This window comes from Abrus precatorius, unplaced genomic scaffold, assembly GCF_003935025.1.
Source record: "Abrus precatorius isolate BTA unplaced genomic scaffold, Abrus_2018 Scaffold5, whole genome shotgun sequence".
In the NCBI taxonomy this organism is placed as follows: Eukaryota; Viridiplantae; Streptophyta; class Magnoliopsida; order Fabales; family Fabaceae; genus Abrus; species Abrus precatorius.
This window is the reverse complement of record NW_020874395.1, coordinates 9,645,354-9,717,442: the sequence shown is the minus strand read 5'-3', so window position 1 is coordinate 9,717,442 and position 72,089 is coordinate 9,645,354. Positions and strand designations below refer to the sequence as shown.

At 30.9% G+C, this 72,089-nt stretch overlaps 5 protein-coding genes across 12 annotated transcripts; 4 read left to right on the top strand and 1 right to left on the bottom strand.

Moving 5' to 3' along the window:
* The first annotated feature begins 113 nt into the window (after positions 1-113).
* On the top strand, positions 114-7,121 carry LOC113866634 (proline--tRNA ligase, chloroplastic/mitochondrial-like). Its single transcript, XM_027501450.1, has 7 exons — positions 114-135; positions 1,046-1,065; positions 3,046-3,189; positions 4,495-4,647; positions 5,103-5,302; positions 6,536-6,619; positions 6,746-7,121. Exons 1-7 carry the CDS (start codon positions 114-116, stop codon positions 6,885-6,887), a joined length of 765 nt encoding a protein of 254 aa, XP_027357251.1. The 3' UTR covers positions 6,888-7,121.
* An 18,164-nt stretch (positions 7,122-25,285) lies between these two features.
* Positions 25,286-27,351, top strand: LOC113868025 (DNA-directed RNA polymerase I subunit RPA12-like). 2 transcript variants are annotated; one of them, XM_027503577.1, is made up of 5 exons: positions 25,286-25,535; positions 26,419-26,459; positions 26,846-26,905; positions 26,989-27,045; positions 27,146-27,351. In XM_027503577.1, exons 1-5 carry the CDS (start codon positions 25,418-25,420, stop codon positions 27,224-27,226), a joined length of 357 nt encoding a protein of 118 aa, XP_027359378.1. In that variant the 5' UTR covers positions 25,286-25,417; the 3' UTR covers positions 27,227-27,351. The 2 variants fall into 2 exon arrangements, with proteins under 2 accessions (XP_027359378.1, XP_027359379.1); XM_027503578.1 differs by having other exon boundaries at positions 25,396-25,535; positions 27,136-27,234.
* A 2,894-nt stretch (positions 27,352-30,245) lies between these two features.
* LOC113867348 (proline--tRNA ligase, chloroplastic/mitochondrial-like) lies at positions 30,246-35,692 on the top strand. Of its 2 annotated transcripts, none has more exons than XM_027502616.1 (11): positions 30,246-30,781; positions 30,871-30,927; positions 31,201-31,311; positions 31,479-31,565; positions 31,649-31,762; positions 31,839-32,045; positions 32,188-32,325; positions 33,175-33,336; positions 33,798-33,997; positions 35,078-35,161; positions 35,289-35,692. In XM_027502616.1, exons 1-11 carry the CDS (start codon positions 30,455-30,457, stop codon positions 35,428-35,430), a joined length of 1,629 nt encoding a protein of 542 aa, XP_027358417.1. In that variant the 5' UTR covers positions 30,246-30,454; the 3' UTR covers positions 35,431-35,692. The 2 variants fall into 2 exon arrangements, 1 of the variants encoding a protein (XP_027358417.1); XR_003505162.1 differs by having other exon boundaries at positions 30,331-30,781; positions 35,089-35,161; positions 35,289-35,575.
* Positions 35,693-38,574: 2,882 nt separating this feature from the next.
* On the bottom strand, positions 38,575-41,434 carry LOC113867539 (probable RNA-binding protein 18). Of its 6 annotated transcripts, none has more exons than XR_003505180.1 (6): positions 41,316-41,424; positions 40,624-40,687; positions 39,843-39,943; positions 39,369-39,442; positions 39,156-39,282; positions 38,575-39,092 (listed from the first exon to the last, which is right to left on the bottom strand). XR_003505180.1 is itself a non-coding variant. In XM_027502927.1 (6 exons), the coding sequence occupies exons 5-6, from the start codon at positions 39,264-39,266 to the stop codon at positions 38,812-38,814; spliced, it is 381 nt and encodes a 126-aa protein (XP_027358728.1). In that variant the 5' UTR covers positions 39,267-39,282; positions 39,369-39,442; positions 39,843-39,943; positions 40,624-40,702; positions 41,316-41,434; the 3' UTR covers positions 38,663-38,811. The 6 variants fall into 6 exon arrangements, 5 of the variants coding, with proteins under 5 accessions (XP_027358728.1, XP_027358729.1, XP_027358725.1 ...); XM_027502927.1 differs by having other exon boundaries at positions 38,663-39,081; positions 40,624-40,702; positions 41,316-41,434; XM_027502928.1 differs by having other exon boundaries at positions 38,663-39,081.
* A 12,257-nt stretch (positions 41,435-53,691) lies between these two features.
* LOC113867402 (probable receptor-like protein kinase At5g24010) lies at positions 53,692-56,703 on the top strand. Its single transcript, XM_027502706.1, has one exon. The coding sequence runs from the start codon at positions 53,714-53,716 to the stop codon at positions 56,198-56,200; it is 2,487 nt and encodes an 828-aa protein (XP_027358507.1). The 5' UTR covers positions 53,692-53,713; the 3' UTR covers positions 56,201-56,703.
* The last annotated feature ends 15,386 nt before the right edge of the window (positions 56,704-72,089 follow it).

The following is a 72,089-nucleotide window of genomic DNA, read 5'->3' as shown; positions in this document are numbered from 1 at the left end:
AAATGATAGAAAGACGTGAGTTGCGAAAGTAAAATGAATTTTCATGTTGAAAATCTCTTAAATACTCTTCACCCGCGCTTTCTCGCTTGAGCGAGGAACAACTTGCTTGAGCGATGGGCCTTTCACCTGAGCAAGGTATGCAGACAATGGTTTTCTTAACGTTTTTTTAATATGCTTGCTTGAGCGAGCTCCATCTCGCCTGAGCAAGATAGCGTCTAAAGAAGGCGATATTTCTCTTGTGAGTCCTCGCCTAAATGATACAGCTCGCCTGAGTGAGATCTTTATCTCGCCTGAGCGAGGTTATAATTGAACTAATTCTATCCTATCTTGCTTGAGCGAGATTGCTCTGAAATAAGATATTTCTGAGCGCTCAGTCTTGCTTGAGCAAGATCTCTCTCGCTTGAGCGAGATTCCTTGTGCCAACCCCTTCCTAATACTCTTCAAAATACACTCCTAACACATCTTAATGCTATTTAATATCAAACTAAATATAATTTTCTAAATAATGAAAAGAGGGTGTTACAAGTACAGCTACAAGAATAATGTATTGTATTACAAGAACAGACTAGTTATTTATGCTACTTCCTCTTGGATTCCAATCTCGCTACATGAGTTTTATACAACACCACAAGAAGAGCATTCAGGTTTTTATCACACTTATCGACGACTAGCTACAAATTTGTTTTGGTAGGGCATGAAAGACAGGGCCCAACAAATTGCACGTGCATGTGATACATGCCAAAGACAAAAATACATGGCCACTTCCCCTTGGGGTTTGCTGCAACCTCTTAATATTCTTGAACAAATATGGGAAAAAATTTCAAAGGATTTCATCATAGGGTTACCCAAGTCCAAGGGGTATGAAACTATATTTGTTATGGTCCATAGGTTATCAAAATATAGCCATTTTATTCTTCTAAAACATCCTTTTACGGCTAAGTCCCTCATTAAAGTGTTTATTAAGTAAATAGTTCGTTTACATGGTATCTCAGCATCCATCATAAGTGATAGAGATCCTATTTTTGTGAGTATTTTCTGGAAATAGGTGTTCAAGTTTCAGGGAACGTAGTTAAAAATGAGCACTTCTTACCATTCTCAAACATATGGTCCAATTGAGGTGGTTAAACAATGTTTGGAGACTTTTTTATAGTGTTTTGTTTTGATCAATTGCAAACTGAAGTTCATTTGATACCTTGGGCTGAGTATTGGTGTAATACAAATTTCCATGTGTCTACGTGAACTACTTCATTTAAAGTGGCATATAGGAGAGCTCCTTTAGTAATCACTGATGAATCCACAATTTATTAGATTTTTACTTATCTTTTTAGTGTTCTTTAATAGAAAAAATAGATTTAGGAAGTGTAAATAACTTAAAAACATCATTTTGGTCAAATTTCATAGGTTTCTTAATTTTTGGTTAATTTACATTAATTTACATAGATATAATTTGCAATTTTGATGATTTAAATAATTGTGCAGGAATTTTTAGACTCATTACATGGATTTTAGCCTTTGAGAAATTTTGAGTTGAAAGTGACCACTTTCAGAAGTGATAGTGGACACTACAGCAAGCTAGATCCAAAGGGCAGGCCAGAGTAACCACTTTCAGAAGCAATAATGATCACTTCAGAGCCAAAGGAAGCACCCAGACCTGCGCGTGTTTACTCTCGGAAACGATAGTAAACACTCCAGAGAGCCCCAGAGTTCAGGACCCTGCGCGTGTTTACTCTTGTGAACGATAGTAATCACTATGCTCGCACGTGTTTACTCTTGTAAACGATAGTAATCACTATGCTCGAGAGTGTTCACTGTCGTGAACGAGAATAACTACTCTGAAGGCGTAAACTTTTCTATATATGAATTTTTACCATTTAGGGTAAAAAAAGGAGGAGAGCTTTTACACATTTTAAGATTGCTTACCAATTTAGGAACACTTGGAGAGCCTAAGGTGGCCTTGGGTGACAGCCAAGGGTCCAACCTAGGGTTTGATTTCCATTTTCTCCTTACTTCTCTTTGATTTTTGTATTGATGTTATTGATTTCTCTTTACTTTCATTTTGTAATTGTGAGACCCATCCTCATGGAGGGTTAATTTTCTTGTAATCTCTAGTGAGTTCATATGGATTCTTGAATTCTTAGGTTTTTGAATGTTAATGCAAATCTTTTTCTTTCATGAATTTCTTCCTCCCAAACTCTTGAATTGAATTAATGGTTGAATGAAGGGAGCATTGTGTAATGAACCCTAATTCATTTTAAGGAAATTCTAAATTTGAATTGCTTAATTCTTGTTTAATTCCAAGATTGCGTAATCAAGGAATGAGAGATTGGAGTTCATTGGATTGCTTAATTCATATGAAAACATAAGATTGATTTTCGCTTGTTAAATCAACCTAATTCTGGGAGGAGAGGAAGAGTATTAAATCTTGAGAGGAATATGGATAGAGTTTATATGAATGAACTAGGGGTTACTACATTTTATCGATTGAACTTTGTAATTTAATTTTTTGCTTAAGTTGATTGAACTTGAAATCACAAAACCCCTTTTTTTACTTGCTTTCTAAATACATTGCACACTACATGTTTGATATTTGGTCACTTGTCTAATGATTTATGGGAGACGACCTAGGCTTGCATCCTAGACTATATAAATTTTTCTGCATATTTTGATGAAGGTTGACGACAAATCTTTTTGCAAATGAGAAAATATTTCATCATCAATCACTCGGTTCTTACCAACAAAAACTAGAGTGGAGGCAATCCAAAGAGAGTTGATTGAGTGAGATGAAGCTTTGAAGCAACTTAAAGAACATCTAAAACATGCTTAAGAAAAAATGAAAGAACAAGCTGATGCAAAGAGGACTGAAAGAAGCTTTGTTGTTAGGGAATGAGTTTTCTTAAAGCTATAACCTCATAGGTTACAAACTATTTTTACAAAGATATGTCCTAAGTTGGCTCCTCTCTAGTACATCCCTTTCCAAATTGTTGATCGAAAGTGGTCTACAAACTTAATTTGCCTCCTGAAGTCGGTATTCACCTTGTTTGCCAGGTGTCTCTTCTTAAGGAGACAGTGGGAAATTATCAAGTAGAAACCACTCTCCCTGCTAGTTTGGAAGTTGAAACTTTTGTTGTTGTTTTTGCTGCAGTTTTGGCCTATAGAGTGGCGACTAAGAAGGAAGAAAACTTGCCACAAGTTCTTATTTAGTTAGCAAGACAAACAAGTTGAAGAAGCTATATGAAAAGAGGAGTTCTACATTATAAGTCAGTTCCTTGATTTTAGTCTTGAGGATAAGACTGTTTCTTAAGATGAGGGTAGTGTTGGAGATCCAATAGAGCCAATGGGCCCAAGTACTAATTTGGTGCAACAACAATTGAATAGGCCAACTGTTTGGAGGTATATGTGAGAAGGAATAAGAAGAATAAGGATTGATGATGTGGCAAGGGGTGTAGAGTGTTTGATATGGGCCCAAGGTAGTTTTGAGTGATTTTCTATTATATTGGGATGAAGTGAAGAAAGAGTGTGTCAAGAAAAAAATTATGAAATTTGTTAGAAATAAAGATTTATAACTCTTTGTTTAGGAGCCTTGCTCTATGGATAGAAAGATCATTTATATATTTTACTTTTGATCATTCAATAAAACAAATAGCATTTCTCTTTCAAATATTTTTTGCAATTGTTTCTTTATTCCTAAACAATTTTGCATCATAATCCTAAACAACTAAGCTACTAATATATTTATGATAAATTCCCAATCCATGCAAAATATGATATGATGCTAAAATTCTAATACTCGTACTTTCATCAATTGCTTTTACCTTAGCATATAACCTGAGTGTTTAGTAAATAGCAAGTCATAAAACAAATGAATGCATAACCACAATGCGGTCAATGCTAGTGTCAGCCTCTGCCCTATTTGTTTGCAACTGAGTGAGAGCCATGATAGAGGACTTTGATGCTAATTGATAGAAAACTTGAGAGAACCACACCTCAAAAACTAGTCATTGTAATTAGAGAGTCTAAGGCCATATAAATTTGACATTAGAAGCTTATACTTCCAATGTGAGACTAAAGTATCATACCTTACAATTGTATCTAAACACTTGGTTACGGAACATCCAGCAGCACTCAACTAAATGTAAAACCTTCATTCATTAATGAAGTTTGCATCATAATCTCTCATTTTATTCTTCTCATTTTTAAACATTTCCAAATATAGGGAATGCTTACTTAAAATGAAAAGTATTATCTTGATGCACTAAATTTAAATTTAATAATTAATTTTTTAAGTGGTAATAATAATAACAATCATAATTACAAGTTATTAGTGGCACTAAGCATTATAGAATAGATATGTAAATAAGAGTACCAATAACTCCCATGCATTAATATAAAACATGATAAAGATATTGTTCCATGCCTGCACTTTTACTTTGTAATTTAAATAAATTTCAAGTTTTTCATTTTTGACAAACTCATGTTGTGCATTGCCTGGTTTAGGTACCCATTTGGAAGAAGGATGACGAAAAAGTGGCAAGTCTAAATGCTGCAACGTCGGTAAAAGAAGTTCTTCAAAGATCTGGGAGTAAAGTTAAACTTGATGACTCAGATCAAAGAACCCCTGGAGGGAAATTCAATTTCTGGGAAATGAAGGTTTGGCATTAAAGTTTGATGAAAATTTGATTTCGAGGATCAATAATGTTCATTGCTTCTGCTCTTGCCACAGGCGCTTATTGTGTTTTAAGTATCTGATCATGAGCCTGTCTGTTTGAACTTTTCTCATGTAGAATCAATTTTATTTTGAAAAGAAATTACTTTTGAAAATTTATAGTATCTTTAAGATTTTGAGGAAAAAACAGAATTAGAAAAAAAAAAGAATATATGTGATTATTTTGAGAAACTGTTTTGAGTAGCTTCTGAAAAAAGGTTGTAATTTTCAAAAATAAAAATTATTTTTTATAATTGTAACTACACTAAAAATAGTTTTGGTTTTTTATAAAATCTCAAAAAATAAACGAGTTTTTTTTATTAGACCCTTAAAATCACTTTTGTAAAAGGATTAAACAAACGAGCCCTACATTTATATCATTTGCATCTTCATATTTCAGGGAGTTCTTAGAATCGAAATTGGTCCTCGTGATGTGTCTAGTGGTAGTGTGGTGATATCCATGAGAGATATCCCTGGGAAGCAAGGGAAAGTGTTTGGAATCTCTATGGACCCTTCAAATTTGGAGGCTTATGTTAAAGACAAGTTGAATGTGATACAGTCGATCTTCTCTTTTGGAAAGGGCAATGCATTTCGGGACAGGTTCATTCCTCTTTTACTGCTGCATCTTGTGACTCCTTAACATTACTGTCTTAACATGTATTGAATTTTATAAATAGCTGCTTCCATTTATTTGATACCTTTAAAAGATTTCTAGGCTACCGTAGAAAATTTTTTAACTAATAATATTTAAACATATATTTAAATAATAAATAATTATATTTATTATACTTGAATAAATTGAAAAACTTATAAGTCTTATAATAAGACGCAATAAAAATTAAATAATAAAAATTTAAAAATAAAATAATATTATTATATTAATATATTATATAATTTTTTTATTTATAATAAATAGAAATTATTTAAATAAAAATTATATTTTATTCAAAACTAAAAACTTATAAAAAATAAAATAAAAAATTTAATATATAATAATAATAATAATAAGATCACGTAGTAAATATTATAATTTTAAATAAATTATATAAAATAATATATATTTTTGGGTATAGTATACATAAAAAAAAATTAGAATATCATAACACACACCTGATTAATATTAGTCACATTAATCATCTCCTTCCTGATTTGAAGAATGTTAATGGTAGCATAACATTGTGCTCTTCAAAACAATCTTGTACTTTGCTTGCTAATTTCCATTGAGAAAATTCTGTGCATGGATTTTGGCTTCAATAACAAATAATATGGTTTGAGTCTGGTTATGGTTCTAGCCTAAGTTCAGATCTTAATGATTATCCTCCACCATTAGATGCAGAGTAACCTTACATAGTGGGATAAGGCTTAGTTATTCTTGTTGTGTTGTATTAAAGGAGAGGTAGCTTTGGAAACTGAATTTATTGACTTGCATGTAAATAGATATTTGTCCCTTGTATCGATCTGAGTGTGGTTCTGCACCTGATTTTTAAGTAATTTTAGAAGGGAATGTCATTCTTGAATGATATATTCAGTATACTTACTGTACCTACCAAAAATTAAGAACTTCCTCTAATGCTTTGGTGCTGGCAAATTATTTTAAAATTGAATGGTTCCTGTGTTCATTAGGGTTTTATTAAAATGTTCCAACAAATGGTTTCCATGTTATATTAGACTTGGAGACCAATTTAATCAAACACAAAAGCTTATTGCTTTTGAAATCATGGAAAATTTTCATTTTTCATTTTACCCGATCATATAATGCACATCTGATTGTACATTTGATCTTGGTTTCTCTGGGAAACAGGCAAATTAACATGCACAACATTTCTCTTACAGTAATATTGTAGATGTGAGCACATACGATGATCTTAAAGTTGCAATATCACTAGGCAAATGGGCCAGGGGCCCTTGGTCTACAAGGTTTATTTTATTTTTTTTCCTATTTTGTTTTTTATTATGTTTCGATGCTGAAAACATAACTTTCAAGGTGAATAGATGAGGACCATGATTCACAACTCTAATACCAGTCTTTACTCAATGTCACAGTCATGAAGATGAGTTAAAAGTAAAAGAGCAAACTGGAGCAACTATTAGGTGTTTTCCTTTTGAACAGCCGCCAAGGATTAAAAGATGCTTGATGACTGGAGATCCTGCTGAAGAAGTGGCTATTTTTGCCAAATCTTACTAACACTGCTAGCTTGTTTATTCTTTGAAATCCCAAATAATATGACCTGCAAGCGGGTACTTGTACTTAATTTTTGTTTAAATTTTTACTCGCTTTTTTGAAAAGTCAATTTCTTGTTATAACTTAGGCAAGTCAGTTAAGAAAACCACATAATATATTGATTCAGTCCTTCAATTTGTTGTCTGTTGTCTTTGTTTAGAAAGATAATTGAGTTGATACTGTGCTGGGTAGAATTTGAAGGATTTATATTGCTTTTGTAGCTCGGTGATATCTCTGTAATTTATGGATGCTTTCTTAAATTTTATGTTATTTAATAGTGATTTGCTGCCTTCGTGAAAGAGTATCATCTGATTATGTTCTGTCCTGTAAAAATTAAGCTTAAATGATATGATTCCTTGACTTTTTTGTTTTCAATATCTGTATTTTGAGTTGGTTTGTTAAAGGATATCCACTGAGTTGCAAATGAATAAGGGCAAGTCAGATTTTTGTGCATTCTCATCCTTGTGGCACTTGCACAGGTAGTTATGATCAAGGCAATTTAGTCTGTGTCCCATTTGAAAAAAAAGAAGCTAATTTTTAATTTTTACTATCAACTTTGAAAATTTTGAAAATGAAACCAAGTCCTTTTGGATGATGTTGCAAAATTAATGTTTAAAATTTTATTTTATTATATAAAGTTTTAGAATCAATAAGGCAGCTATCGAAACCAGCTGCTGATAATGACATTAAAAATTGTAGTGCAAGAAAAGTTGTCTTTGAGAAAGTTTTTTTAATTCACCACTTTTAAGTGGGTTGATAAAACTAATTGAAGTGTAACATTATATTATTTCTTAAAGAAGGAAAAAAAATTAATTATTGGACATGATATTATAATTTAAGCATCTTTTGGAAAAAGAGAATAAGTTATCCTTAATGTATTATTGATTGAGTCAGAGGATATGGCGTTTACATGGGTGATTCTAAGATCCTCCCATTCGTTGCAAAAAGTAGAAGAATTGCAAAAGTAAAGCTGTTGAATAAGTAAATTTTAAAAGAATTAAGACCGTTGATTAGATTGTGTGTTAAATTGATGGCTAGGATTGAAACCACAAAAGTAAAAAAACTAGATGAGTAACCTGAACTTGTTGTTATTCACGAAGGGTAAAAAAGTAAATATACGAATGAGTATACAAGTTATTTGTTTCCCTTCCAAGTATGACAGTGTTAACATTGATTATGGTATCCCAGAAAGCTAACCACTGACGTTATTCATATTGTCATTTTTATTATCTACCGTTGAAGAAGATAAAATGTCATTTGAAGAAGACGAAAATTGAAGAAAGAATGGTACAAATAATGTTAATAAAGTCGTAGTCTGTATGTTTGTATGGCACCATAACCTCCTACGTCATTTTCATTCCGATAGTGATCATAAATGATTACAATGAAATAACACGAGACAAATGATACAACGTACGAAATAATGATACAAGAGCTGAATATAATTCATGTAGTTGCTTCACCTTTAAGGTTGCCCATCTTCGACATATAATTGTTTATTGTTTAATAATAGTATTAGTAATATAAAATTATATGGCAAATATTGTATGTTACAAAGCGGTCCTTTGACAACCTGATGGGGATAAACATTTACATCGGTTGTGTCTTCAGTGATGTTAATATGCAAGCATTATTTTAAATTACAAGGGGAATTGATCTGCATCAGTTTGTTAGCTGTCAATTGATGTCCAAATAGACACGATGAGTCATATAATAATAGAGTCAAATAAATTATGATCCTTATGAGATTGAGACTATGTATAAGAACTAAATAACATATTCAAAAGTGTAATATTTTTTTTGTTATTCAAAAATTTTATCTTTTAAAAAAAATTCAATCAAACTTATTTTATTAATTGAAACATATCACTAATTATATATTATTGGAGTAAAGGTCACAAATTACCACACAACTACAAAATTTTAAATAATGTTAAAAATTGGATATAATATGTGTAATGATTTACAAGTATATTATATTAAAATCTGTTTTTCATATCGAGGACCGAAAAACAAGTTTGTGTAGTCGCTTCACTTACAACGATGACCCTCCTTTGTGATGAACATTTACATCGGTTGGGTTCTCTAGCTGATGTTAATACACAGATGTCATTTAAAATTAGAAGCAATCTTTATCTGCATCAGTTGGTTAACTGTCAACCGATGTCCCAATACACGCGATAAGTGATGAAACAATAGATTAAAAAAAACACATTGGCTCTTTTTGTGCACCAATGTGGAAGTAAAAAGTGAATTAATGCTATTAAGATTTCACATTTCCTCTTTTCATGCATCGATATGGAACTGAATCGTCATATTAATGCAAAGCAAATTTCACATTGCCTCCTTTTGTGCATCTATGTGGTATTGAGTTCTCGTATTAATGCAGTGAAATTTTTACATTGCCTCCTTTCTTCGACCGATGTGGTAGTTAGTCTTCATATTAATGCAATTAAATTTTCACATTGTCTTATTTTGTGAATCCACGTGAAAATGAATCCTCAAATTCATGCATTTGTTTATGAAAGATGTCAATGTACACATACCCTTCTTGCTTTGTAGACCACTAATGACTGGGAGTTTACAGAGGAACGGTCAACTCTGGCAAAACTTTCATATACAACACTTCGAGATAACCAAATTTGTATACAGAAATCATAATCAAAATCATAACGTATTGTAATGTTTGTGAAGACAATAATTTTGCAAATTTAAAATTTTCACTTTATTATGGTGCATAACTGCATAGTAGCCAATGAAGTATACAGATACAAAACAACAAAAGATAGAATTCAACACAACACGAATAACGAACGTCTTCATTAAATTACCAAATTCTCCTTTTATAATATAACCTATATGAATGGTTACCTCTCTTCCATTTTGGACCATTAGATTTTCATCAATGGTTCATAATGATAAAACGCTTATCAAAAAGACATATATCCTTTACTTTTTGCAACGAATGGGAGGACCTTAGAATCACTCCGTTTACATTCCTCAGATGGAGCACTGGAAGTTGCAAAAATTCATGAACAATTTTGTAAGATGATAACTTCTGTGTAAGCACCATGTCTTCCACTTGGATTTACACATTTTAGTATCTGAACTTTGGTAACAATCATTTCTACAGGAGTTTGAGAACCATCACCTCCAAAACCTATACCACGAATTGTTGCAATTGCAATTCCAAAAATTGCTTTTGGCCTTGGCCATCCCTAAGGCTGTGACGCTAAAAGTGGAAGTTTCAAATCAAACTTAAACAACTTTCCCAATCCAAGAAGTAAGAACCATAACAAGATGGATTGTTACTTGAACGAGTGCAAACATGAGAAATACTCGTGACAGTCTTTATTCTACTATCTCCAGTCACCACAAAAAAATACCTGGGAGATACATCTTATGTTAATTATGATGTGTCCCATGATGTTGATGTTTTTATATATACCGATTATTAAGTGTAACAGCAGCATCTTTTAAAATCATTTCAGAAAGCGTATATTTGACTTATAGAAACTGCTTCAAATAATATAATGTGACAAGGAAGAAAGGGAAGAAAACTCCGGTACAAAGATTAATCAAAGAAATCAAGCATATTTCTTTAGAACAATTATAGGCCACTATAGGGATTCGATATTTTAAATATTCAAAAACTGTGCTACAAGCATATTTCATGATAGGTGCAGACTTCATTTCATGCCATGCTGGAAGTGAATAATACAAATATATATTACTAAGTTAATAAAAATGGGTCATGAACCTGAACTAGAAAATGGGAAAAAAGAAAGAAAGAACATAAAGAGTTAGATATCTCCTTCAAATGTTTACTTCTTCACAAAATGTTTCTCCTTTCTACAACTGAACCATTGCTCAATTCCCAAATGCTAATCAAAACTGAAGCTTCCTCTTCCCTTAAACCTTCCTATTTATATATCTAACTAACTGTTAACTGTCCCTAGCTCCTTTCCTTATGTCCCAACAAAACCTTATGACTAAATATCCAATCTAACAGCAAAAATGGGGAGGGCAAGAACCTCAGCTTTGTAAACATAGAGAACCTCATAGCTTTATAGACATCTATTATTCTTAAGAGTATACATGTTGCATATTATTAAGAGTTAGGCACTAGTCCCTAGGATCCGGAATGTTAAATATTGCTAGTTTCTTGTAAAATTGTAACGTTTGGCACTATTATTAAGAGTATGCAGGCAATTACTTGGATGTTTTGCTTCTCTGAATTATGAAGACTCTATTTGGCGGAATACGGTATGCTTAGATGTCAGTAGCTGATGTTGTCTTCTAAAGAAAGATGACTTATGTGGACAACAAAATGGGAAATGCAAACTTTAGGATACATATATGCTGATAGCTGAAACAACTTCATAGCCCTTTAATCCAAAAAAGAGCTATGCAGCCCCAACATATATCTGATTTCACTTTGTATCTGTTGTGATTTATTTTGAAATGAACCCTTAAGAATATAGACAAAGACATTTCCAAAAGCCTTAACTATGTTAAAAATAAAGAATTCTACGCATGATAACTCATTATCGTTAAATCCACATCTCCAACTATATATAAAAACAATGTGAAGTAAAAGAAACCTCAAGGACATCAAATTTATTCAAAAAATTATAAAAAGACCAAAATCAGACATTAGCTATAGAAAAAGAGTAGAAGTGTAATTAGTCGCTTACAATTAGGATATTTTTATCAATTATAAAATATAATTTATTTTAATTTCACATGGATTTATTTTTTTAAAATATAAAATAAAAGTTTCTTCATGTCACCTTTTTACATAATGATAAAAATAAAAAAGCAAATAATATGTTTAAAAATCATTAATGAAAGTATATTACTTGAAAATGAAAGCATAATAAAAAAGTACACTTTTCACTCTAGTATATGAAATGTCCAATGTCATTAAAACTAATCTTCTAAATTTAAAATTATAAACGTTAGTTTCTAAAATTAAAAAATATCAATCAATTTAATCTTTGTTGTCAAATCATCATAATTAAATATTAGAGTGATATTAAGTGACACGTTGAAATTTACGTTGGACACAAAATTTTGTTTTAAAATATTTTTAAAATAGTTTATTTTTATTCTTAAATTTTGAAATTTTTAAACTTTAATATCTTTTCTTCCTCCTCCCGTCTAATTTGTCTTCTTCTTTAGAAATATTATAATATTGTCACTGCAAAGTTTACACTCTTCTAATGATTAAACTAAAAAATTGTATTTCCTTCCACATCTTCCTACCCTTCTTTAGAAGAGAATCATTGACCAAATCTTTACTACCCTTAACTAACAAGACATCTTTTTTATAGAAACTTCATTACAATTTCCACCTTGTTCAATTTAAAGACCTCTTTGCTGATTGCGCTCTTGCTTCAGTTAGCGTTGATGTCTCTCTTCAATTTTATTATATAAATATATATTTTACAATTTAATTTTTTGAATTGCATTTAATTATTTTTTGAGAACTAAAATTTGAAAGTGATATATAAATAAATTTTAAAACTTCATATTTAGAAAGTATAAAACCACTTTTGAATTTTAATTTTCAAAATTTATTTTTTAAAAGCTATAAAAGTATTTTTAAATATTTGATTTTAAAATAATTTTTAAAACACACTTAAGTAATATAACAAGTAATCTCTTTTAGACCCTGTTTAGATAAAAGGAAATAAAAAAATAAAAAATATTTAACGTTTTGATAAGTTGAAATAAAAAGAATACAATAAAAAATTAATTTTATTATGATAATTTTTTTTCATGATTTTTTTATTTTTCATATTATTATTTTAATATATCTTAAAATCAAAAACAAATAAAAAATCCTTCGTTTGTCGAATTCACTTTGAGGGGGAGGGAGAGGGGGACAAGAAAAAAAAACACATCCTTCCTCCCTTTTCCATGCAATCTAAATAAAAAAAAAAACATTTAAATTTAAGCTTAATTTGAATTTTTTTTTTATTAATCATAAGAGAACAAATATTAATATAAAAAACAAATAAAATTTTTCATAAATTAAAATAATTTATCTTCTCAAATTTTTAAAAAATTTAAAAAAATTATAAAAAAGATTATTCATTTTTTATATTCTTTTTTTTTTTTTGTCTCTTAGCTATGTTCTTAATTTCCTTTCCTCTCATTAATTTTCTACCATCGAAACGGAGTATTTTGCTAAGTCTTTCACGGGCCTATTGATATCCATATTTCTTTTTATATTTTTCTTAAAAATATTTTTCAGTATTTTTAAGTGAATATGAATATATGGTCGGTGAAAACACTTTAAAAAAAATGTTAAACCAAGTTCTACAGTTGAGATAAGGGCATATATATCATTCAAATTTTTTACTTTCTTAGAATTACAACTGAAATTAGAAATCTGTGAAGACTGGAATGAAGCAAGAATAAGAAAAAAACTTTTTTTTTTATTATCTTAACAAGCTTAGGATTCATTTAAGTTGAAATTTTCTAAAACCAATTAGTAAAACTTCAACAAATAGATTTAGCATGATGTTTTAATTTGCATTCTTGTGAATTCATATTTATTTTAATACTATTAATTATAACTTTTACGTTAAATTTATGCTTATAGTATTTTTAATGTGTTTATAATACATATTTTTAGGAGTTTGAAATTAATTAAAAAGTTTAGAAATATAGTTAAATGAACTAAGACACAGTGAAATTTTAAAACATCAAATTTGAAAATTAAACTTTTGAGAAATTAGGATAGTAGCGAATAAATTTTAGCACAAACCCAAAATACAAACCCAATCCAAAAGGTCATAGTAGACTTAGATAACCTTAAATTTTATTTAATTAAGGTCATGGCTCTTATTTCAAAGGCCAGGCTTTAGAAATAAGAAACGAACCCAAAGTAGAAGCCTTTTCAATAAGTTTAAGGAGTAATAAACGAAAATATACTTGTATATCACTTTGATTGGTTTTCAAATTATTGTAAAAAAATTAAAATATCCATTTAAAGAAATTAAAAAATTTAAATTATTTAAAATAATACAAGATGAAAAACTTTAAAAGATAATATGATATAATTGGAATACCCTTCACAACAACAAGGTATAGAAATTGAAATATGTATATGAAAATCGAAATAAAGTAACAAATGTAAATAATTAAGAAAAAGTGGTAGGTTAAAAACATCATAGAATAATTACACTGGCTAATATTATTCAAATACAATGTTAATATAAATAATAGGAATAGAAAGAAATATATTTAAGTGTATTTTTGAACTTTATCTGCAATTTTGAATTTTTAAGTGATTTTTTTACTAATTAAGTTCTTTTTAAAAAATTTATGCAAATTTAATTTTTAATATTTTTACTTAAAATTATGAATTGTCTTTTTATTCAATTTTTGAAATATTTGTATAAAAAATTTGAAATATAAAATATTTTAAATGATTAAAAGAAAAAAATAAAAAAATTGATAAAAAAATTATAAGATATGAGATTAATGTTTGAAAGCAAAAAATTAATTTTGAATAAATAATAATTTAATTAATTCAATTTAAAAATATGCACAATTTTAAAATTACTAATTATATACTAACCCTAATTACAATTTAATTAGTTGAATAGTTAGTTAGAAAGTTCCAAAAAGTAGTTAGTTTTTGTCTTTCTTTACATCTGATTGCCTATGTATAAGGCATTGTATGCAAATTAGAATGAGAATTAACATTTTTCTATAACTTGTACACTTTTTCTTTCAATTCAATTTTTTTTTTCTCTCACGCATGACTATGTTATTTAAGATGATACCTGATCTTACGAATCCTTATGCATGAATACAAGTGAAAATACAGGAGCATCAATTATTTCTATTTTGTAGAAAGGATGAATTATCATGCTTGATCTTAGAGCAATGACTATGGTTTTGAGGTTGAAGAACAACTTGCAATTTATGAATGGTACATTATGTTGTAGGTCCAATGTATGGAGCTTGGGGACAGATGTAACGCAATGGTGTTATCTTGAAACATGAATTCTTTATATCTTTCTATCACACAAAACATTTTGGGATAGATATTGCTGCTGAAATGTGAAAAGATCTTAAGGATTGTTACCATCAATGTGATGTATTTAGAAATTTTTGAAATTTAAGAAGAGATGTATTCTTTGAAACAAGAAAATTTATCTGTGACAATATAATTTACTTAGTTCAAGAGTTTGTGGTAAGAATTGAAAATTTTAGATCAATTCCTAATTGCACTTATGTTGTTCAATGTTCTTGTTAATTGATTCCTACTGTGAGAACCTATAAAGAGGGAGACTATGTGATTAGATTCTTGAAAGGCTTGAGTGATCAATATTCTGGTGTGTGATCACAAATAATGTTGATGGATCATTTACCTTCCATTAGTAGAGTTTTCTCTTTGCTTGTGCAACAAGAGAAGCAATTCAATGTTCTTAGTGAAAAACCACAAGTTCTTGCAAGTTTCAATGGTGAAGAAGGTTGAGGTCGAGGCACCATATATCAGAAAGTGAATCCTAATGGTAGAGGTTGAGTGTAAGGATATAAACAATGTTCATTATGTGGAAGAAGTGGACATACAGTAGATATTTGCTACAAAAAGTATGATTGACCTTTGATTTGCACATCATGAAATTGTGAAATTCTTCCCAAACCTACTATGAATAAATGCAAGTAACAATCCTCGGAAGAATGGATTCTAAGAGAGAGGAACGTAACCAAATGAAGCGTAACAAAGTTCTACAATTTGTGTCTGTGCAAATTAGACCTTTGACGTAAAAAGAGCTATCAAGGGAAACAGAGAAAAAAATCTTTTTCCTAATCCATCAACAACATATGTATAATGAAAAATCTATTCCTCTTTCACCCTATGGTTTGTACTATTCAAGAAGTAATATCACATAATTTTATATAAAAAAAACTTGTTTCTTTGCGATTATCATATAATAATATTAAGAAAATTATCAACACTTTTCCAAAACTTATCATTTACTTGCATATATTAGAAGAAAAAATTATCAGTTTGAGATATGATCATTTTGAAGTCCACTTGTTGGTAATTTCTTCATCCACCAAAAAAATCAACTCTTCGTTAAAATTTACTACCAACAAATAATTATGTAGAGTACAACATGTTAAGATAACTATATTTTGAGTTTTGATTACATAAATTATTTTTGTGCCACAATTGCAACATACTCATTAGGAGAGAATTTGAGAAATTTTATAGCTAATTCTATATGGAGAGAGATTATATTTCTTGACTTATTAATTTGATAAATTTTATGACTTGATTGTTTTGTGATCTTAATTAGTATAGAAAATTTTTTTTTATGTAATGCATATATTTTTTATTTTTAATTTAAAATTGAATTAAGATCTTCTATTTAGGATTTATGTTTATATTTAAAAGAAATATATGGACACTAAAAATGAATAATGCTCTTATTGATCCCTTTTTACATCAACAACATAAAAAAAATTTAAGTGGTTGAAAGCTTTATAACAAAAGCTTATTATTTTATAACTAAAGAGTTACAAGAAAATTTTAATAGACCTTTTAAAAAGATAAAGAAAAAGGTTATTAAAAGCTATTAAAAAGTAATTTTACCAAATATTATAATATTTTCAAAAAAATATAAATAAATTTGCATAGTATTTAAAAATAAAATAATGGTTTTGTTGAATTTAAATGTTTTATTATTTGTATAATATTCTAAAATTTAAATTTTTTATTTTATTTTGCAAGTCATACTAGTTTTTCTAGTAAAACTATAATTGATATATATTTTAAAATTATTATTCTAACATATTTGTTGAAATATAAATGTTGTTATTTATAAATGACGTGTGATATTACATTTACTTTTTATTATTTAAGCCAAGCATTTTTATTATTATAAGTTCTAGTATTAATTATCCACTTGGCAAGCAGCATGCACATATATGGTCAAAGGATTGCAAATGAAGCCATATTATATTTGATATTAATGGATTTTAGGAGAAGGATTTTTTGAATTTAAATATTAGTTAAATAAAATTTTATGCAATTAATGGATTTTACGAGAAGGATTTTTGAATTTAAATATTAGTTAAATAAAATTTTATGTAATTAAGACCATTTATAAGTTTATTACGTGTTCCTGATTTAAGTATTACATATGTTTTTGGTACTTGTTTAACTACTAGCTATTGAATGATATTGTCGCAACCGGACAGCCGTAACGGTACAGCAAAAAACGTTTTAAAAAATATCAGAAAAGCCGCCACCAAAATTTATTTTAAGAAAACTTTGAAATTTTTTTTTAAAATAAATATGATCTCTGAAACTAAAAATGAGTTTGAGAATCATTTACGTGTGGAGAAGGTGTTAGCACCCCACAACGTCCGTTTAAAACAGTTACCTAAAATTAATTGTACAAATTTATTTAATTTTAAAAAGTATTTATTTAACCCTAAAAAGAATGTTGCTATTTTATTTTTAAAGAAAGAATATCTATTTATTAAAAATATTAAGTTATATCTTAGAAAAGAAAAATTATTTTAAAAATTATTTTGACTCGACGGATATGATTCCACTCCTACGTATCTCTAGGTGCAATGGAGAACTCAAAATCACATAGTTCTATCTAAAAATTATGAAATTGGTTGGTTAAAATTAAGTTTTGTAAAAAAAATAATTTATTTTTTTAAAATTAAAATTAGTTTTATAAAATTATAATATTTAGAATACAAGATAACATGGTTATACATGTACCCTACGAGAAATAATACGAAAGGCGAAAGAAAATCACATATCCATATTGTAAGTCGTTGTAAAAACTGTGGTATTTAAAATATAATATTTTAATTTACAAAAAAGTATTTTTAATATATAATTTAATTAAAAAATTAATATTTGAACAAATTTAAAATAGCGTATGTTATACATAAATATCTCATGATTTATTGGTTGATCGAAGCACATCTATATCGCAGAACATTTTGTTAAAATTTAGTAAAAATATTTTCTTCAAGTTGGAAACATGATTTAAAATTTTTAAATATGAAATTAATTTTAAAAATATTTTAAGAGAACAAATTAATATATTTAAATTGATTAATAAAGATAGACGTTTATTTGAGGGAACTTAAAATATATTTCTAATAATTTTTTATTGCGTGAGACCAAGATAACGTTAGTGTATAAAAGTCTCAACAATTTAAAACGTACAAAAGTAGAGACGCTACACGATGACGTTATAAACGGTTAAATTAAATCAATTCATAAATTAATTCCTTAATTATTTGTTGATTAAGAATAAAAAAAAATCTTTGTTTTAAATGAATATGTTTTAATTAATCAATTTATAAATTACTGTATCAATGAAATTATTATTATCATTAACTTAATTGACTAACTAGTCATTTAAATATTAAAATAAAATATTTGAAACGATGTAGTTTAGAAAGGTGAAATAATTAGTAAAATATTATTTAACTTAACAAATGTATATTGCATGAAATTAATGGTAATGTAAGTACACATTAACTTCAACAATTTATAATGCATAAAGGTAGATAAACTACACATTAGTATTATAAATTGTCTTATTAATTTTATGTCTTTATTATGTTGTTGTTGATGAATATTTTTTAGAAGAAAATATAGTTTAATAACATGAAATAAGAGATGATAAACATACATATTACATAAAAATAATATAATAATTATAATAAAATTAAACATAGGTGATAAAATAAAAATAAAATGAATACTAAAAATGAGATGATGATATATAAATTTTATCTTTTTTATTATTGTCTTTACAAAATTTAAGAACACTTTAAATAATAATATTTATATAAATTATAATAACAACAAAGATATAATAACAATAAAATTAATATGACATTTTACTCTTAACATCCTTTTCATTTTTTATTATCAGACATTATCATTGCTATTCAAATAGAATAAATAATAAATTAAATAAACTAAACTAAAAAAGTAAAAGAGCTCAATTTCTTTCATCTCTTGCTCTTTGTTTAAATATATGTATATATGCAGGGGAGTAAACTAACATAAATAAATCAAACCAAATGAAAGTTGAATGTCATACGATGCTGTATCACTAATTCGTAAAAAGTACAAAGAAAGAAAAAGACATTATCAGGACGTGATATGAATAGTGTTTCATTATTATATGTCATAAGTGTAAGGCAACGAAAAAAAGAAAGACAAGCTGCAACGACGTGATGGATTGAAATTAGCGACAAGTTCAAGGATAAAAATAAGAAACAATTTACTAATTTATTTGTAAGAAGAAATAGAACACCGAAAATGATAGCTAAAAAAAACTTACTTTTCTCTGCTATTATCTTTTGGTTTCCCTCTATTCGGATCTCTCTTCTTGTTCTTTCTTTGATACTATCCTTCCAGCAAGTTTTTTTATTTTCGAATGGTTAGCTTCTCTGGTTGGTTCTTTCCCTTCTATGCTTCTCTCTTCTTTAGTTTAAAAAGGTTTATCTTCTCTCTTTTTTGGGTTCCCCTTCTCCCTGTTTTTCTTTCTCTAAAAAGAAACCTCTCTTCTTCTTCTCCGAGTCCCCCTTTTTTGTATTCTTGCAGCTCTCTCTATCTCCTCTTTTTTTTTTTCAACCAACCCCCTCCTCTATTCTGTTATCTCTCTTTTCATATCTCGATATGTTTATTTTTTACACATGATTCACAATCCTTTCTTTTTCATTGATACACATTATTCCTGTTTTGTGCAATTTCATTTTTGATGAGATTTTTACAGACGGTGAGAGGCGTTTTTTACAGGCGCAGGTTACTTGTTCCTCATTTCATGGAGCCTCCTTTTCTTTTCTTTTTTTTTATTATTTAATTGAAATAAGGGAAAAAATGTGTATTCACATGTATAAACACAATGTTATAAAAATTTTAGTATTGTTTTGGTCGTTGTTCAATAGGCATTTTGTACTTCTTTTTATAATTTTGATTTGCTTTTATAAATAGTCTAAAGTTAATTTATTTTTATGATGAACATAAATTGCATCTAAGAATGTAATAGGTTAGAGTTTGGCAATTTAGTGTTGTGATTAATGACTCTGTCAAAGGTATTTTTGAGTATATAATTGGTAATTAGTAGTTGCTTATTTTACTTGTTTAATAAATTTAACGAAGTGAATGTGATTTGAAATGCCTTCAATTCATTCAATCAAAATTTTTTCTTCAATTTAATTATTAAATGAATAAAATTGAATGAAATAGTAAAATAAATAAATATTTTTTAAAAATATGATGTTAATTTTAGTGAAAAAAAGTAAAAAGAAATTAGAAAATTAAAAATTAATTCTTAAAAAATGTTAGTTTTTAGAATAAAAAAAATAAAAAGATAAATTTTTAAATTTTAATTTTTAAAGAAAAAATATTTAATTTATATACTTTTAAAAATAAAATAAAAAAGAACAACAAAATAGGAATAAAATAGAAAGAATAATGTTATTTGTATAATTAATTTTTAATTATTTTTTTCTCTTAATATTAAATATTCAATTAGTTTAATACTTCTTTCTTCTCCATTCTCCTCTGTTTTTTTTTATCTTTTAAACTATTTCGAGACGGTCTCTCTTAATTCTCGATTTTGATTCCAATGCTTTCTTAGAATGGTCTTTAATTAAAAATGTTATTAATAGTTTTTATTAAAAAATTATAAATATTTATTTATTAATTGATTGATAATATTATAATTTAAAAAATATATATTTCTCATTTTATTATGATTTATTATCTTTTGATTATTAATTATTTTATTTATATATAAATTTTTTTTTCATATTTTTAATTATAATATATATATATATATATATATTACTTACATAATAATGGCAATAATTTTAAAAATTATTACTTTAATGAATTAGTTTTTTAAAATTAAAATTAATAAAATGTGAACTAAATTATCAATGTCTTGATAAAAATTAAATAATTAATTTTATTAATAATTTAAAATATTAAATATTAATTATAAATAAATGTGAAAATATGATATATTATATATTGGATAGGACACCATTCAATTTTAAAGATAAAAGAAAGAATTTAAATAGCTCTTCGACCTCAACAGAACGAGTACCCTCTCGATCAGATTAAAGAATAATTAGACCATTATTTACTTAATTGAAGGTCAAAATCAAAGGTAATTTATAAAGTCCATTAGCTCATAATATTGCCTATAAAAGGAAGGTATGGGGTACAAGTAAATGGTTGACTTTTGAATATTAAATAGTATTTATTACCTAAACCGACACAAGACTTCATCATTGGAGTACCTTTTGCAGGTGCACTCTCCCTACGTCAGATAGAGAAAGACCCGTCATACAAAAGAGGACGTCACCTTATCTCACAGTAGAAGAACATTCTGAAGATCAGTGTATCCCCAGCAGGAACATTTTGGCACCCACCGTGGGGATCGATTTGCCTCAATTTTCAGAGCAATCATGGTACTTACCAGAAGCCAATAGGAAGGACAAAATCAACAAGGAGGAACTTCTCGTCAGCAGGAAGATGTTACACCCAACCAACCAATCCCTGAGGTTCTAGCCGAGGGGAGAAGAGACGAAAGTCTTTTTGTGGTAGTAAGATAACTTAAGGCTGAAATTATGGAGATGCAAAGGGTAAGAGAAAGAGATGCTCTCGAGCTGTTTGCTTTGAAGAAGGAGAATGCCAACTTGAGGGAGGAAATCAGAACATACATATCCTCTCAAACTACGCCATTTGCTCAGAAGTAGGGAGAGTCCTCTGCTCTACAAGCAAAACCAAATGTATGCCAGCAAACTAAAATCCCTATTGAACAAGACGATACTTCAAGTCGAAGTCCTTTCATTCAGCCTATTCTGGAAGCTAAACTACCTGAGAACTGAAAAGGTTTAACACTAGAAAAGTATGATGAGACATCTGATCCTAAGGAACACTTGGATATCTTTACAACCCAAGTTGGCCTATATACAGAAAGTGACGCTCTATTATGCAGAATATTTCCTACTTCACTCCGTGGACCAGCCCTCAACTAGTTCACTAAGCTACCCCCTTTGTCCATTGATTCGTTTGCAACGCTTACCAAATGATTCAATCTACAGTTCGCTGTAAGCCGTCTCCATCCTCTGACGTCTTTAACATTGGTTAACATTCGTCAGGAAAAAAAAGAGAAATACTTAGAGCATTCATGGAGCGCTTTGGCAAAGTGGTCCTCTTAATCCACAATTTGGAGCCGGCAATTGCAATGCATCACCTCACAACAGTCTTGAGACTAAGACCTTTTGTCAACAATATATGTAAAAAGCTACCTGTAGACCTGGATGAATTAAGAAGCCGGGCCGCAAAGTATATGCAGATGAAAGAGTTGGCCGAATGCTAAAGCCAAGTCTGGATAGAGCAAGGGTTCAACCCCAAAGAGGCCAACAAAAGGGAGTCTTTTAAAGCTAGACCAGAAAACAAGGACCAAGAGGAGAAGTTAAGTGACTACCAAAAAGACCCAAGTATACCACTTATACTACTTTAAACACTAACCGGTCTAGAGTACTCGAGCAGGCACTGACAATCGAGATATTGAGTATCCCCAGGCGTGCGAATACCCCTCATCGGGCAAACAAGTCTAAATTATGCCGATATCACATGAATAGAGGACATATTACTGAGGAGTGTACGACCCTAAAAGATCGTATTGAGGACTTGATTAAAGCTGGGCACCTCCAAGGGTTTGTACAAACATATCCCGTCGTTCACACTGAAAGGGGTAGGAACTGTTACCCCGAATCATCAAGAAGATATAATGATAAAAAAATTTGAACGACAGCGTAGCAGGTTAAGGGAGCCCTCTGTCAACCATTATGGCGAACACGAGAAATACCCTTGCCGAATTATTAATACTATAGTAGGTGGATTTGCTGGAGGAGGATCTACTAACTCAGCCAGAAAAAGACATTTGAGACAAGTTTGCTCTGTCAACCACATTTCATTGGGAAGTAGAATATGAATCTCCCCATTACATTTATTGATGAGGATTTCCAAGGAGTTGACCCGATTTAGGATGATCCCATGGTCATAAGCGTCGATATTCTTAATTGCACGGTCCGAAAGACTCTAATTGATTAAGGGAGCTCAGCTGACATCCTGTATTGGAATACTTTCAAGCAACTTGGGATATCAGAAGAGGAATTGAAGGAGTATCATGAACCACTTGTCAGTTTTCTAAGGAACGAGTGGAGACTCATGGCTGTATCGATTTATACACCTCATTTGGACCAGAACACGAAGGAAAGAGTATCAAGGTCACTTACCTAGTGGTACGTGCAAATACTTCATATAATATACTACTCAGCCAACTATCCCTTAATAAATTAAAGGCCATAGTGTCTACTCCTCACTTGGCTATGAAATTTCCATTCGAGAAGGGCTGAATCATCATCGCTCATGCCGATCAAAAGACAATCAAAGAATGCTACTTTGCAAGCCTGTGTTTAAAACTTTTCCAAGAATGTAGACGAGATGTTAACATCGTATCCCCTCAGTCAAGAGCAAATTTGGATGTAGAGCTTGATCCAAGAATTGATTAGGGGCTTTCGGGTTGAATCTAATGAAGACAAAAAGCTTTTTAAGCTAGGTAAAAAATTCAAACAAGTCACTTATCTTGGAACCAGTTTGTCGTTGGAGGAACAACGAGTTCTTCAAAAAGTGTTGACAATACACACCAATTTATTTGCATGATCGGCTTCAGACATGCCAGTAATAGACCCTAAATTTTTGTGTCACCATCTATCAGTTTATAAGGGGGCAAAACCAATAGCACAGAAAAAAAAAGAAAGATAGGGGGAGAGCAAGCACGAGCGGTTTAGGAAGAAACGACCAAATTGTTGCAAGCTAGTTTTATCCGAAAGGTAAGATACTCTACCTGGTTGACCAATGTTGTGATGGTAAGAAAGGCTAATGGGAAGTGAAAGATGTGCACTGATTTTACTGATCTAAATAAAGCATGTCCGAAGGATGCCTATCTTGTTCCTAACATTGACAATCTGGTTGACGGCGCTGTCGACCATAAGATACTCAGTTTCTTGGACGCATACTCGGGATATAACCATATTCGGATGTATCCCCCAAATGAGGAGAAAACTTCTAAAACACGATGACAAGCGTAAGATGAAGCCTAGTCCACCATGTATTTATAGAGCACAAGGTTTAGGGCAGATGAAGCATCCCACCCTGTTCTAACCGTTAGATCTTTTTCAAGATGAGCGGATATGATTAACTAACCTTTCATTTCAAGAGCACAAACCCCGAGGAAAAATCCTAAAAAACTGAAACCCTAATTTGCCAAAACCCTAACAAAATTCAAAGATCGATTTGAACATGTATTCGGTCTCAATATCAATAGAAGGATTTCGAATACCTACTCAGAAAAATACTCAAAACCGAATATGGAAGCAGAAGCCTCTACATCATTACCTACATGCCAAAAAATGCATCACCAACAAAAGAACTGACAACAGGACTTAATAAACCCTTCAGTCGTACCTCCTCAAACTTGGGGGAGTAATGTACTGGATAAGACACCATTCGGTTTTAAAGATAAAAAAAAGAATTCGAATACCCCTTCGGCCTCAATAGTACGAGTACCCTCTCGGTCAGATTAAAGAATAATTAAATCAATTAGAGTAAATAATTAGATCATTATTTACTTAATTGAAGGGTCAAATCAAGGTTGATTTACAAAGTCTATTAGACTATAATATTGCCTATAAAAGGAACATAAGAGATACATGTAAATGATTAATTTTTGAATATTAAATAATATTTATTACCTAAACCGACACCTGACTTCATTATCAGATTATCTTTTGCAAGTATACTTTCCTTACATCAGATAGAGAAAGATTAGTCATACAAAAGAGAAAGTCACCTTATCCCACCGTAGAAGAGCATTATAAAAATTCTTATTTTATAACTAGAGTAACTTTATAAACTAGTCTTAATTTTTATTAAGTTATTTAACTTTTCTTTTATTTTTAATTTAATTTTCAAATATATAGTATCTGGATTAGAATTATTTTATATTAGTATTTTTTAAAATTAAACAGAATTCAAAAAATATTATAATATTAATCAATCTTATTTTTAATTTAATATTTGAGTTTAAGCATATTTTACCATCTTGATTTTCATGATTTGTTTTATAGTTTTATTTTAATCCTTTATATTCTTAATTTAATATTATTTAATACAATAAAATATTTTTTATTAATCATAAATTATTTATTTTTAAAAATTGATAAATTTTGTTTAAATTTACAATATACTGTACGATGAACCTGCCATTAACACGGCCCAAAATGTCTAAACTTCCCTAAATCCTTAAAAAGAAAACCAGTAGCAGGGTTTTTGGGATTCATCTCTGCAGCACTGGTTCGAAGATCCCTGCAGCACCTAAACTTCGGGTTTGAAGATGGCTTACTCTCGCGGACGCGATTTCTTGTACTGTCATTTGTGTGGGACAATGCTCACTGTCCCTTCCCCTAAGTTCGCTGAATGTCCCTTATGCAAAACTCGTCAAAACATAGATGGTTAAATCCTCTTTTCTATTTTTTTAAATTAATTTCCTCCCTTCTTTTATTTAGTTATTTTAATGTCTGCATCATAGTTGGTTAAATCCTATCGCGCCGGTGCGGTCCGGAGCGGCCGTCGGCTGCCCCTACCGCCACGTCGCGGTAGTTGCGGGTGGTTCGCCTCCAGAGCAGGGAGGAGAAGTCGCGGTTGCTCTTGCGCGATTTTGGGGAAAGGGAGAAACCCTTTTCTGTTTTTTATAAAACGCACCGTTTTGATTATTTGTAAGAGTAGAAATGTCATTTAACTTGATAAAACATATATTTCATCTTCCTCCACACTCTTCCTCTGCACGAAAAGTTGAAACCTCAACATAGCAGTTTCTCCCCCTCTTCACCGACTCACCCATTCCATTTTGCCGGAAAAATCAGCTAGTCCGGAGGCTCACCCACTCCATTTCGCCGGAGAAATAAGCTTTTCCAGCGTCTGTTCTGCTTTTCTATTTGAGCTCTATTTTACTATTAACTTATCATTCTTGCTTTTCTGCTCTGTTTTGCTGTTTAGCCTTTTTAGTTTAATATAACATCCATGCTACAGTGTTTGCACTTTTACACTATTACTTAAAATGACGTTTATGTAATCTTGAAAATTTCTTGAGCATTTATATTAAAATTCTGTGCATATAACATATTATATATGCATATTATAAATTTTTAAATAAAAGTGATCCCTCCATAGGCTATTATGCTATAGCGTTGTTGGAGTCGGCCACTGTCCGAGAATAACAACTATGGTCTGCATATTTATTGAAATTCGTAAGCATATTTAGAAATTGCATTACATAGATATACCTTTCTTGTATCAATTGCTTTATGCGTCGTAACGGAATGTTCTTGACTACAGATATTCGTGATCGTGAAATAAGTTACACAATTTCTGCTGAGGTATGCTTTATTTCTTTGCCTAACATATGAATATGATGGTGCATTATATGTCAGTGTTCTGTTTCTTGGGCTTATGTACGGTTTGGTGAGTGGATATGAATATGTATGGTGCATTATATGTCATTGTCTATTGTATTTTGAAAGAAAAATGGATATGTCTATCTTCACCTCCATTATGAACTTTGACATGTATGAATTACAGTTCCATGATAAACTGATAGTTTATTTTTTTCTGGTATATGCAAGTAAATGACATGTTTTGGGAAAGTTTGGATAGTGATTTTTTCAAAGAAAAGCTGTATGCCTTTGTTTGTAATGGGGATGTTACAAGTTACTAGTTAGTTTAATTAGCTAGATTATTCCTTGTTTATTCTTGTGCTTGGCAGGATATCAGAAGAGAGCTTGGAATTGAAATAATTGAGGAACAGAAGGTGCAATTGTCTAAGGTAATGCATCCTGCTGTAAATATTTAATGGGTTGATTTTTTTAGAAGATATTTGTATGTTTAAATGTTTCCCTTTCTTGACAGGTCAACAAGAAATGTGAAAAATGTGGTCATGATGAAGCTACCTTTTATACTAGACAGGTATCATTGGACATTATAATGTTTATTTGCCAATTTAATTTGAAGCTTATTTGGTACTCCATATGTTTATTTTAATTATTCTAATTTTAGATGCGATCAGCGGATGAAGGGCAAACTACTTTCTACACATGTACTCGCTGTGGTCATCAATTTCAGGAGAATTAAGTTGCTACTGTTGTAGCTTAGTGAAATATGTGTAATTTATGGATGCCTTTTTAAAGTTTATTTGCTACTGTTGTAGCTTAGTGAAATATGTGGAATTTATGGATGCTTTTTTGAAGTATATCTTATTTAATAGTGATTTTGTAGTCTGTTGTGTTTGTTTGGAATGATAAGTGAGATGATCCTGTGCTGGGTAGAATTTGAAGGATTTATATTATTTTTGTAGTTTAGTGAAATCTGTGTAATTTATGGATGCTTTTTTAAAGTTTATCATATTTAATAGTGATCTTCTGCCTTCATGAAAGAGTATCATCCAATTATGTTTGTACTGTAATTCACAACTTCTACATCAATGTGATTTTCAAACTAACCATGGAGACCTAAAAGCTAATCAACCTTTTATTCTTTTCCTTTTCATCCTTTGTTCATCTTCTTTCACTCACATAGATAGTTACCTTCTTACTTGTGGATAACACAACGATGCTGTCCTCTTCCACCGCATCTTCCTAGGTGATTCCACCAACCAAGATTCAAAATTTCTCTCTGCAGATAAATCCATTTCCCTCACCAACCAAAACCCTCCTTCAGATTTATCCACTTTGTATCATAGTGCTAGAGTTTTCACCCTCTCCGGGAGCTACAGGTTCAACACGAGGAAGAATGGTACCCACTTGGTTCGTTTTCATTTCTCACCTTTTAAGGCTCCTTTAATTATATATTTTCCTGAAATTTGTGCTAGTATTTCTATGGTTACATTTATAATTGAGAGGTTATTTGCAAATGGGTTGGCAATTTTCTTACTATACTGTGCTGTTGTTAATCATATGTTTACTCAGTGGATCCATAGCTAATGTGATGTTCCTCTCTTGATTAACCAGGTAATGCTGGTCCTTGTGGGTTTATTTGTTTGCAAGAAATTGTTTTCTTGAATGATGGGGCAATTTTGCTAACTTGCCTTCAGTGGGCAAATGTGACAAGATGGGAGATGCGCGCTAAACCACTTGTAGTTGGAGAGACCAAGGATAGGGATTTATAAATCTCTTTTAGAATCATCTCATTTGCAATGCAGCCAATGCTAGTGGCAAGACCTGCCCTATTTGTTTGCAACTGAGAGCCATGGTAGAGGGCTTTGATGCCAATTGAGAAACCTTGAGAGAATCACACCTCAAAAACTATTAGAGTCTAAGGCCATATAAATTTCACAGAATCTTATACTTCCAATGTGGGACTTATCATACCGTACAATTGTATTCTAACACGCTTGGTTCCGGAACAGCCAGCAGCACTCAACTAAATGTAAAACCTGCATTCATTAGTGAAGTTTGCATAATCTCATTTTATTCTTCTCATTTTTAAACATTTCCAAATATAGGGAATGCTTACTTAAAATGAAAAGTATTATCTTAATGCACTAAATTTAAATTTAATAATTAATTTTTTTAAGTGGGGATAATAATAAGAATCAGAATTACAAGTTATTAGTGAGCACTGAGCAGTATAGAATAGATATGTAAATAAGAGTACCAATAACTCCCATGCATTAATATAAAACATCGTAAAAAGAAAATTAATTAATTTAAACATAATTATTTTTTCTAAAATACAAAATCACATAAATTTTATTCTCTAATTATTTTGTATTTCTCATAAAATTAAAATTTTTAATAAATTTTAATTAATAAAAATATAAATTTTGAGTAACAATAATATATATATAAAAGGGCATTACTCCTTACTCTTTTTTTTAATCCATTAAAGAGTATTGCTATTTCAGCTTGTAGTTTTTATTGATAAATAATTTTTTGAAGTCTAAAATTTTATTTATTTATTTTTTGTTAACAAATTTTATTGATATGTAGAATGATACATATAAAACTAAATAATTATATATATATATATATATATATATATATTACATAATAATGGTAAAAATTTAAAAATTTATTATTTTAATAAAATAATATTGTTAAAATTTAAAATTAATAATATTTAAAATAAATTATCAACATCTTGATAAAAATTAAATAGATTAACTTTATTATAAATTTAATATTTATAAATTAATTATAATAGTTTAGTAAATAATTTTATCTACTAAAGGTTTGAGAGTAAACTTTAAATAAAATTTTTAAAAAACATAAAAATATTTCATATTAATGAGTCTATCCTTATTTTAAATAAAATGAGTAATTTTATCAAGTAGTCTTAATTTTTATTAAGCTACTTAACTTTTCTTTTATTTTAAATTTATTTAATTTTTAAATACATAGTATCTAAATTTAAATTATATATATTTATATTAGTATTTTTAAAATAAAGGAAATTTGAAGATTATTATAATATTAATTAATTTAATTTTAAATTTAATATTTAAATTTAAGCATATTTTATATATATAAAAAACGATACATCTTGATTTTCAAAATTCACTTTTATAATTTTATTTTAAATTTCTTATCTCTTTAATTTAATCTAAGTCAATACAATAAAATATTTATTATTACTAATAAATTATATATTTTTAAAAAAAGATAAAGTTTGTTTAAATTTACAAATTACTGTGTGATGAACTTATAAGCCTTTAATATTTAAATTTCAAAAAACATTAAATGTGTTTTTCAATAATTAGTACATAATCAAATAGAAATTAATGTTTTTGTACAATATAATAACGGTATTTTATAGGAATAAGACTATAATATATTTCTTTTCAATAAAATCTCAACCTACTTAATGTAATTTTTAATTTCATTTAAATATATAATTATCCTAATTCTATCTCAGAATTTTAATATAGATAATTGACCCTTTTAAAATATGGTGTTACTTGCTTTTATTAAAAATGTTTTTTGAACACTTAAAAAGTAAATGCTTAAAAAAAAATATTTTTTATTTTATAACACACACCCACACACACACACACACATATATATATATATATATATATATATATATATAAATTATTTATTATTTATTGTGTCAAATTTTAGTTCTTCAAATAAAAGTGTATTAATAATATGATCGTAAATATTCTGATCCAGGATTTCCAAAGTGAAAGGGCGAGATATCACAAAAAGCAATGCATTTACTAAATAAAATCCCTCAATTCGACTGGGATTAGTGGCTAGCTTTTGGATTCGATTAGTAGGTAGCAATTGTTCGGCTGTTCATAAGTCTTGTTTCAGAAGCCTCGTCATCAAATCCCAAAACCTCATCTAATCTCTTCCCTGTCTTCCCCAAACTACAAATGTTGTCTCTTCGGCTAACCTCTTTCACGCACCTCTTCTCCCCACCCTCTTCCGCCTACATTACTCGCCGTTCCCCGGCAATTCTACGGCGGCGTCACCTTCTCCGGCCCCGACCGCTCTCCGCCCAAAGCGCCGCGGCGGAGACCCGGGACCGAGTTGACAACTCGAAGAACCGAGTCCCCGAGCGAGTCATCACGCCCAGGTCACATGACTTCAACGCTTGGTACCTGGACGTTATCGCCAACGCTGAGTTAGCTGATTACGGTCCGGTTCGCGGCACAATGGTCATTCGTCCCTACGGTTACGCCATTTGGGAAGCCATTCAGGTTCCTTTTCAATTCCTCCCTTCGTGTCCATTTTACTTTCAAAATTTCAATTTATGTAATATTTATTTATATATATGCTGTTGGTGCAGGAGTATTTGAATGTGAAGTTCAAGGAGACTGGACATAGTAACATGTATTTTCCACAAGTAAATGCAAATGCTCCTTTAGTGATTTATTTTTCTGAAATTGGTGCTATTATTTCTATGGTTACATTTATAATTGAGAGTATATTTGCAAATGCTTTGCAATGTTTCTTACTATACTGTGCCGTTGTTATATGTAGTGTCAAGAAGTGATGGTTATGCAAAGTGAGATCTTGATAATGTGGTATATTTGATTATGAACAGAACATGAAATTATTGTATCTATCATTTGTTTGATGCTTTATTTTTTATTTTTTCCCCCAATCTGTGGTTCAGTTTATCCCATACTCATTTATAGAGAAAGAAGCAAGTCATGTTGAGGGTTTCAGTCCTGAGTTAGCACTTGTGACAATTGGGGGTGGAAAGGAACTTGAAGAGAAACTCGTGGTATGTATTCTCTTTCGTTGTTTGTCACAGCTACTTTCATGTACTTGTTTTTCAATATTCGTTGTAATCTGAGTTAAATTGGAGCAATTAATCATGTGTAATATTGATTGAAAAGCTGTGACCTAAGGTTTTGTCTTTGATTTTTGCACCTGCTGAGGCTGTGGCAGGTCCGGCCTACGAGTGAAACCATTGTGAATCATATGTTTACTCAGTGGATCCATAGCTACCGTGATCTTCCTCTCTTGATTAATCAGGTAATGTTGGTCCGTGTGGGTTTATTTGTTTGCAAGAAATTGCTTTCTTGAATGATGGGGCAATTTTGCTTACTTGCTTTCAGTGGGCAAATGTGACAAGATGGGAGATGCGCACTAAACCATTTGTGAGAACTCTTGAATTTCTTTGGCAAGAAGGGCATACTGCTCATGCGACTCCAGATGAGGCAGAAAATGAGGTCCTCGTGTTCTCTATGTCAAGATGATAAAGTCTTTACTAGTATAATCTAATAACAATATTCTATTCAACTGCAGGCTATACAGATGATTGACATCTATACCAAATTTGCTTATGAGCAAGCTGCAATACCTGTTATTGCAGGTCGAAAATCTAGAGTGGAAACATTTGCTGGTGCTTGTAAGACCTATACGATTGAGGCTATGATGGGTGATAAGAAAGCATTACAAGCAGGAACCAGTCACAACCTTGGGCAAAACTTTGCCCGTGCCTTTGGAACACAGGTCTGATGTATTGCTTTCAATATTGCATAATACAAAGTATTTCCTTCCTATGGAGTTTTTTTTTTTAATTATTTTTGTTTTCTTATGTGTTGATATAATCTTTCAATGAGGATGCAGCTGCTCAAACTGTATGCTTGTGCAGTTCACAGATGAAAATGGACTTAGGGAATATGTTTCGCAAACATCATGGGCAATTAGCACCCGTTTTGTTGGAGGTATCATCATGACACATGGAGATGATGCAGGCCTAATGCTTCCCCCTAAGATTGCACCGATACAGGTACATTTGAATGCTATATTGCTATTGGTGTCTAAATCATGTGTTGACATGATTGTTGGTGAAAATTTACTGTTGGAACACTCTGCACCTTGGTTAGACATAGATGGTCAATAGTGTAATTTGTTACTTTTGCTGAAAACTTGCTGATAAGAACTTTGGGACAAATATATCACAAAAGTTCGCAATTGTAGTTGGAGAGACCAAAGATAAGGACTTATAAATCTCTCTTTAGAATCTCATACTTACAATGTGGGACTTAAGTTTAATACCTTGCAATTGGATCCTAACATTCTTCAACACTCTGCGGCACCCACATGAGCTGGCTGTGCATTAGCTCCTTTGCCTAGTCTCAGGTGAACACTGCAATGCGTTCAATGCTGGTGTCAACACCTGCCCTATTTGTTTGCAACTGAGAGACATGGTAGAGGGCTTTGATGCCAATTCTACCTTGAGAGAATCACACCTCAAAACCTAGCCATTGTAATTAGAGAGTCTAAGGCCATATAAATTTCTCATTAGAATCTTATACTTCCAATGTGGGACTTAAGTATCATACCTTACAATTGTATCCTAACACTTGGTTACAGAACATCCAGCAGCACTCAACTAAATGTAAAACCTGCATTCATTAGTGAAGTTTGCATGATAATCTCTCATTTTATTCTTCTCATTTTTAAACATTTCCAAATATAGGGAATGCTTACTTAAAATGGAAAGTATTTTCTTCTAATCTAAACTCCTATATCCAGATAAAGATATTGTTCCATGCCTGCACTTTTACTTTGTAATTTAAATAAATTTCAAGTTTTTCATTTTTGACAAACTCATGTGGTGCATTGCCTGGTTTAGGTGGTAGTTGTACCCATTTGGAAGAAGGATGATGAAAAAGTGGCAGTTCTAAATGCTGCAACGTCGGTAAAAGAAGTTCTTCAAAGATCTGGGATTAAAGTTAAACTTGATGACTCAGATCAAAGAACCCCTGGATGGAAATTCAATTTCTGGGAAATGAAGGTTTGATATTAAACTTAGATGAAAAATTGATTTCAGGGACCAATCATGTTCATTGCTTCTGCTCACGCCACAGGCTCTTAATGTTTTTAAGTATCTGATCATGAGCCTGTCTGTTTCAACTTTTCTCATGTAGAATCAATTTTATTTTGAAAAGAAATTACTTTTGAAAATTTATAGTATCTTTAAGATTTTGAGAAAAAACAGAATTAGAAAAAAAGAATATATTTGATTATTTTGAGAAACTGTTTTGAGTAGCTTCTGGAAAAAGGTTGTAATTATAGCTAACTTTCAAAATAAAAATTATTTTTTATAATTGTAACTACACTAGAAATAGTTTTTGTTTTTTATAAAATCTTTAAAAAATAAACCAGTTTTTTTTTATCACACCCTTAAAATCACTTTTGTAAAAGGATTAAACAAACGAGCCCTACATTTATATCATTTGCATCTTCATATTTCAGGGAGTTCCTCTTAGAATCGAAATTGGTCCTCGTGATGTGTCTAGTGGTAGTGTGGTGATATCCAGGAGAGATATCCCTGGGAAGCAAGGGAAAGTGTTTGGAATCTCTATGGACCCTTCAAATTTGGAGGCTTATGTTAAAGACAAGTTGAATGAGATACAGTCTTCTCTTTTGGAAAGGGCAATTGCATTTCGGGACAGGTTCATTCCTCTTTTACTGCTTCATGTTGTGATTCCTAAACATTACTGTCTTAACATGTATTGAATTCTTATAAATAGCTGCTTCCATTTATTGATATTAGTCACATTAATCATCTCCTTCCTGATTTGAAGAATGTTAATGGTAGCATAACATTGAGTTCTGTTAAAACAATGTTGTAATTTGCTTGCTAATTTCCATTGAGGAAATTCTATGCATGGATTTTGGCTTCAATAACAAATAGTATGGTTTGAGTCTGGTTATGGTTCTAGCCTAAGTTCAGATCTTAATTATTTTCTGATATGATAGAATTTCTGAGAATGGAATTGGTATTAAATTGGCTCAGTTGAGCAGGGAAAACAACAATGAATGTGAGCTCTATAGCGGCTCAAGCCCTATTATAAGATGCTGCTCTCCAGCCCCCTTCCTATCTACTGGAATCCCTATTTAAACTACTTAGGAAGATAAATCTGAAACAGAAAATAATAACAACCCTATCCTACTGCCTAATCCCTCTCCTAAAATTTCTCCTCTTATAAACTTTCAGTCCTTCTGGAAATTTATCCCTAACATTTTCCTCTACCATTAAATGTAGAGTAACCTTACATAGTGGGATAACGCTTAGTTGTTGTATTAAAGGAGAGTTAGCTTTGGTAACTGAATTTATTGACTTGCGTGTAAATAGATATTTTTCCCTTGTATTGATCTGAGTGTTGGTTCTGCACTTGATTTTAATGTAATTTTAGCAGGAAGTGTCATTCCTGAGTGATATATTCAGTATACTTACTGTACCTAACAAAAATGAAGAACTTCCTCTAATGCTTTGGTGGTGGCAAATTATTTTAAAATTGAATGGTTCCTGTGTTCATTAGGGTTTTATTAAAATGTTCCAACAAATGTTTTCCATTTTATATTACTTGGTGACCAATTCAATCAAAACACAAAAGCTTGTTGCTTTTGAAATTTTGGAAAATTTTCATTTTTCATTTTACTCGTTTCATATAATGCACATCCGATTGTACATTTGATCTTGGCTTCCCTGGCAAACAGGCAAATTAACATGCACAACATTTCTCTTACAGTAATATTGTAGATGTGAGCACATACGATGATCTTAAAGTTGCAATTTCACAAGGCAAATGGGCCAGGGGCCCTTGGTCTGCTAGGTTGGTTTTTTTTTTTTTTCCTATTTTGTTTTTTACTATGTTTCAATGCTGAAAACTTAACTTTCAACATGAATTGACGAGGAGCATGATTCACAACTCTAATATCAGTCTTTACTCAATGTCACAGTGATGAAGATGAGTTAAAAGTGAAAGAGGAAACTGGGGCAACTATTAGGTGTTTTCCTTTTGAGCAGCCGCCAGGGATTAAAAGATGCTTGATGACTGGAGATCCTGCTGAAGAAGTGGCTATTTTTGCCAAATCTTACTAACACTGCTAGCACATTTTTAGTTCACCACTTTTAAGTGGGTTGATAAAACTAATTGAAGTGTAACATTATTTCATTTCTTAAAGAAGGATTTTTTTATTTATTTTTTTAAATTACAGGACATGATAGTATAAATTAAGCATCTTTTGGAAAGAGAATAAACTTTCTTGAATGTATTATTAATTGAGTCGTGGGATATGAGCGGTTACATTCCTTATATGGAGCAGAACTGGAAGTTTCCAAAAATCATGTACAATTTTGTAAGATGATACCTTCTGCGTAAGCACCATATCATGAGCAAAAAATCACGAATTGTTGCAATTGCAATTCGAAAAATTGCTTTTGGCCTTGGCCATCCCGCAGGTTGCGACGCTAAAAGTGGAGGTTTCAAATCAAACTTAAGCAACTTTCCCAATCCAAGAACCATAACAAGATGGATTGGTACTTGAACGAGTGCAAACATGAGAAATACTTGGAATAGTCTTTATAACATTCCATATACTTCCACTATCTCCAATCACCACAAAAAATACCCGGGAAATATATCGTGTTAATTATCATGTGTCACAAGATATTGATGTTTCCATACATACCACTATCTCCAATAGCAACATCGTTTAAAATAATTTCAGAAAGCCTATATTTAACTTGTAGAAACTGCTTTCAAATAATATAATGTGACAAGGAAGAAAGGTAGGAAAGCATCTTTTAAATATTCCGGTACAAAGATTAATCAAAGAAATAAAGCATATTTCTTTAGAACAATTATAGGCCACTATAGTGATTCGATATTTTAAATATTCAAAAATTGTGCTACATGCACATTTCATGATAGGTAGACTTCATTTCATGCCATGCTGGAAAATACAACTATATATTTAAGTTAATAAAAATCTGTCATGAACCCGAACTAGAAATGGGAAAAAGAAAGATTGTATTTCTTGATAGCAAAAGAACATAGCAAAGGAGTTAGTTGTCTCCTTCAAGTGTCTACTTCTACTTCTTCACAAAATGTTTCTCCTTCCTACAACTGAGCCATTGCTCAATTCCCAAATGCTAATCAAAACTGAATCTTCCTCTTCCCTTAAACTTTCCTATTCATATATCTAACTCTAACTAACTGTTAACTGTCCCTAGCTCCTTTCGTTGTGTCCTAACAAAACCTTATGACTAAATATCCAATCTAACAGCAAAAATGGGGAGGGCGAGAACCTCAGCTTTATAAACATAGAGAACCTCATAGCTTTATATACATCTGTTATTCTTAAGAGTATACGTGTTGCATATTATTAAGAGTTAGGCACTAGTTCCTAGGATCCAGAATGTTAAATATTGCTAGTTTCTTGTAAAATTGTAACGTTTGGCACTATTATTAAGAGTATGCAGGCAATTACTTGGATGTTTTGCTTCTCTGAATTATGAAGACTCTATATGGCGGAATACGGTATGCTTAGATGTCAGTAGCTGATGTTGTCTTCTAAAGAAAGATGACTTATGTGGACAAGAAGATGGGAAATGCAAACTTTAGGATACGTATATGCTGATAGCTGAAACAACTCCATAGCCTTTTAATCCAAAAAGAGTTATGCAGCCCCAACATATATTTGCTTTCACTTTGTATTTGTTGTGATTTATTTTGAAATGAACCCTTAAGAATACAGACAAAGACATTTCCAAAAGCCTTAACTATGTTAGAAATAAAGAATTCTACGCATGATAACTCATTATCGTTAAATCCACATGTCCAACTATATAAGAAAACAATGTGAAGTAAAAGAAGCCTCAAAGACATCAAATTTGCTTAAAAAATTAGACAAAAATCAGACATTAGCTAGAGTAAAAAGATTAGAAGTGTAATTAGTCCCATACAATTAGGATGTTTTTATCAATTATAAAATATCATTTGTTTTATAATTAAGAAAATAGAAAAAAAAAAGTTTCTCCACGTTACTTTTTTACATAATGATACAAATAAGAAAGCAAATAATATATTTAAAAATTATTAATGAAATGCATATTACTTAAAAATGAAAACATAATAAAAAAAAAAAATAGTTCACTTTAGTCTCTTAGATGTACATTGTCATTGAAATTAATCCTCCAAATTTAATATTTTAAATGTTAATCCCTAAGATTAAGAAATGTCAATCAATTTAATCATTGTTAGAATTGAATAATAAAGTAATACTTTGACATATTAAGTGGCACGTCGAACACAACTTCATTCTAAAATCTTTTAAAAATAATTCATTTTTATTTTTAATTTTTGAGATTTTTAAACTTTAACATCTTTTCTTCTTCCTCGCTACTAGTTCTATCTTCTTTCTTGGAAAGACTGTGCTATCACTATTGAAGTCCACTCCTCTAATGATTAAACTAGAAAACGTTGTTCCCTCCTACATCTTCCTGACCCTTCTTTTATCCAAATTAAGTTTAATTCACTCTCAAGAATGAATCGTCAATTAGATCTCTACTATATTTGACTACGATGACATCCTTTATATAGAAACTGCACTCCAGCTTGTTCAACTTAAAGACCTCTTCACTACTTGCACCACTGTAAGAGTTGATGTCTTTCCAAAATTTCACCGAATGAAATGCGTTGCAGGAGACTCTCTGCTGTTATACCTCCAACATTATGCTTATTCTCCTCGATCTCTACTACAAGAATGCCTATTTTAAGTGACACCACCATCTCCACTGCCCCTTTGAAAGGTCATCCATGACATAATCTTTCCAAAGAAGACAAAGTAAAAGAAAAAAAAAAAAAAAGGAATGTTAAAGTCTGAAAATCTTCAAAATTAAGAATAAAAATTAATTGTTTTAAAAATCTTAAAATAACATCATTTTTTACCAAAATACACTCTAATGTGTCAACATGACAAATCATGTGTTATCATATTTTAATATTTTTTGACAACAAAATCTAAAATGGTTAACAACTTTTAATATCAGAGTACGTTTAAAATTTTTAATGTAAAAGACTAATTTGAATGATGTGGCACATCTTAGGAACAAAGTCACGGTTTACTCCATAATGAAACCAAAGAGTCTGAACAACATTTTCAAACCTCACATAAAACTATATGATTTCATTCCGTTTAAAATTAAGATTCCACCTCAATTTAGAGAAGGTAAGAGATACATAATGTCAAGGTAGCAGAATTTCAGGTCTGAGAAAGAAAATCTCTGTCAAATTTCAATTCAGAGAATTTCAGATACATAGTATGTTGCATAAATTTATAGCTTCAGGCATAAATTGAAAGAACCAAGCTGAATCAAATATATATTGCAATTTAACAGGATTACACACAATTGCACCATATTCAATTCATATTGACTGAAGTATCCTCTGATTCTACAGATCATATTTATGCAACTGACTCAAGAAATGTTGTCAGTTTGCTTCTGCTTCTTGGTCCTGGAGCTCTCCTCTATGGATTTCAGTTTATTCTTTATTGCAGCTATTTTTGCACTACGACTTGTCTGTCCTATGCTGCTGCCACCACTGAGATGCATTTTGTGCCCTTCACTTGCTGCTTTTGTAGGGTTATCAGCTGCTTCCAACGGGTATTTCTCACTGGCAAGACGAACAACCAATGCTCGGCCACATGCTAGCCTCCCATGCATTTTCTCCTTGGCCAATTCTGCTTCCTGCATTCTCACTTTAACAATGGAAATCAGGAGTTGCTTGAAAGTACAGTAACTACAGTATGCAATCTACTTACCTCCTTTGTGCTATACTGGATAAAAGCAAAACCACGTGGCTCCCCACGTTTTGGGCCATGCGTGTGCCATAGGAAGTCCTCGGAAATGATTTTTCCAAACGGAGAAAACATTTTAAGCAGGGAAGCTCTGAAAAATATTGAAAAGAAAACAAGTAAATAAGAATGTGCAAATAAACAACAAATTAAACCTTGCTGGGGATTAGCAAGTCTTACTCTGTAATTCTAAGGTCTAGGTTACCGATATAGAGTCTACTTTCACTCTTATCATCAATGGAAGTATTAGAATCCTGCATTCAGCCCATACAGAAAATAAGTGCCTGAATACAACATGCCTAATATCAAATCCACCAGTGATTTTAGGTACTATCATAATGATTATATGAAATCTAAGAATTCCTTAATTTGACTTTTTCTGATAATAATATCTAAGGAATCAGATGTGTCCTTTTGCTGTTGTATTTTTAAGGAGGGTAGATGGTTGTTCCATTTTGTAACATTTTTACTAAACAGTTTAAGAACCTAAACTAGTTATACAGATAGGTTCAATAACTTGAGCTTGTTTTCTATTCAATTTGGTGAACAACTTTATAACCAAACCTTAATTAACATCTTAATCAAAATTTGTCCATGCATCCTGTGTTTCTTCTCTATTAAATATGGACCCTAGGATCCCAAATCAGCATTCACCTTTACTTTGTTTCATTCTTCCTTGCTTCCGTGTGCTTGACGCTGATGGCCAAATCACTTCATGGTTGTGCCAATTGGTTTCCATGATAAGATCAACTGTGCTGTGCAAGTAAGTGGTGAATTTTTTACACATATTGAGGCGTTGCATTGATAGGGCGAAATGGAAGATCGTGAGGGATTGATAAACTGGATGCTGAATAGGAAAAGGGAAGGACAAGATCAAAGCATAAATTATGGGTTTTTATTTTGCAATCAACAATGAAGGTGTGATTCAAGATCAAATTGGCTAAGGATTTGAAATCCATTGCCAAAGATACATAATTGATTTTTAAACTAATCATGCTGGAAAAATATCCAAATCTGTTGGAATTGATTGAAACGGTGTCAAAGATGGAGGGAGGGAGATCAGAGACAAGGGTTTGCATTTGCTGTACTCTTCTTGAACTAGTTATAAAACGATTCAAGTTCATAACTAGTTAACCAAACCAAATTCCAGTTCAGTGTGGTTCTTGAAAAATATAACAGATTCAGTTTGGTTTGGTCATTTTTATTTTTGGTTTAGTACAATTCAATTTTCAAGGTGAACCAAACTATGACCAGGCCTATCACCAATAGCGCAAAACCTTGTCCCTCGAGACAAGTAATTATAATTTTGTGAGACGATGCAAGATCTCCCCACCAGCCATGAAGAGCATAACAAAAAAAACCCCTAAAACTACAGAAAACCAAATAAAATAACAAATAAACAGAACATAATTGAGAGATAAGACATTCAACATACCATGATGGCAAAGAATGCGAATGAAACTTCAATCAAAACTCTGAATCATCAAATGAGCATCACCCTGCACACAACCAATCTACCATAACTTTTAAGTTAATGCAAAGTACTCAAAACAGCATGTTCACAAATATCATTCTTTTATGCAATTCCATGGTGTACAATCAACACTTAGCCAGCGTAAGAGGTAACATTTTGCAGTACAATTGCAAATTTGACATAACAACACTTAAAGAGGCAATAAGATAAACTACTACAAGTTTTCTTAAATCGCAATTGCTTGCACACACTTCTGAAATTACCCAGGTACACATAATTTCAAAGTTCAATGGAATCTTCATTTACCCAAAAGCAAAAACGAATAATTTTTAATGGAATTCAACCGCACTACAAAATCAAATTTGCAATTGTGCAAAAGGGGCTCGTTCTTTCAACAGCAGAATTACACTCTAAATAAAAAAGTTAAGAACAAACATAGAAGAATTCCCATTAAGTTTTTAACACCCCCCCCCCCCACCCAGAGGATAAGTAACTCTACGAAATTTCACCGTTTGCTGCCCCCAGAAATTAAAAATCAATTACATTATTCTCAAATCACCAATTATTAATCTACTTTTTCTTTATTTTAATTTATAGGTGCTAATAGAATATTATAAAAGGAAAGTAAAAAACAAAAATGGGGAGAGACTTACCGTGTTTAAAGGTTGAAGTCGTTGACAATTGTAGCGAACAGAAGGAAAGTAATGAATTAGGGTTTTACCCTCTCTCTCTCTCTCTCTCTCTCTGATGCAGAAGAAGAATTTAAAAAGAAGCAAACAGAGTCGTGTTGCTTCACGGTCCCATAGGACTGTGTTAGTGGGCTTGATGAAATGGGCCCTGAATTGAATGTTCATTAGGCTTGTCCCACAGTACACCTTTTTTGTTGGAAAAAAAAAACTACATTTTTTTTTATCATATATATCAATGTTTTTTTTGTAGAATTTAATTTTTTGAACTGTATTTAATAATTGTTTAAAATAAAGTTTATCTCATTTAATAGTGATTTTATGCCTTCATGAAAGAGTATCATCTAACAGTGTTTATACCATAAAAATTAAGTTCAAATGATATGATTCTTTGAATTTTTTTTTTTCAATATTTATATTGAGTTGGTTTATTAAAGGATATGTACTGAGTTACAAATGAATAAAGTCAACTCAGATTTTTGTATCATTCTCGTTCTTGTGACATTTGCATATGTAACTATGAGTAATACAATTTAGTTTGTGTCTCGTTTTTTTTAAAGAAAGCTAATTTTAAATTTTTACTATTAATTTTGAAATATTTAAAAATAAAACTAAGTCTATTAAAGGATGCTACATAATTAATGTTTAAAATTTTAGAATCAATGACACAACGATTTAAATCAGCTACTAATAATAACATTAAAAATTGTAATTATTAAGAAATTTTAAAGTGTCGCAAGTGAACAAAATCTATTGTAATAACAATGAAATAAAGGTTGCCAAACCATAAGGACTTATAAAATAATAGTAGATTCTAATATTCTATTTAAAGCTTGAGAAAAGAATTATATATATATTATATATGCACATTTTGATATTTCTTAATTTGAAATGTAAATTAATTAAAATTAAACAATGCAAATAAAATTAAGAAACATCAAGAGAGAGAGACTGTTGAGATTAAATTTTATTTATCTAACTCAATTGATTCCTAATATCATATAAATATAATTCTATTAATTAATGTTATTGAGTTCTCCAGAGCTACTCTAAATCAATTCCTTACATTTAAGTTACTAAGGATTATAATCTAACAACAATTCCTCAGTTCATCAAATTATGATCCTTGCATTTAAATTCAAGAACCTAACCAACTAATAACTCCAAATTTATTCCTAGCATTTAGAGCTATTAGGTGATATGATTTAGATCAGACTTAAAAAATATTTTTCAATTGAAATCAAAGTTAAAAATCAAAAGACGAGTGATCAGTTCATTTAAAACATTAAGAACAGAATCACAATCACTAACATTGAATAATAGATATCAAAATATAATCAAAAGGGAATACAAGAGAGTTTGATATATTACATTCAATCTCAACAAAAAAGTGTTTTATCTACTCATGGTGATGAGTGTCAATCCCCAAATACAAAAGAGAATGGAGTAGAAGAGATAAAATGATGAATCTCCCTCTTCCCCAGTTGAACGCCTAGATTCACGATCATTTGTTTTTGTATTTCTCTTTTTCGCCGCCTCTATTCTGTCTTTGTTTTTTATTTATACTATCTAAAAAAAGAGCAAACCACTTAGCGCTTGGGGAACGGCTGAGCAGTTGAGAGAATTTTTCATGGTTAAGAAACTTAAACTACTGGGCACTTGGAGAAGTGTTGGGCGCTTCGAAAGCCGAGACCTCCATCCTCTCTGGAACCAATCCGCTCAGCACCTATACAACAGCTGAGCAGTTGATATATGCTTCCAAACCTTGTTATCTGGCTCCAGTCCACTTAGCACTTTCCCAAAGGCTGAGCAGTTGAGAGACTTCAAATCTTTCAAAAAATTTTCTAAGTTCTACAAGGTCAAAATAAAAGAAAATTGGTTTTAAAATCCAACAACTCTTAATAAAATAAAGTAATTACATTTTTTTTAATTTCTTAAAGATAAAGGGGTTAAAAAAATTTCCATTTAAATCAAGTTTTTAAGTGTCTAAATACTTACCAAAACTTATACAAAATAGACACTTAATAGTAATGCAAAAAAATTTATCTTTGAGAAATTCACTTATGTTTTAACATTTTAAGTAGGTTGATTAGACTAATTGAAATGTAACATTATTTATTTTTTAAATAAGGAAAACAAAATTTTAAGATGATAGTATAATTTAAGCATATTTTAAAAAGAGCAATATATCCTTAATATATTAATTCGAGTTGTGGGATGTAGGGGTTTACATTTCTCGCAGCTGATTGATGCCAAATCTACCATGGTTTCGGGCTTAATGATATTCAATTATGACCTTAGTAATGTGTATTAGGGGGTAGAAGGAGCAGAACTAGAAGTTGCAAAAGATTCATGATTGTGTCATGGCCTCTGATAAAGTCCACCCTTCAATGATTAAATTAAAAAATTACATGTTTCCTCTCACGTCTTGTTGACTTTTCTCTTATCTAAATGAAGTTTGATTCACTCTACTAAGAGAGAATTATAGACCAAATCTTTGATGCCCTTAACTATTATAATGTCCATTATATAAAAACTTCTCTCCACTTAGTTGTTTGACTTAAAGACCTCTTTGCTCTCTCCACTGCCAGTGTTGATGTTTCTCTCCAATATTTTGCCACTTGAAACATGATGTAGGAGGTCCTTATGCTACGCTTCCAACATTGCACTTATCTTCTTCCTTCTACCACCTCAATGTTTGGTTTAAGTGATGCCTTATTCTCCACTACTCCCAAGGGCATCTATGATAGACATTGTTTTGTATCGAAAATAGATTCCAACATGTTACTTAATATGAAAAATTATTATTTTATTTTTGTATTTAAATTTTTTTATGACAATAACTAAATGATTAACAACTTTTAATCTTAGAGACTAATGTTTAAAATCTTAAACATGAGGGACTAATCGATGATGCACATCTTAGAGACTAAAGAAAAGGTTTACTCCATAATCAAACCAAAAAGTAAGAACATTTTCCACCTCACATAAAACTATATGATTCTGTTCCATTTAAAATTAAGATTTCACCTTAATTTAGAGAAGTTAAAAGATACATAATGTCATGGTAGCAAAATTTTAGGTTTGAGATAGGAAACCTCTATCAAATTTTGATTTAGAGAATTTTAGGTATATAATATGTTGCGTATATGATATGTTACATAAATTTATAGCTTTAGACATAAATTGAAACAACCTAGCTGAATGAAATATATATTGCAATTAAATAGGATTAAACATAATTGCACCACATTAAATTCATATTCACTGAAATATTTCTTGATTCTACATATCATACTTATGCAATTAACTCAAGAAATGTCAATTTGCTTCTACTTCTTGGTCCTAGAGCTTTCCTTTGCGGATTTCAATTTATTCTCTATTACAACTATTTTGTCCTATGCTGCCAACATTTTGGGCCACCTGTGTGCCATAAGTAGTCCTCATAAATAATTTTTCCAGAAGAAGAAAACATTTTAAGCAAGGAAGCTTTGAAAAATATTAAAAAGAAAATAAGTAAATAAGAATATGGAAAGAAACATTAAACCTTGTTGGGGGTTAGCAAGTCTTAATCTACAATTCTGAGGTCTAGGTTAACAATATATAGTTAGTCTTCTTTTTTCCTATTTGATTACCTATATAGAGGGCGTTATATGCACATACAACTTAAAATGAGAATTAACATTTTTTTTATAATTTGTTGTGCACTTTTTCTTCTAATCCAATACTTTCTTTTTCTCAAGTATGACTATGTTATCAGAGCCCTTTAGAAAAGAGCTTTTCTTTTTCTTCTACCTATGTATATTTTTTATGAATCTAAAAATGGCTAATTAGGTTCTTAATCATATGAATTCTTATGTCATGAATATAGTGAAAATACATGAGTATCAATTGTTCTTATTGAATTGAAAGGATCAAATAATCATACTCGGTCTCAGGCAATGACTGTAGCTTTGAGATCAAAGATCAAGTTGCAATTCATCGATAGTACATTACCAAAACTAAATGTTATAGGTATAATGTATGGAGCTTATGAAAGATGTAACACGATGGTGTTATCTCGGAACATAAATTCTTTAGATCTTTCTATCACACAAAGCGTTTTAAGGATAGATACTGCAGTTGAAATGTGGAAAGATCTTAAGAATTGTTACTATTAAGGTGATATGTTTAGAATTTTTGAAATTCAAGAAGAGATTTATTTTTTGAAACAAGGAAATTTATCTGAAACAACATAAAACCTTACTTGCATTACTTCAAGAATCAGAGACTTTCAATGGTCCTTTAGTCAACAAAATTTTTACTTCTTAAACCATTCAAAAACCCTCAATATAATTTTCATTTTTTTTTAATTACTTTTTCATATCAACTGGGTCAAAGACATAGGTGCAACAGATGATGTATGCAACTCTCTTAATGAGTTTTAGTGTCACAGGAAAATTAGACTTATCAATATAAAAGTATTAAATGAAAATTTATTCAAACTAATATTTATGGTATAATCTTCTTTTTTTGAAAAAACAATTTTTTTTTTTATGTAACATATGGTTTATTCATTCCTAGTTTCAACTTCAATTTTATATTTGTTTCAAAACTATCAAAATCCTTAGCTTGCAAAATTATTTTTTCTGATTCTAGCTATCATATTTCATATTCCAACTATACTTAAATGATTGGTAATTGGTGCAGCTAAGATGCAACTTGACCTATATGAAATGGATTCTTCAAGAGTTAGTGATGTTTTTCAAACTATAAATATTATTTGTTTCACTTACAATAATAATGTTTGACACTTAATGTTAGGGCATATCACTCATGAGAAGTTGTCTATATGAAAAAAATGTATCTATTCATTGAATGCAATAAAACTACAGATCCACGTTATAAGAAACTTTCTCCCAAAAACATATAGTACTATTGTTTATAATATGTTTTTTTTTTAATCTCACTCACTTAGATATTTGGGGACCTATATCCACTCCATAAATGCATGGTCACAAATATTTCTACCCATAGTGGAACATAAAGCAAGATACACTTGGATTTATCCAATGAAACGTAAGTTTGAAACAAAAAAATTAGTAAAATTTTTTGTGAACATGATAGAAACATAACTTAAAAGGCTACGGAGCCAAATAATTTTGGAACATGCTGTAGACATGGCTCGATATTTAAACTCGGTGGAGGACTTAGAGATCTGAGCTTACTTTTCCAAGAAATGAATGCGGGGCCAAGGAACATACACTAACCAGTAACGGGTCATTGAGTGTTTGGGCAACCTGCCCAATCTGCATCACTGTAACCAAGAGATTTAAGGATGATTGTAGGAAAAATAATCTTCGATAATAATTTTCCTTCAAGTAACGAATGATACGTCGAACAATAGCTAAATGAAGATGGTGAGGTGAGTGCATAAATTGGCTAACTTGCTGTACTGCAAAAGAGATTTGAAGACGAGTAATATTCAAATAATTAAAGCTACCTACTAACTAGAGATATAGGAAAAGATTAGTTAGGAAGTCACCCTCATCACGGTGATATTTGACATTAACTTCCAAAGAAGTGTATACTAAAGCAGCAATTTGAAGACTAGCCATAGAAACTAAATCTTCTATATATTTATGCTAATGAAGAAAAACGCTCTGGAATCATAATGCACCTCTAAATCCAAAAAATAGTGAAGGTAGCCAAGATCCTTCATCTAAAAAAAAGCCTATAGCTGTTGCTTGAGTTGTTGTATGGACTCATGATCAAAACTAGTTATGACCATATCATCAACATAAATAAGAAGAAGAACAATACTAATTGCAGTTTTATGAATGAATAAGGATAAGTCATATTGTCTCTAAAGAAAAGAGAAGCTAAGAATAGTAGATTGAAACTTCTCATACCAAGCTCGAGAACCTTGTCACAAGCCATACAATGAACTTTGTAGAAAAAGAAAATAAGCTTGGAGGAAAGGTCATAAAAATATCTTCTAACAAGTCACCATAAAGAAATGCATTCTTCACATTTATCTTGTTGTAATTGGGGTTGCGACAAGAGAAAAATGGCGAAATTAGAAATGAGAGAGAGGAAAAAGAGGTCGAAGAAGTTGTCATTGAGTTTTATAAAGAACCCTAAAAAAAAATCTGAAAAAGAATGGTCTACTAACCAAATTTGAATTCAAGAGTCTAATGACGCGTAGAAAAGGTATTAACACCATATGACGTCTGTAAAAACATTATCTTAAATTGTGCAAAAATTAAAATTTTATTTCATTCTTAATTTTGATATTTTATTTGTTTTTGTTTTTTTTATAATGGGAAAAATAAGTTTTAAAATAATTGGACCTGACAGGCTTTGATTCTTGCTCCTATGTATTCTTCAGCATTCTAAGGAATCAAGGATACATAGTTTGAAATAGAAAATCTTTTTGAAAGACATTTGAAAAATCAAAGTTGACCATTTTAGGGTGTTAAAATGATTTAGAGAAATTTAATTTTAGGATATGCAGTCCAATAGTAATGCCATTGCACTTCTTCCATGCATTATGTAAGTGAAAATCAAAGTTGAGAAACAAAGGAAGGGAGGACAAAAATCCATGCTACATTCTATGTTACGTGTATATATATATAGGAAAAGAGATCAAAGTTACAAAAGAGGGAAAGAACAAAAAAGAAAAATGCCATATTAAAATTTTGGGAATAAATATTAAATTTATCTCTTAAATATTCTGGACAAAATTTAACTAACAACATGCATTAAAAGAATATGAGTTAAATAACTTAAATTCTAAAGAAAGTAAAGTGAAAATTTTAGAGTGTTACAAATGATTCCATGTCTTTCTGATTGCATTTTCTCACAATAAATAGTACAACATTTTGTTTATGGGAAGATTTTTCATTTATCACAAATAATGACAGATTTATTTTATTTTCTAATTTGTAGGTTATCTATTATGAATCTTAAATATATACAATTAATAAGCTAATTTCTAATTTCTTATCATTCCTATTTTGTACAATAAATAATATAAAGCAATTAAATACATTTATGGACAATAATAGCTCAACAAATTCTTTGCCTAATATTAACAAATTGTCATCTTCTAATATTTTTAATTAGCCTCCTTATGAGATTCTATATTAAAGTTTTGTTGATATTTCAAATCTGATAGTCCTTGTGTTGGACCCTAAGTCTAGAAAATGCATTTCTCTAGGTTACAAAAAAAGGATAAAAAGGTATGTAATTTTTGATCTTCAAACAAAAGAGAGATTTTTTTTATCTTGAAATATTTTATTATATAAAAATTTCTGTTCAAAATTACATGATGATGCATTCATAGATATTCAAGTTAAAGTTCAAATTGATATCATATATAATGATCTCTTTCTTATTCATTCTCATGTGCAATTCACTGACCAAAACACTTGAATTACTTCATCTCCTATAATTGAACAATTCCAATATGAAAAAACTGCTAGAAACATACCTAAAGTAAAAATTAACCCAATCATATGAATGATACTCAAGCTATTTCAAGGCATTCTCAGAGAATTAGAAAACCTCCTTCATACTTAAGAGATTACCGTTGCATGTTGACAAATTCTAGCACCATATCATCAAGTAATTCTATTAGATATTCTCTTTCATAATTTCTTTCTTATAATTTTCTATTTTCTCCTTACAAACACTACTCCTTAGCTCTTTCTACTGATGCTGAACCAGAATCCTACCAAGAGGCTATTATGCATGATTGTGGAAAGTTGCAATCCAGGCAAAATTGACAGCTTTGGACATAAACTAAACTTGGATTCTTACTTCTCTTCTTGATGGGAAAAGAACAATAGGGTGCAAATGAGAGTTTAAAGTGAAAAACATAGCAAATGGAAATGTCGAAAGACACAAAGCTTGGCTGGTAGGTAAAAGATACATCTAGACAACTGAAATTGATTATCTAAACACTTTCAGTCCAATTGTAAAAATGATAATCATCCAGGCTACTTCTTGCTTTAGCTTCTACTTAGAACTAATATTTACAACAACCTGACATAGATTTAACTTTTCTTCATAAAGAGCTATCTAAAGAGGTATATATAAAGTCTCATCCTAGTTTTATACTCTTATATCCTAATTTGGTATACAAATGTCAAAATCACTATATGACTTGAAACCAAGCCAACATACAATGGAACCTGAAGCTGATAGAAACATTGATTGAATCAGGATATTTTCAATCTAAATCTAATTATTCTTAGGTATACTACGAAAACACGTATAGGGATTACTGTTATTCTAACATATGTAGATGATCTCATTGTTGGAGGGACTGATATTACAGAAATTGATAATATCAAACAAACTTTGTACTCTAAATTTGGGATTAAAGACCTAAGCAATTTGAAGTTTTTTCTTGGTTTTGAGGTGGCTAGGTCAGCCAAAAGCATTTGTTTGTACCAAAAAATATGCCTTGAATTTGCTACGGGATATGGGTTTATTAGCTTCTAAACCTACTTCTACACCTATGGATCATTCATTGCAAGGGCATGATGAATCAAGTTCTCCTCATCCTGATATTACTGCTTATAGAAGATTGATAAGCATATTCATCTACATAACTAATACTAAACTTGATATTAGTTTTGTTGTTAACAAACTAAGTCAGTATCTAGGTTGTGCTACAAATGTACACTACCGGGTAGCTTTAAGGATACTCAGATACTGCATAAGAGTTTTTTTTTTTTCCTTTCCTAATTAAATCTTTCCCTTACTTATTACATAGATTGAAACTAAGATCAGTCACTCGTTTTTGTTTTTTCCTTGACACTTCTTTGATCCCTTGAAAAGTAAAAAACAATCAATCATTTCAAGGTCATCATCATAAGCATAATATAGAGTCATGGCTCTTGCTAGTTGTGAGGTCCAGTGGTTAGTTTATGTGCTCAAAGACTTAAGAATTTTTCAATCCAAGCCCATGGCTCTTTTTTGTGACAACAAATCAACCATGCACATTGTCAACCATTAGACTTTCATGAGAGGAATAAACATATAAAATGAACCGCCATATTATAAGAGAAAATATTTAATCTAACTCCAAAAAGCAAATTGTTGATATATTAAACCAAAACTTTAGCTCCTATCCTTTTCACTATTTGATTTCCAAGCTTTGAATGTTGGATATTCACATTTTAACTTGATGGAGGATGTTATTGGTTATGTACAAAGCCTATTTATAACTTAATTAGTTGAACAATTAGTTAGAAACTTCTAAAAATTAATTAATTAATATTTTTTTCTTTTAATCTTTTTCTTTCTGTGTATCTAATTGTCTATATAAAAGGTATTGTATGTACATACAAATTGAAATAATAATTAACATTTGTTTATAACTTATTTGCATATTTTTTCTTTCAATTTAATATATTTTTTTTCTTAAGCATGGCCATGTTATTTGATAATTAATTTTAAAAAAAAATATATGAGAGGTTAAAATTACATAGCCGAAACATGACCTAAACTAAAGGGGAAAAAAATAAAATACAGCTAAACCAAAATTACCTTTATCACTGAATAGAGACTTAGCCAAGGGATTATGTGGATAATGTCTTGGAATTACTATTCAGCAATTTTTTATTTTTTATTTTATAGAGATTGACATTCAATGTCATGTTCGATAACAAATAAAAGGGTGTACAAAATTCAATACTTACCTAGTAAAGAAAGAAAAAACGATTGATCGATGGGTTGAACATTTATCTTTATATATATATATAAAGTCAAAAGATAAAAATTCAAGAAGAGCAAAAATCTATTTTTTTGCCATAAAAATTAGAAAAAAATAATACAACTAGTGCGTTCAATACAACCAAATTACGTTTAAGGTTGCTTCAAATTCTGAAATTGATCTTAACAAATAAAAATGATTGCCATAAATTACTGGTTGAATGGCCTTAATAAAAAGTTTAATCAGGATAGGATAGTGTTGGTAATATCTCTTACATGTTTTACTGGCACTCTTTATAGTAATGACGTACCAGCATGATCACTAATAAAAACTACGAAACAAATAGATCAAAGGATAAGTGTCGATAATGCTTTTCTGCAAAAATACAAAAGAAATAATATTAAACTTTTCAGTTTACTTACAATAAATATGAAAAGCATTCATTTTTACCTTTATAGTTGAGTTTAAACAATCAATAATAGTAATAATAATAATAAAAAAATATTTACTACACTTTTGCCTTTTTAATATAATAAAAGTTTTTTCTCCTAATTAAAAAATCTTGAATTATCCAAAAATTCTGTGTAGCCACTGTTACATTTGCAACACAGTTTTACAAAGGCCTTTTTCTTCAACTCTCTTGCAAATCAATCAATTTTATTGGCTTTTGTTCTTATATTTATTATTTTCCATTTTCCTCGAAAGAATCACATCATCCTTATTCCATACTAGTCTTCACTTTAATTTGATTCATGAATAGGGAAAATTGAAGTGTGATGCATTTGTATCCCACTCTATGCTGAATGGTGGCAATATTCAGAATTGGTGATGAGATAACGTACATTAGTGGGGGGCTGCCAAGCCAACTACATGCAATCAAAATTTCTATTACCTTTCATTTCAACCACTTAAAGATGCCAACCAAACTGGACTCTCCCCAATTAATGATTGCTAAATACACTAAATGCAAATCAGCCCCACTTTCCCCTTCTGCCAATAAAATTTCAATGTTTGAATAAATAATCTTTTTAATACGTAAAATATTATAATAAAAAGTTATATATAATATTTTTATTTATAAGTTTTATAATTTAATATATGAATATTATTAAATAATATAAGTTTTAATAAATATTTATTTTTTATTTTATACAATATTACACGTGTTAAAAAAAATCAATTACGGTGTGCTATTATCCATCACTTTCATTTTCTTATTGATCGTTTCACAGTCCAACTGTTCCTACAATATACCACTTGGAAGGTGATCATTATCCTCACCATCTTCCTGGAAATTAATATTTTGTTTCAACAAAAATGTGATGCATTGTTTTTTCAGTATATACATTGTAGTTAAACAATTAAAATCTAGAATCACACCTTTTTTTCATTTAAATCGTTTACAATTTACCAAGTGGTAGCATTTCAGCATTATTAGACTTACAAACTGTTCTTTCTTCTTCTTCTTTTTTTGTTGTTCATTAAGAACCTAGTAAGTTTTTTACCCTCTGATGCAGTATCTAATAATTCTCACAGTATGACTCTAAACGCTAAGACAAACATACACGAATATATTTGATTAAGTTTTTAAACTTTTAATTTTTAAAACGAAAATTTGAGTAACTTTAAAAGAAAATTTGAAAAAAATAATAATAAAAAGTTTAAATTCTATAAAATTTAATTGAAAAAATTTTACTTTGAAAGAGAGAAAAATTTATAAAACCCGGAGCGAAATATTGTTAATATCAAGTGTATACGACTAATATACAATTTTTTGGGTAAGAAATACATTTTCAAGTTATATTTGCTAACATTAATTACACTTATTGTTTTCTCAATATAGTACCAATAATTTTCAGGACTCTCATATTTGACATAAGATAATTATTACTTTATTGTCCAAACTCTTATTAATTCAAATGTTTCAATTCAAAAGTGTACCATAAGTAAATAAAATATTTTTTTAATCTTAATTTTTAAAACTGAGTTAAAATTTTAAAATTAATATTTTTATTAAAAAATATTATATGTCAATAACTCTAGTATAATACTTATTTACTATTTTAATAAAATTTTACTAATTTTGTTGCTAAAAAGATTGCTAAGATGAGTGGTAATTACAATGTTTACTTCACTTTTTTTTAATAATTCTTCTACTGAGATTAGTTTTTTTTTTCTTATACAGTGATTTATTTTAGATTTTAGTCTATTTTTTTTTCTTTCAGTAAAAAAAAATCCTCAGTCCCAATAGTTAGTTAGAGTTGAGGTTAAATAAACAGAATAAAAAATAGCATTTTAGTTAGGCAAAGACTAGCAAGGTGTGAGTACTTGAATATATTTCCGAATAAACTATGTGGCCATTGTCTTGTTTCTCTTATATTTTATTACTTCCCAAAGGACCTTCTGTATCTAAGGAACCGAAACCGAACCAAACTGAATCTAGTACAGTAAGCGGCAACCAGAGAAGACACATTTTAGTGTGAAGCATACAAAAACGTTGTTGTTTTTGAACAATGCCATTAAGAAAATGAAAGTGGTGCCAATCTTTTGACTTTAAGTGACCAAAATTCATGTACATTTATTGTCTTTCTTCTTTCTTTAAAAATCTTCACTACATATCTTTCACAACTTCTACATCAATGTGATTTTCAAACTCACCATGGAGACCCATAAGCTAATTATACCTTTCATTCTTCTTCTTTTCATCCCTTGTTCATCTTCTTTCACTCCCATAGATAACTACCTTCTTAGTTGTGGATCACACAACAATGCTTTCCTCTTCAACCGCATCTTCATGGGTGATTCCTCCAACCAAGGTTCAAATTTTCTCTCTGCAGATAAATCCATTTCCCTCACCAACCAAAACCCACCTTCAGATTTGTCCACTTTGTATCATAGTGCTAGAGTTTTCACCATCTCAGGGAGCTACAGGTTCAACTTGAGGAAGAACGGTACCCACTTGGTTCGTTTTCATTTCTCACCTTTTAAGGCTCAAGGGTTTGATCTAAAATTTGCAAACTTCAGTGTTTTGGTTGATGGGAATTTGGTTCTGAGCAATTTCAAGCCAAGTAATGGTACACTGCTTAAAGAGTATATTTTGAAGATAGAGTCAAATTTACTTGAAATTGTAATAAGGCCAGAAGGTAACTCTGGATTTGGATTTGTTAATGGTATAGAGGTGTTTACTGCTCCTGATGATTTTGTTATAGATTATGGAGCTAGGTTGGTTGGTCCTTTTGGTGTGGAGGAGTACAAGAATCTTTCGTCTCAGGTTTTAGAAACTATCCATAGGATTAATGTTGGGGGTGTGAAATTAACTCCTTTTAATGACACCCTTTGGAGGAATTGGATTCCTGATGAGGAATTCTTGGTTTTTAAGGATGCAGCTAAGCCTGCAGTCACCACTCACCCACCAAATTATCAAAAGGGAGGCGCAACTCAAGAGATCGCGCCTGATAGTGTTTATATGACTGCCCAGGAGATGAATAGGGATCACTCCATTGTGGCTTCACAGTTCAACATAACCTGGGATTTTCCAGTAGCTCCGGGTGGTGTTCGACACTTGGTTCGGTTGCATTTCTGTGATATTGTTAGTCCTGCTCTTAATTTGCTCTACTTTGATGTGTATATCAATGGATATTCTGCATATAAGGATCTTGATTTGTCATCCCTTACATTGCATGTGCTTGCATCTCCGGTCTATGTGGATTTCGTTGCAGATTCTGATGATTCAGGTGTTATTAGAATAAGTGTTGGCCCTTCTGGTTTGAGCAGTTCTATGAGGGTGAATGCCATATTGAATGGTGCAGAGATAATGACGATGGTGGATGTTATGGATTCACATGTTTCTCCTAGGAAGAAAAGGTTGTGGATTTTGGTTGGTTCAATTGTTGGAGGAATTGTTGTTTTACTTTTAGTTGTAGCTGCTTTTTTACTTGCCCTCAAATGCAGGAAGAAGAAGAAGAAGAAACCAAAGCAACGAATAGTGGAAAATGTAAGATGGACGCCTTTACGTATGTTTGGAGGGAGTTCACTCAGTAGAATGTCTGAAGGGACAGCTTTTCCCTCTCCTGGTTCTTATGGATATTTTGACTTGAGAATTCCTTTTGCTGATATAAAATTAGCAACAAAAAATTTTGATAGAAGTTTAATTATAGGGTCTGGTGGGTTTGGTATGGTTTACAAAGGGGTCCTCAAAGACAATGTGAAGATTGCAGTCAAGAGAGGCATGCCTGGATCCAGACAAGGCCTTCCAGAATTCCAGACTGAAATAACAATCTTATCCAAAATTCGTCACCGCCATCTTGTTTCCTTGGTTGGATATTGTGAAGAAAATTCAGAAATGATACTTGTCTATGAGTATGTGGAGAAAGGTCCACTTAGAAAGCATCTATATGGTTCAGCAGGATTTGAGCCTTTGTCTTGGAAGCAACGTCTTGAGATATGCATTGGTGCAGCTCGAGGTCTTCACTATCTACACACTGGTTTTGCACAAGGAATTATCCACCGCGACATTAAATCAACCAACATTTTACTTGATGAAAATTATGTGGCCAAGGTTGCTGATTTTGGCCTTTCAAGATCTGGACCTTGTATCAATGAAACCCATGTGAGTACTGGTGTGAAAGGTAGTTTCGGTTATCTTGATCCGGAGTATTTCCGAAAGCAACAACTCACAGATAAATCAGATGTTTACTCATTTGGGGTTGTGCTTTTTGAGGTTCTTTGTGCCAGACCTGCTGTTGATCCACAACTTGATAGGGAACAGGTGAACTTAGCCGAATGGGCACTTGAATGGCAGAAAAAGGGCATGCTGGAAGATATTGTTGATCCTTATCTTGTTGGGAAGATAAAGCAATGCTCGTTGAAGAAATTTGGTGAAACAGCAGAGAAATGTTTGGCTGAATATGGTGTTGATAGGCCAACTATGGGTGATGTATTGTGGAATTTGGAATATGCACTTCAACTCCAAGAAAGGGAGTCATATGATGATAGCTTCGCTCATGGAGCAGTGAATGTGACAACTACAATAATTCCTGGGAATCCTCCTAGCAACCTAAGAAGAGAGGGAGATAATGATAATGCTTATTCAGACATAAGTGCCACCGAAGTCTTTTCCCAATTAATGACCACTGAAGGGAGATAGAGATAGGAACATCCTGCAAATAGAGGCAAATTTTTGCTGATGTATAGAAAGGTTCACATGGGAAAAAGGTATCATGTAGTTAGTACCTATGCTTCAATAGTTATTTTCTTTATACTTTTTATTTTTGTTTAAGAAATTTCATGCGCCAAAACCGATATTAAATTTACCTTTGGAAAGCAGTGATAGGCGAGGCTTATTGATAGTTTCTTATAAATGGTTGGATGATCTTTTTTTTCATGTTATCTGACACTGGAGAGATGCTCTGTAACTATCATAGTATAACCTTGTCCTTTTATGTTATGTAAGTTTGTGTGTTTATCAAGAGATGAATTAGTATAAGTTGTAATAAGCTATCAGTTCCCTCCTATTATTAATTTTTATTTCTTCCGTTTCTGCTTCATTGAAAGATCCAGTATTGAAATAGGTGTCATTTTTCTTAAAATTTTGTTATTTACTTATGTTGGACTTCTATGAATACATTTGAGGAAATAAAATGCACCATGCTCTTCATAAAACTATATGTGATACAGTCATAGTTTTCTTTTAAATTTTCATGAGTGGCAAAGATGGATACTGTAGAAGCAAGGTTGAATATTTGATATCGATACATAGTTTCTTTATTTACCTAATCTCACACATAAATTTTCCACCATATAAGACTGGCTAAATGATATAACCATTGCCTTCGATAAACTCTTATAAACAGGTTTTCCTTTTCTGTTAAATTGTGTACAAGATTTATGTTACTGTGATAAGCATGAAAAAGATCCCCAAGTAGCAAATACTTGCATTGGGCTGATCAATAAATCAAAGTTTAGGCATTTCCAAAATCATTGGCCTGCATCACTAGCATTTTTTCTAATTTGATACCTAACATAAATAATGAGAAATATTGACCCATGATTTAGAGACTCTGATATCATGTCATGAATCAACTATCTCAAAAGATTAAGCTGTGGGTGAAAGCACATGAATAATATCTACTAATAATAATACATAGAAAACCTAATTGTACTGTTAAGGCTCCTAAAAGAAAATCATAAAAAAATTACTCCATTCATGTTCGTTATTTGCTATGAGATGTTGTAGTTGCTTTTTTTCGGATCAGAATCTTGAAGAATATTACATTTGGCATGTCAAAGGAACTCATTCAACAACCACCAATATATTATTTCATTTGAAGAATGTGTAAAAATTCGTTTTCAGGTAAAAAAGGGTCAAAGAATGCTTTATTCAGTCATAGATTTTTCAAAGTGAATGCCCTACGTACCCACCCCATTTCTTCTCATTCCACTACTTTACAGAAAGAGAAAGCAAACTCCTTTCAAGATAAGATTGGAATGATGCATAGAAGAGTTAAACACACATAAACATTAAGGGTACCCGCAATCATAGGTTCCTCAAAAGCTTAGATAAGGTTGCCTTCCACCATTTTTCCATTTTACCTCCTTTTTTTTATTTATTTCAGAGCTTTTGTCAACGAGGCCAATCAGCTGCTATCACTATTTTATTCAGATTGAAAAAAAATAATCTCAAATTTGAGGATTATTTATAACATAGAATTTAAATATTCAAATTTAACAAATTTTTATTAAAAAAACTATTTATTACATTGAAAATGCACAAGTATAATAAATATTTTCTAATTGTAATAATACCTAAATAAAAAAGCATAAATGGGGAATGCCTATGTATAAGAGTGACAATAGACACTTTCTAAACTTAGTTTTAAAAGTTGATGTTGAGAAAACCGGAAAAAAAATGTTCTATTGATTTGTTTGTAAAAATTTAAGAAATACTAATTACTATAATTTCATTAATATCATTTTGCTCATATATAAATTTGAAGGGTAATAAATAAAATATTTATGCTAGTTGAGTAGTTTAAAGGTCAACAGAGACTAACTAATAAAAATAAATTAAAGAAATTTCAAATATTTCTAACAAAATAAATAAATATTTTATTTTATGTATTTTTTTAGAACTAATTTTGGCAATGTGGGGGCAATAGTATATTGTCCCCCCTTCCTTTCTAAGAGCTGCACTGTCAAAACTTATGGAGGCTGTGGTCCACTGGTCTTAGGGATGGCAATGGGTAGGGTATGGGTAGGGTACTACAGTACCCATCCCCATATCCGCGTTTTAAAAAAATACCCGTACTCAGCCCCATACCCGCGTGGGTATGAACATTAATCCCCATACCCGTACTCTCTGGGTACTCGCATACCCGTCTTATACCCATTACCCGCGTTTGTTTGAGAAAAAAATATTTATAAAAAAAATATGTTTATATAATTTCACATAAGTGACATAATAATACAAAAATTCAATATGTAGTTGTCGAACAAGGTACAAATATAGATAAAAAAACAAATATTCAAATATCATAAATGTTAAATGTATCTTAATATAATAATTTTCTAAATTAAAATTCTTAGAAATAATAAGCAAAACTAAACACACAAGTTATTTGTCAGTGATAATCCTATCTTGTGTGAGATTTGATTGCTTAGTAATGTCAGAACGATAACAAAATAGATCTGTACAATGGTTGTCCTTCGTGTGGGATCACTTAGTAACCTCTTGTGACGGCATTAACAACTAACTCTAATGAATAACATTTCATAGTTATTAAGTTTTAGTGAGACAGACATTGAGAATGAGAATAGAGTTAGAGTAGAGAAGTTCAATACTAACAATAGAAAATTGATACATAAAATATTTTTTTTAACTTTTAAATTTTAAATTGTAAGAAAAATAATAGATTTAATTAAAATAATATAATATAGTTAATATATATATATATATATATATATTAATACTAGTATTTTTTAACTCATATACTATACGAAAGTATTTTATCAAAAATATAAATTTTTGAAAAATTATTTTAGTAAATTAAATATTTCTAATGTATATAAATTTAAAAAAAAAGAATTTGAATAAAAGATAAATAGTTACAATAAAATTTTATAATAAAGAAATATACGTGTATATTAAAAAAATTATACTTTTTTATCTTAAAAAAATTAACAATAATTTTTTATATTTATATCTTTTCAAAAACTTCTTTGAATGTGAATAAATAGTAAGAATAATATTATTTAGATTCAATAAATTATAGTTGTGCGTGTAATACATATGTTGCATAGAAAAATATTATTTTAAATTAAAATATAAAAATAAAATTTAAATATTATTAATAAATAATAAGTTTACGGTAATAGTAGGTGATTATAAAATTTATAAAATATTTATAATATATTTATTATTTATCATTCACTTTATGATTAAAACATTAATATAATTTTATTAACAAAAATATTTTATGTGTGTCATATATAAATAATATTTTAAAAAAAGTAAATCTCATATTAACTATGTAATAATTAAATTGTGTTAGCCGAATTAAATGATATAAAATAGTAAATAAATTTTTCTATTAAAAATATAAACCAAAATAAATTTTTTGGTTTACTTTATTATTAAATATATTTTTATATTAATCTTATATAACTTCACATAAGTAATATAATAATACAAAAATTCAATTCATAATTGTAGAATAAAGTTCAAGCATATATATATATATATATATATATATATATATATATATATATATGCGGGTATGGGGCGGGGTGGGTACTTAGATACCTATACCCGCACCCATCCCTATTAAAATTTGCGGGTTTTTACCCACACCCATATCCGTACCCGTATAATGGGTAAATACCCTACCCATTGTGGATAAATTTTGAGGGTGCCCATCGGGTACTTTACCCATTGCCATCCCTAACTGGTCTGTTGAAACATGTTTACTCTCTTACAAACATAACAACATATCATACTCAATAATATAATTTTTATTCTCCAGAATATCTGATCAGTTAGAAATAAACATAATAAGATAATATAATATATTTAACATATTGTTTTATACACATCAAATTTAAAATAAAATAAAAAATATCTTATTCTTATCATATTGTATTCTTATCAAACTTTATATTTTATTATTTTCTGATTCTACTGTATTCACCAATAAGCCAATGAAGCATGTAATTTATTCTTGTCGTGCACATCATGAAAAGGAGAGATCTTTCAATATGCATTTAGAAGTCATAATAGGTTATCCATCTTAACATCCCATAGAAATTCACCAATTGGTCATGTCTTACAACTAATTAATAGATAGTGTTACTTAATAATCCAATAAACAAGCAATTTTATATATCTGATTTTCACATACATGCTATCATGTTAACTGATATCAGAAGATTCCTCACTAAACAATGTGTTATGAGGATATGTGACATCAATGAAGATGCTAACTCTAGTGCATATAAAATGGCCTTTATTGGGACAGCTAGCTCTGCACTTCACTTGTGGCTATTGGACCAAAATGAGGTGGCTCAATCTCTTTTCCATGTCAGTCTTTAATGCCTATTTTGTAGTTCAGTTTTCTTTTTATTTCTCCTTTTCCTCTCAGGGATTTTTATGAGATAATTTTGTTCGAGGGAGAACCCACACTATTTTTTAAACATGTGTTTAAAGATATATAATAAAAATTTAATGAATATTATTTTTTATTAAAGTTTATAATATTGAATATAATTTTAGAATATATATGATTTTTATAAAAAAAAATTTGTGTATAAATTTCCAATGCTATTTTTTAAGCACGCATTAAAAGCAGTGATAATGAACTAATTAGTTTTCTTAACCTCAACTTTGGAAAATGAGCTTAAAAGTTTAAAAGTAGTAATTTTTTTAAAAAATATTTATAAAATTTACGTAAAATTTTAAAAAATTAACAATAATAAAAATTTATTGAAAAAAGTAACTTTTATAACTATAATATAATAAATTTATTCTTTCTCAATCAAACTTTACTATTTTTAAATGTTTAAATTCAATGTTAAAGAATGATGTTAACAAAATCTAAATTTTACTAAAAAATTATTTATTATATGAAAAATGCAAAAACGCAATAATTTTTTTTAATAAAAATGTACTTTTAATTTTTTATATTTAATATCAACCTTAAAATAAGGATAATAAAATTGTAAAATAATAATGTAATATAAAATAACATTTTTTTTCTATACATCTGTGTTTAAACAGAAATAAAAGAGGCAACCAAATGAATCCCTGAATTCTGGGAGAGCTAATATGTTTGTGGGACAATTAGTGTCCCTTGAATTCCAGGACGAGTTTTATAGGAAAAGTTTATGAATAATGTTTATTCTCAATCCTAAGTATATAAAAATAGTAACTTGAATTAAAAAAATATTATATTTATCATAATTATTTATATTTTAAAGATAATAAATATAAATTTATTATTTATTTTCAGTTTTAAGAATTAATATATATATATATATATATGATTATATATATATATATAAATTTAAACTACACAATTATATATATGGTAAAAATATTTAAAAAATTATGTAATTACTTTAAAAAGTTAGGCACCTTTTTAAAAAATTCACTCGACTTGTATCTTTTAATTTTAACCATTCATAATAAAATTTAATAATTAAAATTAATTTATTTCACGTTCGCATTAAAAAAAAAAAAAACTATTCTTGTTTGATACGTCACTTACATATATGTATGTGTATAAAAATAAATCTTAATCGTTAAATCTGATCATGAATTATTAATATTAAAAAAATTTAATCATTAAATCTAATAATAAATTATTAATATGAAAATATCAAGTCATGTGACATTGTAAAGTTATCATTTTAATTTTTTCTGATATTAATCTATGTATGATTGTATGTAGGTGTGTATAATATATCTAGTGAGAATTGATCTCATTTTATATTAAAAATATAAACTACACAATTATATATATGGTAAAAATATTTAAAAAATTATGTAATTACTTTAAAAAGTTAGGCACCTTTTTAAAAAATTCACTCGACTTGTATCTTTTAATTTTAACCATTCATAATAAAGTTATCATTTTAATTTTTTCTGATATTAATCTATGTATGATTGTATGTAGGTGTGTATAATATATCCAGTGAGAATTGATCTCATTTTATATTAAAAATATTTTTTATTAGATGTGTTTCTTATATGTGCATGTACGTGTGTAGAATATATCCAGTGAGAATAGATTGATTTTAAAATTGTACATTAATTATTAACATGAAAAATTAGTTAGTAATCGATTATATTATTATGTTAAAAAATATCTACATTTTATCTTTTATCACTCAAATCAGATCTAATTGTGTATATTGATTGCCAATTAGTTTTTAACTATTGTAATATTGTACATGATATAAAATTGTGTATAATATTTTTTTATTAAATATTATATAGTTTAATGTAGTGTATAATATTTTTTTAATAAAAAACTTATTATTTATTAACTTATTATCATATATAATATTGCATAAATTAAAAAAAAAATATTTATTGCCCTCATTCTCATGACAATGAAGTATTTTCACTCTCCTACCGCAGATTTTAAAGACATAGCAAAACTATTTTTTTTAAGAAATCAATCATATGATTAATCGAAAAAAGAGGTAGTTGTTTAGAATGGTGTTTTATAAAACTCAATAGGATTGTGCTTAACGTCACATAACAGATCAAATGTGATGCTCCCCATAATCCTCATCAAATGGTACATTTGTTCATTGAATAATTGAATGACAAAGTTGAAAACAAAATTGAAGTCATATTCTAGCATGAAATGCTAAGGACATCCCATTTATACATCAACGTGGTTTCAATAAAGAAGTAGGACCGTCAATGTCTCTTCATCATTTTTACTTTGCCATCTATAAATTAAGTCCCCTTGTTTTTTTCTATTTATTAAAAATTAAGATTTTCAACCATGAAAAGAATTAAAAATTAAGATTTTCAACCATGAAAAGAATATTTTAAGTAATATTTAAATATGGAAATGTTTCATAAAGATCAAAGGAAATATGAAATGATTTAATGTAATTTTTAGAATTTAAGTGACTAGTAATTTTTACACTTTTATAATTTTAATATAAAAATATATTTATCATCGTACATATGAATTAACTAGTAAAGATTGTTTCACCTTAACTTGTAATATCAAGTTTGAATCTTAATACATGCAACTATATTAAATACTTAAAAAAATTTGTCGTTCATAATTATTTTAATTGATTTAAACATTAATTTTTCCTCATAAAAGATACACGTGATCTAGAATATATATATATATATATATATATATATATATATATATATATATATTGTAATAAAAATTTAAAGCTAATTAAATCTTTTAATGATTAACAAATTAACTATGAAAACTAACCCTACTTTAAAACATACATTAAAGTCTATATTATTAGTTATTTAAAGTTAACTATAAAGTTTAACCCTTAACTTAATTGTTACTTTTTGTTATTGATAAATGATCAGCAACAATAATTTGTTATTAACGTGTTTTTGAATTAGTCATAATCTTATCATATTAGATTGTTAAAGAGATATTCCAAGAACCATTATTAGCATATATCTCTTCCTATTATGTAGTGCTCATCTTGTATATATACTACATTCACGACATAATAAAAATCAACCAATTCATCTATATGGTATCAGATATCTCTCCTTGATCCTACCTCTCCCACCTCTTTCAAATTTCTTTTACGTTTCAGGGCGTCATTCCCTCTCTTCACGCATGGCTGCGGAATCAAATCTAACCTTCCCTAACCCCTATGAACCCACAAAGCCCTTCTCCTTTGTTACTTTATCAGGTGCCGTCAAGCTGACACAATCTAACTATCTCAACTGGCAGTTACAAATAGAAGCAATTCTAGATGGCCTCGACCTCTACAAATTCCTCGATGGTTCTCATCCAGCATCAGCAGCCTTCATCGACAACACTGATAGCCCACCTGTCAGTCAAGCCAACCCCGCGTATCTTACCTGGAAACGCCAAGATCGTCTCATCTATGGCGCTTTTCTTAGCACCCTCCCGGATTCCGTTGCCTCGCTGGTTACCCAGACCAAAACCTTCGCTGCTCTCTGGTCGACTCTCAAGGGCACTTTTGCACGTGCCTCTCGTGGACACGTCAAGCAACTCAAGGATCGTTTATGCTCCACGCACACTTTCTGTTACAGAATTCATGAACAACATCAAAATAGTTGTTGATTTACTTGCTTCCATCGGTCACTCCGTTTCCATCGAGGACGTTATTGATCACGTTCTTCGTGGTCTTGATGAAAGCTTTAAGCCTGTCATTGATGGTGTCAACGCCCAGGACAACCCCATTACTTTTGATGAACTCCATGAGAAGCTCATCCAACATGAACTTCACCTGAAAACCACTCACCAATTGACCATAGGTCCCAAAACGGCACTCACTGCTCAGGCTAAACCCAACAAAGCCAAACTGAGGCCATTTACACAGTCACAGTCATGGTCGTCTCCTCCACCAAATGCTTCTTGGTCTGTGCTGCCGCAGCAACAGTCCACCTCTCGTTTAGTAGGACCACGACCCTACTTAGAAAAATGTCAATGGTGCAAAAATGTTGGACATTCGTTGCCGCAGTGCCCAGTTTTTCGTTAACTCCATCCCACCATTCAGGTCCCGCAGAACCCACCTCGTCAGCCCAATCACTACACTGTCCCGCGAGCAAACACCATGACCACTGGCCCTTCCAATCATCATTACCTGGTTGAGAGTGGAGCCACACATCACGTCACTACTAACCTAAACAATCTTGTTGTCTACCACCCCTACACCAGTCCTGACTCGCTATTTATGGGTGACGGTTCAGGTTTGCACATTTCTCATTCCGGCACTCTTAAGCTTCATGATACTCATTGCCTAATGTCCTATGTGTCCCTTCCATGAAACAAAATGTATTTTCTGTTTCCAAACTAACCAAAGAAACCAATTCTGCCCTTGTTTTCTTACCTGATTCTTTTGTTATGAAGGATCTCCAAACTGGCCTTACGAAGCTTAAAGGACCATGTGTTAATGACGTCTACGTTTGGCCATCGTCCTCTCCGTCTATCAATCATCTTCAACTAAATAAATCAGCAGGTTGGCACCACAAGTTGGGCCGTCCCTCCTTTTCAATTTTCAGTTTTCTTCAACGTGAATTTTCCTTAGGTTCTATGCAGTTTAACCAATCAGATTGCTCATCTTGTCAAATAAGCAAAAGTCACAAACTTCCTTTTCATGAATCTTCACTTTTGTCGTCATTTCCATTAGAAATAATATTTTCAGATGTATGGACTTCTCCCATTTTATCTAATGATGGCCTCAAATATTATTGTATGTTTGTTGATCACTTTACTCGTTATATTTGGCTCTATCCAATGCGCAAGAAATATGATGTTCAATCAATTTTTCCTAAATTTAAATCTCTTGTTGAAAATTACTTCAAACACAATATAAAAATTCTTTACACCGATAATGGCAGAGAGTACACTGGCTTACGTTCATTCTTGTGTGATCATGGTATAAGCCACAAAACAACACCACCCCATACCCCTGAACATAATGGCATTGCTGAGAGACGAAACCGTCATATTGCTGAAACTGGTCTTTCTCTCTTAACACACTCTGGTGTACCACTTAAATACTGGCCCTATGCAATGACAACTACTGTATATCTCATAAATCGCCTCCCTACACCCATACTTCTTGCATATAAATCACCATTTTCCAAACTCCTAAACACCACCCCAAATTATCATAAGCTTAAGAGTTTTGGATGTTTGTGCTTTCCTTGACTTAAACCATATGCTAATCATAAGCTTGCTACAAGATATACCATGTGTGTTTTTGTAGGTTATGCAGCTGATCAAAATGCCTACCACTGTCTTGATCCCTCAACGGGACGCATCTACGTGTCTCGCCATGTTAGGTTTGTTGAAACCACCTTCCCTTTCTTCACCATGTCCATCTAACCCTCACTGCCTACACCTGTCTCCACACGGACTGACCTCACTATCCCCATAACCCACAATTCCCTCCCTATAATACCGGCTCAATCCACAACCATATCGTTCAGCTCCAACTCAAATCCACCCCAATCTCCTAACCTATCCCATACTACGGTCCCATCTCCATCTTCCCTAGCACCCCCTCAGGTTTCCCACCCACAGCCACCTATACCTACGGGTATAGTAACCAAATCCAGAAACAATATAACCAAACCCATACCCAAACTTAACCTAACACCAAACAACCAACCGAACCTTCCACCATCACCCAAGCTCTTCAAGATCCTGACTGGCGGCTGCCATGCAAACGGAGTATGATGCCCTTTGCAAAAATAATACTTGGGACCTCGTTCTTTCATCTATTGGTCAGAACATTGTTGGTTGCAAATGGATTTTTTGCATCAAACGCCTTCCTGATGGTTCAACTGATCGATATAAAGCTCGCCTAGTAGCAAAAGGATTTCACCAACGCCCTGGCCAGGATTTCAGTGACACATTTAGTCCTGTTATCAAGCCTGTGACGGTCCGGGTTATTCTCACACTTGCTGTAAATCGTGGTTGGTCTCTTCGACAACTTGACATTAACAATGCTTTCTTACAGGGTTATCTTAGTCAGCCACCAGAGTTTTTTGATAAGGCTCACCCTACTTATGTTTGCCGTCTCCGCAAAGCTTTGTACGGTCTTAAACAGGCACCACGTGCCTGGTATAATGAGCTTCGCACATTTCTATTATCCTTAGGATTCATGAACTCAGTTGCTGATGCCTCATTATTCATTTTTTGACATGGAATAACCACATTATACTTGTTAGTCTATGTTGATGATATTATTGTCACAGGCAGCTCCCCTGATGCAGTATCTACACTCATTTCTCGGCTTGCCACTAAATTCTCCTTGAAGGATCTAGGCACCCTGAATTATTTCCTTGGTGTTGAGGTCTTGGCGTCTCCTGATGGCTTGTTCCTCACACAACAAAAATATGTCTAGGACTTGCTTGTTCAGGCTGGTATGGCTGACACCAAACCTACCTCAACCCCACTTTGTGCATCAGTTCCTCTTGTCCGTGCCAGTGGCACCCCATTATCTTCACCTACTGAATACCGTCAACTTGTGGGGAGTCTTCAGTATCTCAGTATCACCAGACCAGATGTTGCCTTTGCTACAAATAAATTATCTCAATTTATGCAAGCTCGGATGACGGCCCACTGGTCTGCTCTCAAGCGACTCCTTCGTTATCTGGCTGGGACGTCCACTCATGGCATTCATATATTTGCCTCCTCTCCCTTAGTTTTTCATGCATACTCTGACACTAACTGGGCATGTGATACGGACGACTATGTGTCGACCACAAGCTATATTCTTTATCTTGGTGGCACTTCAATCTCCTGGAGTTCACGCAAGCAACGGTCGGTAGCACGATCATCCACCGAATCTGAGTACAAGGCACTTGCAGACACTATCTCTGAAATGTTATGGGTGATCTCCCTCTTTGGGGAACTTGGGCACACTATCAACACTCAACCTGTCATCTATTGTGACAATCTAGGTGCCACAAGTCTCAGTGCAAATCCAGTTTTTCACTCTCGCATGAAACATATTGCCCTCGCTTATCACTTTGTTAGAGAACAAGTTCAGAAGGGTACCTTTTTGTGTCTCCTATGTCTCCACAGAAGATCAACTGGCTGATGTTCTAACCAAACCGTTACCACGCACAAAGTTCGACTATCTAATGTCCAAGTTGCATCTACTCTACCGATCGTCCAACTTGCGGGAGAATGTTATTAATAAATGATCAGTAACAATAATTTGTTATTAACGTGTTTTTGAATTAGTCATAATCTTATCATATTAGGTTGTTAAAGAGATATTTCAGGAACCATTATTAGCATATATCTCTTCCTATTATGTAGTGCTCATCTTGTATATATACTACATTCACGTACATAATAAAAATCAACCAATTCATCTATACTTTTATCATGTCATTCTTATATTACTTCATAATTAATTAATAAAATAAAAAAATATTTTTAAGTACATATTTTAATACATTTTTTTTTTACAAAAACTAACAGTAATTTAATGTGCACATAATTAACAATATCAAAGATAGTTTTTTTTAATAATACCAAGATTCACAATTGATTGCAATAAAAAAAATATTAAATCATAATTGTTGATAGAGTTGGCATTGGACTGAGATTTAGTTATCACCAACACATGTTAAACCTAGAGATGAGACATCTATGAACTTATTTTCATGACTAAGCATAAATAATCTACTTAATAACCTTCAAGCAACAAGGGACATTTGTAATCCCCTGGTAAGCAAAGTTTCAACAAATAATCCATTTAGGTTGATATGGTAACGGTGCAAGTTTCAAGAAGCTTGTATCTACGTGTTAGATTATTTTAATAATCTTATTATAGTGACCTAGGTAACTTATAGCATAACTTTAATAAAGAGTTTAATATGATGGTAGTTAAATATAAAATATAGAGTCATTGAGGGTATAATTATAAATACAATTATAAGGAAACTCTCCTCTCTCCTTTCATATAAATTAAAGAGCGGTTACCAAATAGGGGTTACGACATTCTTTATTTGTTTACTTTCACGGTCTCTGAGTGAACTCACGATAAACACAAGAAAAGAACTTTCTCTCAACCATCCGAGAGGAGCTGAAAAAGGAAGGAAGAGTTGGAAAAAATACCAAGGGATCAACGACATCAAAGAGAGAGGTAACATCAAGGAACAATGAATTCAGGTTAGTGCTATCTAAACCCTTAATTGTATGAGAACAATATATTGTGTTCTGAGAGCAACGTAATTTAAGATCTCTGAGGGAAAAGGTAATTTCATAATAGTCATTGCATAATAGAAATTACATAATGGGTTAAAGAAAATTCTAATAGTTGGTATCAGAGTTAGGTTATGAATTTCGTTGATTCTCCATAAAAGATTGGTTCTTCATTAAAGTTTTCTCCAAATTACATGAACCCTAGGTATTTTATATGATGGATTGGCATTATTTTGATGTTGAATAATTGTTTTGGATTCAATAATTGAAAACCCTAAGGTTTTGGAAGCTAGAAACATTGGATCTTGAATCTGTAATATGAGCAGGGTCATGTATAAGTGAGCAGGGCCATGCATCAGGGAGCAGGGCCATGCATCAGGAACAAGCATGGTCGTGCTTCATCGAAGCACGGCCATGTATCAATTATAAGCACGAACATGCATCAGGAAGCACGACCATGCATAAGAAATGAGCATGGTCTTGCTTCATCGCAGCACAACCATGCATTAAGTAAAAGCATGGTCGTGCATAGGAATTTTACAGCAGAATAAGGAATATAATTCATAAAATATATAGATAATTTTAGAATTACATCAAAGTGAATTTTACTCACCAAATTGATTAAATTCTCAAGTTAATTAATTCTAAATTTCATTATCATTATGAAAACTTCACAATTTAATGCTTAATTTTAAGGGTAGCTTGTTAGTCACCAAAGTGGCCTGGGCTTTAAAAGTTCTTTAAACATTTAATTGTATGTTACATATGATTAATGATATTAAGGAGACATGTAAGCACTTTATAATATGTTTGTATATCTAAAGATGACTTGCATATTGGTTTGAGTGACTGGTTGTCAATTAAAGTCATTTATTAGCATCATGATAGATAAATTATGTATTTAAGTGTTACTCAAAGGTAAACTTATAATTGATAATGGTTAGCTGTCTGAATCTATTAAGTTTATTCAAAGCATAAATGTTTAAGCATGTATTAAATGGATTCAGTCCCTATGAATACGTATGGCATGAGCAATTGCGTAGCCAAGTTCAATGGGCTTCATTATGATGATTGGGTTGAACAAGTTCGATTCCAGCTAGGTGTTATGGACTTAGACCTAGCAATCATTATGGAACAAGAGCCTGCAGCCAATAGAGACCAGTACTAAAGAGGAAAGGACTCTTCGTGAGGCTTGAGAAAGGTCAAATAAGCTGAGCTTGAGCTTGCTGAAGATGACTATGGCTGAAAATGTGAAGCCATCAATGCCAAAGACTGAAAATACTAGGGAATTTATGGCAAAGGTAAAAGAGTATGCACAATCGGACATTACTGATAAGTCCATTACAGGCACCTTGTTGACTGAGCTAACTACTAAGAAGTTTGATTGGTCACGGCCCATTCATGACCATGTGACTGACATGATCAATCAAGCGGCAAAGTTGAAATCAATGGGCATGAAGGTAAAGGAATTCTTTCTAGTACAGTTCATTTTGAACTCACTCCCTCCTGAGTTTGGTCAGTTCCAGGTGAATTACAACACCATTAAGGATAAATGGAACATACAGGAAATTAAAGCTATGTTGGTTCAGGAGGAAGGGAGGCTGAAGAAGGTGAAAGAACACTTCGTCCATCTCACATTTCATAAAAGGGCTAGTAGTAGCAAGGCTAAGTCAGGTAAGAAGGACAACAAGGACAAGAAGGATAAGGCCTTATTAAAGGTTCGTGAATGCCGAATCCAGAAGGGCCAGAGGTGCTTCTTCTGCAAGAAGATTGGTCACTTCAAAAAGGATTGTCCGAAGAGAAAGGTTTGGTTCAAAAGGAAAGGTATATATTATGTTTCAGTATGCTTTGAATCAAATCTTATTGAGGTACCTAAAAATACCTGGTGGTTAGATTCTGGTACAACTACTCATGTGTCACATGTAATGCAGAGATTTCTTTCGATCCAGCCCACAAGCGGAACTGAAAAGTTCTTGTACATGGGAAACAGAATGAAGGCACAGATAGAAAGAATATGGACTTACAGATTGATCTTGCATATTGGTTGCTGCATAGATCTAGAAAAGTATCTTTATGTTCCTGAATGTGCTAGAAATTTGGTTTCTGTTGCAAAGTTGGATGAATTTGGTTTTAATTTTAAGATTGGAAATGGTACCTTTTCTTTGTATCAACACTCTTACTATTTTAGATCTGGTACATTAATTGATGGTTTATATCGTTTCAATCTTAATGTTAAATTTACTGAATCTATGTTTCATGTTGAGAATGCTATTAGTAGTAATTTGAATGTTCGTAATGAATGTTCTGCTTTCTTGTGGCATCAAAGGTTAGGTCACATATCCAAAGAAAGGATGATGAGGTTAATGAAAAGTAAAATTTTACGTCAATTGGATTTTGTTGATTGGGATGTATGTGTGGATTGTATTAAAGGAAAACAAACTAAACACACATCAAAGAATCCAGCCACAAGAAGCAGTCAACTCTTAGAGTTGATACACACTGATATTTGTGGTCTGTTTGACATCCCATCTTGGGGTAGTGAAAGATATTTCATTACTTTTATTGATGACTACTCACGTTATTGTTATCTGTATGTGTTGCATGAAAAATCTCAATCAGTGGATGTCTTACAAGTGTTCATTGATGAGATGGAAGGACAACTAGATAGAAAGGTAAAGGTTGTGAGGTCAGATAGAGGTGGTGAATATTATAAAAAATCTGATGAAAGTGGACAATGTCCAGGTCTATTTGGAAAACTTCTGAAAATTTGAGGCATATCTGCACAATATACTATGCCTGGTACACCACAATGAAATGGTGTGGTTGAAAGGTGGAATCGTACTATCATGGAAATGGTTAGGAGTATGTTGAGTTATAGTTCTGTACCTATGTCTTTGTGGATGTACACATTAAAGACCGCTGCGTATCTGCTTAATAGAGTTCCTAGCAAGGTAGCTCCAAAGACTCCTTATGAACTGTGGACAGGAAAGAAACCCAGTTTAAGACATCTTCATGTCTGGGGTTATCCAACAGAAGTAAGAATGTATAATCCACATGAAAAGAAGCTTGATGCTAGAACCATAAGTGGTTATTTCATCGGCTATCCTGAAAAAT

What these genes read in the sequence shown, in the direction of transcription:
- LOC113866634 (XM_027501450.1), top strand. Translation starts at nt 114, where the DNA reads ATGGGCCTTTCACCTGAGCAAG. An exon ending in GGCAATGCATTTCGGGACAG is followed by an intron (nt 5,303 to 6,535) that starts GTTCATTCCTCT and finishes TTTCTCTTACAG; the next exon opens with TAATATTGTAGATGTGAGCA. An exon ending in AGGGGCCCTTGGTCTACAAG is followed by an intron (nt 6,620 to 6,745) that starts GTTTATTTTATT and finishes TCAATGTCACAG; the next exon opens with TCATGAAGATGAGTTAAAAG.
- LOC113868025 (XM_027503577.1), top strand. Translation starts at nt 25,418, where the DNA reads ATGGCTTACTCTCGCGGACGCGATTTCTTGTACTGTCATTTGTGTGGG. An exon ending in AACTCGTCAAAACATAGATG is followed by an intron (nt 25,536 to 26,418) that starts GTTAAATCCTCT and finishes TCTTGACTACAG; the next exon opens with ATATTCGTGATCGTGAAATA. An exon ending in CTACCTTTTATACTAGACAG is followed by an intron (nt 27,046 to 27,145) that starts GTATCATTGGAC and finishes AGATGCGATCAG; the next exon opens with CGGATGAAGGGCAAACTACT.
- LOC113867348 (XM_027502616.1), top strand. Translation starts at nt 30,455, where the DNA reads ATGTTGTCTCTTCGGCTAACCTCTTTCACGCACCTCTTCTCCCCACCC. An exon ending in AACTTGAAGAGAAACTCGTG is followed by an intron (nt 31,312 to 31,478) that starts GTATGTATTCTC and finishes AGGCTGTGGCAG; the next exon opens with GTCCGGCCTACGAGTGAAAC. An exon ending in TTCCTCTCTTGATTAATCAG is followed by an intron (nt 31,566 to 31,648) that starts GTAATGTTGGTC and finishes ACTTGCTTTCAG; the next exon opens with TGGGCAAATGTGACAAGATG.
- LOC113867539 (XM_027502924.1), bottom strand. An exon ending in CTAGACCTTAGAATTACAGA is followed by an intron (nt 39,283 to 39,368) that starts GTAAGACTTGCT and finishes AATATTTTTCAG; the next exon opens with AGCTTCCCTGCTTAAAATGT. An exon ending in TCCAGTATAGCACAAAGGAG is followed by an intron (nt 39,082 to 39,155) that starts GTAAGTAGATTG and finishes GTGAGAATGCAG; the next exon opens with GAAGCAGAATTGGCCAAGGA.
- LOC113867402 (XM_027502706.1), top strand. Translation starts at nt 53,714, where the DNA reads ATGGAGACCCATAAGCTAATTATACCTTTCATTCTTCTTCTTTTCATC.